General features: G+C 42.7%; 3 protein-coding genes across 3 annotated transcripts; 1 reads left to right on the forward strand and 2 right to left on the reverse strand.

The window, feature by feature from the left end:
* Positions 1-14,247: 14,247 nt before the first annotated feature.
* Positions 14,248-15,236, forward strand: LOC138651548 (olfactory receptor class A-like protein 4). Its single transcript, XM_069741842.1, is given in 2 exon segments — positions 14,248-14,616; positions 14,619-15,236. Coding segments are annotated over 2 exon segments (987 nt in total).
* A 1,995-nt stretch (positions 15,237-17,231) lies between these two features.
* Positions 17,232-55,371, reverse strand: LOC138652098 (taste receptor type 1 member 3-like). Its single transcript, XM_069742834.1, has 6 exons — positions 55,116-55,371; positions 33,860-34,160; positions 31,214-32,023; positions 29,883-30,071; positions 20,106-20,226; positions 17,232-18,423 (listed from the first exon to the last, which is right to left on the reverse strand). The coding sequence occupies exons 1-6, from the start codon at positions 55,313-55,315 to the stop codon at positions 17,507-17,509; spliced, it is 2,538 nt and encodes an 845-aa protein (XP_069598935.1). The 5' UTR covers positions 55,316-55,371; the 3' UTR covers positions 17,232-17,506.
* Positions 55,372-59,043: 3,672 nt separating this feature from the next.
* On the reverse strand, positions 59,044-67,954 carry LOC138651549 (taste receptor type 1 member 3-like). Its single transcript, XM_069741843.1, has 7 exons — positions 67,770-67,954; positions 65,728-66,028; positions 63,539-64,279; positions 63,200-63,397; positions 60,987-61,107; positions 60,115-60,905; positions 59,044-59,127 (listed from the first exon to the last, which is right to left on the reverse strand). The coding sequence occupies exons 1-7, from the start codon at positions 67,952-67,954 to the stop codon at positions 59,044-59,046; spliced, it is 2,421 nt and encodes an 806-aa protein (XP_069597944.1).
* Between the last annotated feature and the right edge of the window lie 4,135 nt (positions 67,955-72,089).

Raw genomic sequence — 72,089 nt, forward strand, 5'->3', positions numbered from 1 at the left:
CAGAATACCCAGCACAGGTGTGTAAAAGGCATTTATGTCCTATATTTTAGTCCCTTGTTGGGAAAAAAAAACCTGGTTTTCCCTAGAAAGTTATTTTTCTTCTGGGACACTACTACACACGTTCCTCACCAGTGACCCCATTTTACACTGACCCCATTTTTATCCATAGACTGCATCTATGGATAAAGTACAGCAACCATTTAGTATACATATGCTTTATACATAGCTGCTCTTATACCCAGGGTTCATGTAAAATGGGGTGGGTAGGGAGGAAGAGGAACATGTTTGTAGTAGGGTCCCTACAGGAATTTCGCATTAGTTTCACTTTTTTTGCACCAGTTTCGATCATCTTCCTTTTCCTTTGTTGGTTACATCATACTTTTCATTCCTGTCGTGACCAAGTGGCTAATTGTCCTGTTCCACCTCCTGGTTTTGCATGATTCCGCCTCCCACGCTGATAATTGACAGGACTGGTTTGCCTGGAGGGAATCCTGTCTGCAGATAAAGCTCACAAGATGATCACCAGTGGAGGGAGGCATGGCGTGCCAACCCGGTGGGCAGATAAGTGCACAGAGCCACTTGGCCATGCCAAGGGACCTAATTAAAATAATTGATAAAATGTAAGTTTCTGCAGATAGGAGGCAGCGATTAGATCACTAAAGGTGCCATATTTATAGGGCATACATCCCCCACACAGCTTAGTGCTTCGTTTATACTGTCATTTTGGGCTGGCAAAATCTCTTTAAAGAAATATACATTGAGTGGACTTCTCAGGACCTTTTAAAATCATTCTACTCTATTCCACACAAATCTCTCTGTCTCCGGTAGCTAAAGAACCGCTATCAGCCTTGATAAGTCAAAATCCTGGCATAGGAGGAATCCAGATTGGTGATACGACTTATAAAACTAATCTTTTTTGCAGATGATTCATTAATTAATCTTACTAAGCCATTCATGTCCCTACCTTATCTATTTTAGGTGCTGATTGTAGTTGTATAGCGATTTACAATGTCCCAAGTTCCTTACCGTAAAACTCCGGGTAAAGTTCATATGTTAATTGAGATAAACTTTCAGCTCTGTGACTCTTTTCGATCTCATCCATATCTTAGCATTACACTATCCAATGATATACTGTACATAAGCGCTATGAAATGAACTATCTTGAGAAGTGGAATTTTCCACCTCTATCCTAGGTTGGGTGTTTCCATACTGTGAAGACGGTAGTCGTGGCAGGAACATAATATTTTTTCATACACTCCCCATACTTGTTATCATTAGAGACCTTAGACCTTTGCAAATGAAAGTCGTTAGATTTATCTGGAATAATAGGTGACCACAAATCTTGCAGAATATGTTGCTTATCTAGAAGAGGTTAGGACGATTTTTGGCTCGAATTATCTCAAATGTCAGAGCAGATAGAGTAGCTCCTCGTATATTAAAGAGGTTGTCCAGGCTTGAGGTGCAAGACTTGTGAATTCTCAGGATTCTCCGGTGCTGGCCCCGGGAGGGGGGGGGCACGTGTATGTAAATATGTGATTTGCATAGATGCGGTCACGCGCTGACTAGACCTGGACAGCCTTACTCAATACAAGTGCTTCAGCGAGGCCGGACAAGATGGAATATGGCCGGAAGTATGACAAAACCGCATACTTCCGATCCCATGACTGCCCACTCTCGGCACCGGCACCTGAGAACAGTGTGCACTGTCAGGGCCGGGAGCAAGCGGGGACATGACTGCAAGTATGCGATTTGCTTACATGTGGTCATGTGTAGACTAGATGTGTGTGGTCTCACACAACACAAGAGAATTGGAGACGCCGGACAAGTCTAGTCGGAATGTGGCTGAAAGGATGGAAATTACATACTTTCAGTCTCATGACCACTCGCTTCCAGCACTGAGGATCCTGACAGCGCGCAGTGTGCACAATGGGAGGATTCAAAAGTCTGCAGTCACGTAGAGGGACTGCAGCCTTGAGTCACAAGCCCCAAGCCTGGACAATCCCTTTAATAAATGCCCAGACTGACTTATACAAATGGTACTAGTGCCTCGATATTTTGGTGCCTCTTTAACGGAGGTTAAAGACCCAGTGCCACCTTATATACCTCCATCTCCTCAAATCACTTTGTTCTCTCTTTTATCGTGAAGAGCTGCGAGTATTCGCCCCTTAATGCTCCATGATGTACAGGTTAGGGTGTTTGGAGCCGACACAGGAGAAGATACCGGCTGTTTTAGCCATCGCCAAAAACAATTACTGCTGTTAATCTATTAAGTACCACTGTCAATTACTGACAGCAGAATTTAAGTGCCGTAAATCTGGCTCATGTGTTCTTTTGGCGCCCATCCACGTGATAGCAGGGAGCCGATGGGTTGCTGTGACTGTTGGTTGTCCCCCTTTTGTCTAGATGAAAATGAATAAATTATTTAAAAAAAATTTGTATCACAGCATCCCTAAAAGTCTGATCTACTAAAATATAAAATTAGTTAATTACACCAATCAGTAAATGCTGTAAAATGGCAAAAAGATTAAATGCCAGAATTGGTGTTTTTGGTTGCCAAAATAACTCAAGAAATGCAATAATAAGTGATCAAAACATAGTAGGTACCACAAAATTGTATAAAGAAAAACACCAATTCATCAGGCAAAAAAACCCAAACCCTTACACAACGTCAATAAAGGAAAAATTAAAAAAAAAGTTATGGGTCTTGAAAATTAGCAGTACAACTATATTTTTTTTAGAAAGTTCTGAATTATTTAAAGCCACTAATATCGTACAAAACTACGAATATTTAGTATCACCATAACCATACTGATGTGGAGAATAAAAAAAAATGAAAATTAAACCCAAAAGAACAATGGCAGAATTAGTTGGTTTTTTTTACCATTTCACCACGTTTGGATTCTTTGTTCCAGTTTCCTCCCACGCTCCAAAGACATACCGATTTAGTTTATGAGCCCCAATTGGGACAGTGATGATGTCTGTGGTGCTATATATAGCTATTATTGGTGCTACATAAGTGAATAACATGTATACGCATCATACATTGTTTGAAGAATGTATATTCATTTTTTATCATATCTCTTCACAACTTCAAGACTGTCCCAAAGGAAATCAAGACGTCAGAAAATCTCTCTATTCCGTTGCAGTTCCTTCTCGGTGGTCTGGAATGTAAGTCCCAAAATATTCACTGCTATCTGGTTCCTTTTTATAGATCATTAGGTAGCATTGTGAGAAGAATACAGTTTATAAAACCTCGAGACAACTGCTGAGAAAACTCATCTTAACGAGAGCCCTGGAGGCGATGTCTGTGCTGACATAAGTGGGTATGAAAATGATCCAGGCTAAAACGAGAGTGAGCATGGCCACCGTGATATTTCTTCCCATGTAATACTGGTGAATGGGTTTCTCCACCATGAAAGAAAGTAAAACCAGGAAACCATTGTAGGCAAACATCAAGCCAAACTAGCAACAGCCCGGACTATCAGCTCACATAAATAGACCAGGAACTGACATCAAGAGAGGCCACCTTTATCGAAAGGAGCTGTGAAGACCTCACATACATTGTGCGAACCAAGACCTGACCCAAGAAGGTGAAAACTAAAATAATCCAACTTCCCAAGTGTATTATCCAGAAGAACCATGACTTGTAGGACAGGGGGCAGAACAGAAGCTGTATGGATTTCACTAGGATGGGACCCAGGAAGATGGCGAAACTCAAGGAGAGTATTGGCTGCTGTACAAGACAAGTCCAACATGCAGGTTCTCCGATGTACAAAAAGATTGAGACACAACAGACCCAGCAAAATAATATAACACTGCGGGCCACCTGCAGCCATGTGCAGAGGGGTATGGCTGTGCTGGAATAGGATCCAAAATCACCCTCTTGATGAGTCCCATGAACCCCAGTAGAGCGATAATAAAATAGTTTCCGCACGACAAGTAGAGGTAAGTTGGATGTTCACAGCTTGTGGTCCCTGACTTGGACCATTGACCGTCAGGGCAAGATTGTACATTCTGGAAGAAGTAAAGTTTAGTCAGCTTACTATGGATGAGGGTGATACAAAAATGAAATATAATGTTTGGCAAATTGTCTCTATTGACACATGAGACCATCAGTCACTCTGTGGCTAATTATTGTGGGATCTCTCGTTATGGAGAAGGTGAATTGTCCTACCTCCTTCTCGTATTCTTAGCATTGACTTACTATAGCCATCTATTGGAGGCAGAAAACGTATAAGCCAACGTCTGACCCATTATTGACACCCATCTACAGACAGATCTGTTGGGGTTCATGCCGATTATCGGTGCAGAGCTGGGTTTATCTGGCGGAATCATGTGCTCTTCATTCAGCTTTGGGGAAGACTGACTCTCGGACCAGATTCCGCATTTACTTAATTGTCCTTCATAACTGGGGGATTACATATGTTGACACCGAGTTATTTTGAACAGATTTTGGTATGGAAAATATTTGTTTTCCTAATTGCCAAACCCTAACAAAAATGGCTAAAAAATCAGGCACATTTTTTGCTATGGGAAAACCACATTGGCTATTAAATCACTTATATAAGCGGTTTAACGACAGATGAACGAGGATGATCCTAATGCGAACTGCAAATATGATGCAGAAACCCAAGGTTTCTGGAGCAAATACATGTCACATTTTTCATCCTCTGTGTGAACATATCCTTAAGTGGGCTATAAGGCTAATCTATGCAAGAAAAAGGGGCCCATACACTATTCCTGCACTGGGACATTCCGGGGTCCGTCCTTGGATCAGTTCACTGAATAAACTCACTTTATTCAACCTTGTGATTAAATTGTGGATTATAGTCTGGAAATAAAGTTGATTGCACTGCTTTTACCGCATGATTTACAACTTTTGACCGATCATCCATGTCTGCCTGAGGCTTCATATGATGTGCAGCGTGCGCAGACCCAATTGGCACTCCAAATGCTGCCATATGTTGCCTTCATATGCTTCTATTGGAGAATACCCCTGCATTAGTGCATCCAACTGAGCATGCCATGATTCCACTAGATGCGCTAAAAGCTCTCATTTTTCATATTTCTAGTGCAGTAATGCAGTTCAAATTTCGTTTTTCAAGTTTGTATGTTCTAGCGCTGCAGTGTGCTGCCTTATTTACTTAACTATATATGAGTTGGCGACTCTAGGTTCAGCACCTGTTCACACTGAGTCTATGTTTGGATGTGCCGGTCAGGTTTTTGAAATGATTCCACTAGAAGTCGACATGCCGGCATACGGTTGTAAAATATGGCCCCTTAGATGTCTGAGGTTTTTTCTATTCCAGTGCTACAGATTGGAGCACATGGCCACCTAAATTAGCCATTTTATTGTATATGTAATAAGATATTGACGTCAGAATGAGTAACAAAAGAAAAAGATACAATAACAAACAAGAGAAATCACATAGGTTCAATCAAGACATGCAACACTCAAAGAAGAGGTTTTGAAATCTTCGATCACGTTGAATTAACCCTCCGAGCAGATGGTCTCTGGAGCCTGTGAATCCAAAATACTATCCATAAAAAGTTATGTCCATCTTAACAACTATTCCCAACATTTCTTACTGTATTTTTTATTTCAATTAATTATAGATCATAATACTGTTATTTGTATTCATTTGATGGATCAACTCATTATCTTATACTTGGGCATGGGCGGACATACCGCCTGTTCAACCTGTGCAACCGCACAGGGGCCCAGAGCGGGAGGGGGCCCCCGACGGGCATACAAAGCAATGAATATGAATGACAGCCGGCAGCAGTATTACTGCTAACAGGAGAAGCAGCTGCTAGCATATATTATGCTGTTGTCCAGCCGGCTGTCACTGCTGCGGTCTGCGGTGAGGTGACGGGTAGCAGACGCTGGACCAGGAAAAGAGGAGGGAGGGGGAGGGCCTCTCAGTCACAGTGAGTCACTGAAGCTTGCTCAGGACCTGTGATGATGTCACAGGAGGGGAGGAGTCAGGAGTCACATGATCAGGGGCCTCTGTGTATTGCAGGACTCTGCTGTGCTGTCATGGTGCTAGACGGTAAGCTTATGTGTGGGGTCAGAGTTGTTTATAGTGTGGATGTTGCAGAGCCGTGTGTGTGTGTGTGTGTACGAGGTGTACAGAGCGGAGCCGTGTGTGTGTATGAGGTGTACGGAGCGGAGCTGTGTGTGTGTATGAGGTGTACGGAGCAGAGCCCTGTGTGTGTATGAGGTGTGTGGAGCCGTGTGTGTGTGTGAGGTGTACGGAGCTGAGCCGTGTGTGTATGAGGTGTACGGAGCTGAGCCATGTGTGTGTATGAGGTGTACGGAGCAGAGCCGGGTGTGTATGAGGTGTACGGAGCGGAGCCATGTGTGTGTATGAGGTGTACGGAGCTGAGCCGTGTGTGTGTATGAGTTGTACGGAGCTGAGCCATGTGTGTGCATGAGGTGTACGGAGCGGAACCTTGTGTGTGTATGAGGTGTACGGAGCGGAGCCATGTGTGTGTATGAGGTGTACGGAGCTGAGCCGTGTGTATGAGGTGTACGGAGCGGAGCCATGTGTGTGTATGAGGTGTACGGAATGGAGCCGTGTGTGTGTATGAGGTGAGCGGAGCCCTGTGTGTATGAGGTGTACGGAGCAGAGCCGCATGTCTAGGAGTAACTATGTGTGACCATTATACTGTGCGCAGTATCATGTGTGGCCATTAAACAGTATGTAGTATCATGTAGGGCCATCATACAGTATGTAGCATCTTGTGTGGCCATTATACAGTATAGAGCACTGTGTGGCCATTATACAGTATGGAGCATCGTGTGGCCATTATACAGTATAGAGCACTATGTGGCCATTATACAGTATGGAGCATCATGTGTGGCCATTATACAGTATGGAGCATCATGTGTGGCCATTATACAGTATGGAGCATCATGTGTGGCCATTATACAGTATGGAGCATCATGTGTGGCCATTATACAGTATGGAGCATCATGTGTGGCCATTATACAGTATGGAGCATCATGTGTGGCCATTATACAGTATGGAGCATCATGTGTGGCCATTATACAGTATGGAGCATCATGTGTGGCCATTATACAGTATGGAGCATCATGTGTGGCCATTATACAGTATGGAGCATCATGTGTGGCCATTATACAGTATGGAGCATCATGTAGGGCTATTATACAGTATGGAGCATCATGTGTGGTCATTATACAGTATGGAGCACTGTGTGACCATTATACAGTATGGAGCATCATGTGTGGCCATTATACAGTATGGAGCATCATGTGTGGCCATTATACAGTATGGAGCATCATGTGTGGCCATTATACAGTATGGAGCATCATGTGTGGCCATTATACAGTATGGAGCATCATGTGTGGCCATTATACAGTATGGAGCACTGTGTGACCATATTTTTTGTTTATAATTATTGTTTATGAAACAGTGCGATCAACAATGCTAAATGGCTGTGGTTGGGATGTGGATATAGGTGTGACTAGTTGTGAAATTGGTGTGCTCAGGCGTGGCTTAAAATTTGCCGTGGTTCGCTGCGCGCGCTGCAAACTTTATCCTTCTTTCCCCTCTTCAAAAGTTGGGAGGTATGGTTTAACTGCGCCCATACTTGTATATGTTTGAGGAAAAGGTGTGTGTAAATGGGTGTGGCTTAAAAATGGCTGTGGTTTTCCTACACAAACACAGAACTTGTTGTTAAAAATTTGAATCCCATCCCTACCTATATGCTTACATAACTTTGTTGCACAGGGGCCCTCTGCAGTCTGTGTCCGCCCCTTTACTTGGGCTTCACAAGCACATGTACGATGATGGATCTCCTGGTCCTATAGTGTATTCCTATATCATATAATCGCCTCCTGTGATGACACAGCATTTATTCTTAATTATGCCAGATGTAAATCGCGTAGACCCAGAATCATAAACTGTTGTCTGAAGTAATGACTCTTCTTGTAGGACAAATATTTACTTCTAATATTACCTCCTACAGTTTATTTTCTGTTATCTCAGCAAAACGGTAATGCATGGCGACTGAACAATGATGTTTGCTAATATGTTGATTATGGACATTGTCCATGCCAGACAGTTTGTTGGCATTCCCAAACAGAGGAGGAAAATCAATGCAAATAGATTACATAATCAAACAAGGCAGGTTGGCCTCATTCACATCTCTCTCTGACCTCTGGATGCTGATTGAAGGCCAGGTGTGAACTATTTTTTTCTTCTGGTCCATGTAACTTGACAGGATTAGGGGACTACGCCCCTGGCTTAAAGAACACAGGACTGCTTTATTAACCATCACTGAAACCCCAGAGACATCTTACAGAATCCAGGTTGGGACAATCTGGTCACCTGGCCACATACCTCACTGATCGTGGTTAGCTTAGCCTCACTGTGGGGGTTCACCAAAGTTGGGTAGCTACTGGTGGAGGTATTCAACATGGGAAGCAGCTCTAATCCCGGCGAGTCAGCGTAAGGGTGAGACTCTGTAATTTGCACCACCTTGGGTATTTGTTGGGACTGTTCTGTATGCTATTGTGTGTTGGTGGTTCAATAAATTATTGCCACACTGTTTTACACTCAACCTGTATTGTCTGAGTAGTGTTCTGCATATGGGGAGAGAGAGCAGGCATTCAGTGGTATAAGCCCAGGTCCATGCAGTCTTTCTAAAGACAGCCGAGCCAGCGGACGAGAGCACCCACTGACCCCCGTACCTCCACACCTTCTTTCTGGCTTTGTATTTATTTTCTGTTCACTATGACTTAATAAAAATATTTACTACAGTTTATTTAGTATTGTTTCCTGAATACTATAGGTTGAAGTTTAATTTATAGTATTTACTATTGATTTAATGTTGGCGTGGGTTGGTTTATAAGGAACAAAGAAGACAGAGATGTAATTAACAAAATTGAAAGTCTGCAATGGAAAAGATTACCTGTTATTGTGGTGGAGGAGAAATGTGTAGAAACTGATGGTGTCACTGTCAGAGGTAACATCTGGCAGTAGCTGAAATAAGTGATGACGAGCCATAAAGCTCGTACTGTCCGCCATGTCCTCACTCCTAATACATCTATCAGAGACAAAGTAGACCAATTGTGATCTGTGTTTGGTAGTTCTATTGCCAGGAACGGTGGTACCGTTACTGCTACTTGGAGCTCTCACATTCTTTTTGGTGGATACGGTGTTATAGGTTATTTTTTCCTTTTATATTATTCTGTGCATTGCCATTGCCACCTTTTTCTTTTACCATATATTTTTTCCTACACTAGAAATAACTTTCTATTTTTTGAACCACAATTCTCTTCCTTCCAAAAAAAAGAGTGACCAAGAAATGCTAATTACAGGACAATATAAATAGATGCTGCCTCCTTCTCCTTTTTACAGTCCTGGCTTTGTGCGATCAGGAAGCTTGGCTTGTCTTCGTTGTCTTTGCAAATGATACAAGATCGCCCGCGGCGTACAACTGTACTTATTGTTCACAGAATAAGAAACAGGTGATGAGCATGTGTGCAGTAAGCGCGCCCTGCGGCATCTATTAGTGAGAAGTAATCTAGGCATAGAGATCAATATACATATAGATAGATACTGTAGATAGATAATAGATAGCTAGACAGACGGAGGGATAGATAGGTGGATGGATGATTGGAAGGACGAATAGATAGATAGATAGATAGATAGATAGATAGATAGATAGATAGATAGATAGTAGATAGATGTTAGATAGATAGATAGATAGATAGATGATAGATAGACAGATAGATAGATACATGATAGATAGATATTTAATAGATATATGATAGATAGATAATAGATAGATGATAGATAGATAATAGATAGATGTTAGATAGATAGATAGATAGATAATAGATGATAGATAGATGATAGATAGATAGATAGATAGATGATAGATAATAGATAGATAGATAGATATTTAATAGATATATGATAGATAGATAATAGATAGATGATAGATAGATAATAGATAGATGTTAGATAGATAGATAGATAGATAATAGATAGATGATAGATAATAGATAGATAGATAGATGATAGATAGACAGATAGATAGATACATGATAGATAGATATTTAATAGAAATATGATAGATAGATAGATAGATAATAGATAGATGATAGATAGATAATAGATAGATGATAGATAGATAGATAGATAGATAATAGATAGATGATAGATAGATGATAGATAGATAGATAGATAGATAGATAGATAGATGATAGATAGATGATTGATAGATAGATAGATACTAAATAGATAATTCTGTAGATATATTGATAGATAATAGATAGATAAATAGATAGATAATGGATAGATGATTGATAGATAGATAGATAGATAGATACTAAATAGATAATACTGTAGATATATTGATAGATAATAGATAGACAGATTGATAATATAAAGAAAAAACCTGACCAGCGCCTCCTAGGTGTGAACAGGTGCCAGCTGTGATAGCTGCATTATATAGAAAAAAAGAAAACACATCAGCCCTCTATAGGAGCCAAAATATATGCAAGCACTGAAAACATTGAATCTAAACTCTATTATTATTCAGTAAGATGAACTTACAAAATTGAAGGTTCTTAGCGTATAAATTTGCCAATTCATGTGTACCCATCAACCGCAGCAAGGTGACCTCCCTCTGATGGGTCCCCGTTCTACTGAACGGACCTCTCTTGAGCTATCAGCCTACAGTTAAATGGACAAACATGTCTCTCCCGGGCCATGAGCCTACAATTCAATGGGTAAGTAGAACTGAGGAACATCACCTGCTGGTCAATGGGAGGAGTGCAGAGTCCGGCAGTCACACCTCCAATAGTAAAATATAGAGAAAAAGCCTGACCAGCAGCACTCTATAGGAGCCAAAATATATGCAAACACTGAAAACATTGAATCTAATTTTTTTTCTTTATATTTTACTATTGGAGGTGTGACTGCCTCCAGCCGGACTCAGCACTCCTCCCATTGACCAGCAGGTAATGTTCATCAGTTCTACTTACCCATTTAAATGATAGATAATATATAATATATACCGTACATATAATAGATAGATAATAGGATACATAGATAATAGATAGATAATGGATGGATAGATAGATAATAGATAGATAATAGATAGATCCTTGGATTGAATAATCAATCGAATAGTTGATCATTTGATCCATAGATCATAAACGGACACCAGATCAAAGCAAAGAAAGAAAAGCAGCATTGTGAAAGTAGATCTCCTGTCGGTGCAAAAAAGGAAAAAAAAAACCAGATTTTGTACATTTTGAAACAAATATCCGTTGAAAAAACTGCAGAACTTCTATCTAGAAGGGTAGATAGATGGTGACAGATAAGTGTTTATTATTTGCAACAAAAGTGATCTTTCCTATTATTATTTTATTATTATTATACATTTTTATAGCGCCATTTATTCCATGGCGCTTTACATGTGAATACGGGGCAAATATAGACAAATACATTAAACATGAGCAGATAACAAGGCACACGAGTACATAAGGAGGGAGGACCCTGCCCGCGAGGGCTCACAGTCTGCAGGGGGTGGGTGAGGATACACTAGGAGAGGGAAGAGCTGGCTGTGCGGCTGTTCAGTAGGTTGAGGATCACTGCAGGCTGTAGGCTTGTCGGAAGAGATGAGTCTTCAGGTTCTTTTTGAAGGTTTCTATGGTAGGCGCAAGTCTGATGTGTTGGGGTAGAGAGTTCCAGAGTATGGGGGAAGCACGGGAGAAGTCTTGGATGCGGTTATGGGAAGAAGAGATGAGAGGGGAGTAGAGAAGGAGGTCTTGGGAGGACCGGAGGTCGCGTGTAGGTAGGTACCGGGAGACCATGTCACAGATGTATGGACAGATGTATAATTTCTTGTCACCGACAGAACAGAGCACGTTTGTTTATATCATGAAAAGAATAAAACTTTCTGACAGTCCGCCGGGTGCAGGACACAGGTATAAGGTGAGAACGTCTCAGCGGTCAGGTGATTACGGCACATATCAGGACCGGCAGATATAGGCATCCAGTTGCCAGGCTTCCAATGCTCAGGTTAAATGGGCTGAAAACATAAATCAGCAGAAATGATGCTCCTCAGAAGAATCTGACAATTGTCTCACTGTGTGACTGATGTCTCCTCTCTGAGGCTCTGGAGGAACGATCACCTTGTACAGACAGGTAAGAGATTGTCGTAATGACTACACTTATCAATACCGAGGATTCAGGGAATTACAGGGAACAACTTCATAGTTTCAGAGTTAAAATGTTCTTAGAGTGATGATAGATAGATGATAGATAATAGATAGATTTGATGATAGATAATAGATAGATAATGGATAGATAAGTTATAAGATAGATAAATACGGTAGATAAGTCATAAGATAGATAAATAGATAGATAGATAATATATGGATAGATAATAGATAGATAATAATAATAGCTAAATAGATGGTTTATAGTTGCAAAAAAAGATGGTAATTGAACAGATATGTATATTTATATAGAAAAAGATACAAATTAAATATACTGATATTAGACAGTGATGAGACAGATATTAAATACATGGAAACTGAACTGATGCATTTATATAAAGAGAGAATGATAATGAAAATAGGGAAAGATCATATTTCTTTGCTGAATCTCTTGTATTCTATTCTTATTAGTATATATACATTTATACATTATGTGTACTGCATTGTACATTTCTCTGTCTTACAAAGGAAAGATGTTTTTGCTAGACGAACTACAGAACCGCCTTAGTGTTTGGCCTTTCTGGTCTTTCCCATGTGAGACTAATAATAATAATAATAATAATTTTTATTTATATAGCGCCAACATATTCCGCAGCACTTTACAAATTATAGAGGGGACTTGTACATACAATAGACATTACAGCATAACAGAAATACAGTTCAAAACAGATACCAGGAGGAGTGAGGGCCCTGCTCGCAAGCTTACAAACTATGGGGAAAAGGGGAGACACGAGAGGTGGATGGTAACAATTGCTTTAGTTATTCGGACCGGCCATAGTGTAAGGCTCAGGTGTTCATGTAAAGCTGCATGAACCAGTTATCTGCCTAAGTATGTAGCAGTACAGACACAGAGGGCTATTAACTGCATAAAGTGTATGAGAACATGATGCGAGGAACCTGATTATGTTGTGTTTTTTTTTTTTAATGGGCCACACATGGATAGTTAGGTTAATGCATTGAGGCAGTAGGCCAGTCTGAACAAATGCGTTTTTAGGGCACACTTAAAACTGTGGGGATTGGGGATTAATTGTATTAACCTGGGAAGTGCATTCCAAAGAATCGGCGCAGCACGTGTAAAGTCTTGGAGACGGGAGTGGGAGGTTCTGATTATTGAGGATGCTAACCTGAGGTCATTAGCGGAGCGGAGGACACGGGTAGGGTGGTAGACTGAGACCAGAGAGGAGATGTAGGGTGGTGCTGAGCCATGGAGTGCTTTGTGGATGAGGGTAGTAGTTTTGTACTGGGTTCTGGAGTGGATGGGTAACCAGTGTAATGACTGGCACAGGGTAGAGGCATCGGTGTAACGGTTGGTGAGGAATATGATCCTGGCAGCAACATTCAGGACAGGACTAAGCTGCTGAAGGACAGTACTATCTTGATTATCAGTATGAGAACGGACCATGTTGATTTCGCCTACATAAAATCATCCTTCAGTTTATTAAAATGAAATCTTTTCCCTGCATGCATCATCATTAGAACTACAATTCTACATAGGAAGTCTCTTTGCCCTGCATGAGTCATCATTAGAACTACAATTCTACATAGGAAGTCTCTTTGCCCTGCATGAGTCATCATTAGAACTACAATTCTACATCAATGCAAAGTCCCTAAAAATATATACTTTTGAAATTAGTGATAAACTGATGAATAGTTCCAGATGACTGGTGGTAGAGGGTATCTATAGATATGAGATATCCATCTATTCCACTTCTGGAGCTTGTGAGCTACACCTATTGAGTACCAGCAACTGGTGGAACTAATACAATTTACACAAGTGGCATAGAGCACAGTAAGAAGAAGAGATGAATGAACTGGTCACAAGTTATAGTTCACCAAATGCCACATTTTTGCTCTACATTTTGTAATTAAACATTTTTCTGCGCTAGTTCACATTTGACACGAGCTTTCTTCTTGTATTTTGTCACAATTTCTGCTGACATTAGGATCTTTGGACAACTTACTTGACACCGCTGAGAAGTAAAATGCCCTTGCCATCTACTGACTTGGCTTTTTACGCTTTGTTGTTGGCTTCTGGAATTCTGGGTAACGCTTTGGTCCTCATGACGGTAATCAGCAATGCTCTGGATAATAAAGTAATGCCCGCTTCTGACCTGATATTGTCCCACCTTACAGTTGTTCTTCTCCTACTCTCCATCTTAAGGAATGTTTTGGTTGTCACGTTCCAGAATGGTGTGGTCATATTGTTCTCGCGCATCTTGTGGAAAGTGTTCATGTTTGGTTGGACTCTGCTCAGGTCCATGAGCGTTTGGGGAACATTATCAATCAGTGTTTTCCATTACATAAGCATCAAAAACTATTATGGAAATCTAAGGAGAAACATCTTCTGGACCACAGTGAAGTTCTGGCCATAATGTGGATATTTAACTGTCTGTTTTTCATTCCTGCTTTCTTGTACACTGACCGTATGGGAGCCAATGCTACCTTTTCGGTGCAGTTGATCGGCACCAGCACCAAACCTGTCCTTGGCTGCGTGTGGGACTTCCCTACTCCTTATACCAACCTTGTCTTTGTCACCTCCTCATTAGTTATTCATGAAGTTATACCAATCATTCTTATGGTAGTCACTAATATAAGCAGCCTATACACCCTACAACGGCATTCTAAAACCATAGCGGCACAGAAAACCATCAAGCGCGTGGCCTCAGAGCGCAAAGCTGCCTTGGTGATTTTAACACTGGTCCTTCTCTTCGTTCTCTGCTGGGGATCCAATGTTGTGGCCACTAACTTCTACAACTTTACCAAAGGTTCATTGTCCACATCATTCCTGTTAACCATTGCTAATTTCGGAGCCTACATCTTCGTGGGCTTCGGTCCTTTGGTGCTACTCATTGGACATAGCAAGCTGAGAAGGAAACTGGTTCATTTACTTTGTAGGCAATGGAAACGTCAGGTCGATCCAACGGGGAACTCGCCCAAGAATAATGGCAATGCTTCTACTGTTAACGTTTAAGATCTTTGTTAACTTATGTATCTTTAAATACCCTAATTAGGGCTCCTGGAAAGTCCTGGGTTACAAATCCAAATTTCCAACTGGACCTTCAACATTACTTTTAATACTAGTCTACTTACTGTATAACTAACAAATAAAGTTGCACTCTATAGAGCTAAAGCCTGTAAATATGTAATGGATGAAATATGGATATCAGATAAAAATAAAAAATGGAGACACTTAGCACATAATTTGACCACTTCATGCATGCCCAGCAGCCAGCGACAAGGCGGTCTCCAGTTTGCTGGGAACCTACATGTCTAGAGTGAACATCTCTCTTAGGTTAAAGCCTGAATTTCTGGGTAGGTAGGATCCCGCTGCAATTAAAACCGCCACAGTTTGGAGGGCAGAGTGCTCGGTAAGAGGGCTGATATACAAATAACAAAAAACTGACTGGCACTTCCAAATCAGAAAACACATAGGTTCCCAGCAAACCGGAGACCGCCTTGTCGTTGGCTGCTGGCATGCATGAATTGGCCAAATTATGTGCTAATTGTCTCCATTTTTTTATTATCTAGAGCAGTAATGCAATTCATATACTGTACACACCAAGATTCTGATTTGGAAGTTCCAGTCAGTTTTTTTGTTACTTACTGTATATTACACAGATTCACTTTTTGGGCCATTTTAGACTCTAGGACCAACAATGACATCTGAATTACCCATAGTACACTAATATTGGTCACTATCATCTCCTAGCGTGAGCAGACAAGTTGGATTTTACATGTTTCTTCAACATAAGGTCTAGATATCGGGTAGACTTGTATTCCCCACCTTTCATAAAAATAACTGGCCAATCAAATCATCTGGACATTAAAAGTTTCCTACAGGACTTTTAAGAATTTAAATATATATTTTTTTTAATTAAAAAAAAACTAGTGGGAAGTTAACACTTCAATCTCCAGTTCTACAAGGCCAGTGCTCTAGTGGTCTTCACCAAGAACACAAGTGTAGATGTCTTGCCCATCAGTCACCTGAACTTACTTCTAATCATGAATCTCAGCAGTAAGCTTTCTAAATGGATTAGATGCTATAACTTCTGAAATCATTGGAGGCCATCAGTTCTTTTATAATGCTTTATTCACTCTATGGAATTTTGAAAAGTCATGGAAAACTTCTTTAAAGGGGTTGTCCCATGAACAAAGTACATTATAATCAATAGATCTTGGAATATTAATACGTTCCACAATTGAATATGTTTAGAAAAATGTTCCTGGGCTGAGATAATCTTAAAAATATGTTCTAGCTATGTACTGCACTATTTGCTTTATCCAACCATGTAGAGCTGCTGTAGCTCAGTGTTATAGCGTATATACAGCTCCTGGGCAAATGAAAACACATAGGCGAATATACCGGGGATACTGTAGGGACTATCAGCAGCTTTTCTGTGTTTTATCACAGGAGAGATCTTTTCTACCATGTCACCCACTCAATATGAACCAAGTCAGCGACTTAAGAGGGTAACATCCACTTGTGCTTTTATGTTACTGACTTGATTTATAACGTGCTCACGGGACTGTTGACACAGCAGAAACACTCATTCCTGTTATAAAACAAACAGGCTGGGAAATGTGCTCTCACAAAGATGAACAGCCGAGAGTCCCTGCAATGTCAATGCCCTAAGCACAGTGCCCGGGTATCTGCACACTGTGCATGTATCCTGGGAAGCAGTAGACACAGAGGAACTACAGGACGGGGCTGGCGTCCCTGCCAGAGGAGAGGGGCAGCAAGCAGGGACGTCGGTGCTACAGGCACATTTATGACCTTATCTCAACACAGGAACATCTTTTTTTTTTCAACACCACCAAATGTGGAACATACTAATATTCCAAGCTCAACACCTTTAAGGAATATTTAAGCATAGTGGTTCTTTGGGTTCTATCAAGGTTTCTATTACTGCATGCTATACTATTCTTGCCATCAAATGTGTCTAATCCCATGAAAAGGCTTTGGATGGCGGTATGAACATAGTCTTATTCTAATTCAGACCCTTTATTCAATTAGTAATTAGAAAGGGTGCATTATATATGATTTCCTCCAATTGCCCAAAAGAAATGATGAGCAGTTTTGTACTTAGGGCATGCAAATTTTTATTTGATATCAACCAATGTTTAATGAACTCTGAATAAAATATATCGCACATTGTTTGCAGAGTGTATAATGATTTATTATGAAACCCCTTCACATCGTGTAGACTGACCCGAAGGAAATCGGGAAGTCAAAATGTCTTTCTATCCTGTTGCAGTTCCTTCTCGGTGGTCTGGAATGTAAGTCCCAAAGTATTCACTGCTATTCAGTTCCTTTTGATAGATCATTAGGTAGCATTTGGGGAAGAATACAGTTGACAAAACCCCGAGACAACTGCCGAGAATAAAACTCATCTGAACGAGAGACTTAGAGGCGATGTCTGTGCTGACATAAGTGGGTATGAAAATGATCCAGGCTAAAATGACAGAGAGCATGGCCACCGTGATATCTCTTCCCATGTAATACTGGTGAACGGGTTTCTCCGCCATGAATGAACATATGAAAGAAAGTAAAACCAGGAAACCATTGTAGGCAAACATCAAGCCAAACTGTAGCAACGGCTCGTATTTACAGCTCACATAAATAGACAAGGAACTGACATCAAGAGAGGCCACCATTATCGAAAGGAGCTGTGAAGACCTCACATACATTGTACAGAACAAGACCTGACCCAAGAAGGTGAAAACTAAAATAATCCAACTCCCCGAGTGTATTATCCAGAAGAACCATGACTTGTAGGACAGGGAGCAGAACAGGAGCTGTATGGATTTCACTAGGATGGGACCCAGGAAGATGGCGAAACTCAAGGAGAGTATTGGCTGCTGTACAAGACACGTCCAATCTGCAGGTTCTCCGATGTACAAAAAGATTGAGGCACACATACACAACAGACCCAGCAAAATAATATAACACTGCGGGCCACCTGCAGCCATGTACAGAGGGGTATGGCGGTGCTGGAATAGGATCACAGTGACTGTCAAAATAAGCCACATGATGAGTCCCATGAACCCGAGTAGAGCGATAACAAAATAGTTCCTCCACGACAAGTAGAGGTAAGTTGGATGTTCACAGCTTTTGCTCCCTGATTTGGACCATTGACCGGCAGGGCAAGATGTACATTCTGGAAGAAGTAAAGATAAGTCGGCTTACTATAGTGAGGGCGATACAAAGATGCAATAATTTCATTTTCGACATATCTTCTCTAATGACACATAAGACCATCACAGTCATTCTGTGGGTAATTAGGATCTCTCATTATGGAGCAGGTGGATTGTCCTACCTCAGTCACCTAATCTCAACATTGACTCACTCTGACCAACTAAGTGGATATGGCAACCCTGTAAATCAATGTCTGAGCCTTTATTCAGTCTTGCAACATGACCAAGGACTAGCCAAGCATGAAACTTATCTACAGACAGCTGATTCTGGGTTCCTGCCCCTTATCAGTGCCAAGCAGGGTTTCTCTCGCTGAAAGAGGTCCTCTTGATTGAGCTTTGGCCTTGACTTTACCGCTAGGGATCATATCAAATGGTAATGTGAGCAGGTGTTAACCTGTGGAGTCCTACACCAAAGTGAGCTCAACAAAAATGACAGCAAAAATAAATGTTCATGACCATTTTTGCTCATGGTTGTGTATCTTCGGCTTGTGAGCACAAAACCATGTACAATTATGGCCACTAAATCACCTTTTTATAAATTTTAAAGTAATGTCAATGTTCATTTATTTATATTTTACCTACTGCCACATGCAAACTGAGGGGTCAATATTGTCAATGTTATGGCTCAAAATCTATGGTGGATTACATGAGTTCTTTCCTACAGCTTTTGGTAGCAAAAATATGTATTTTCCACTCTCAAGTCCATGCAAAAATAATGCTTACAAAGCCAGCCCCATTGTTTTCAGTGGCAAAACCATATTGCACTTATGGACGCTGTCTATGGACAGCTGAATGTGGCTAATATAATTGCTGGGAAGTGTCAGTTTAAGATCCAAGGTTCTGCCGCGGATCCGGGAGCAGTTTTCTTCGTCCTGTGTGAACATCACCTCAAGGGCGTTCTCTTTGGTAATCTATCCTTGCTTTGGCACCCTTCTCTGTCTGTGTTGACCCCTGGTTCAGTTCAATTTGTTCTCTTTGGCCAACCTTGTGATTATTATGCTTTGTGTCCTGTAAATTAAAGAAGTTGTCCACTACTTGGACAACTTCTTCTCATACCCCTTGCTTGGCCTCGATAAAATAAGACTATACTCACCTCCTGTGCCAGCGCCGTTCCCACAGTGTCGGCACTAGTTCTCCCGGGGCTCCCATGCTATTTTTGTGACACGTAACCCCGGCTCCCAATGAGTGCTGATTGGGCAACGGTGTCATATATTACAACACCGCATGAGAGCCCCGAGAGAAAGCGAGTGCTGACCCCGCGGGGACGGCGCCGGCACAGGGGGTCAGTATAGGCTTTATCATTTTATCGGGGCCAAACATTTTGATCATTAAGAGGTTGTCCTAGTAGTGGACACCCATTTAAGCGTATCTCATACATCCTTCTGCATGTTTCACAACTTTTGGCTGATCATCCTTCTTTTGTCTGAGACTTCACATAATGGGCAATGTGCACAGAAACGGTTGGCACACCAAATGCCGCCTCCATTTGCTTCTAGTGGAGAATACCTCCACAATCGGCCATCCAACTGAGCGTGCCATGATTCCACTGCAATCCAACTTGCAGAGGGAAAATGGGGCCTTATAATGTATACGTAATAAGATGTCAACTTTAGGAAAGAACAATAGATAACGATGCAATAGCAACCTGTAGAATTCACGTAGGTTCCCTCAGGACATGTAACACACTCAAAGCAGCAACTCTTGAAGTCTTTGATCACTTTGACTTGACCCTCCGAGCATTGCCTGGAGCAGGTGGACTCGACAACCTGTGGATATATAAACATCCAGAAAGAAGAGATATGTCAATCTGAAGAACTTTACCCAACGTTTGCTCCATTAAGCGATAGTACTCATCTTAATTAACTTTTTTTGAAGTGTGGATAATTGATCCATTTCGAGGCAAAATAAAAAAAAATTATGACTACAAAGGAAAATGAAGATTGTGAGTCCTGCTGCCTTCGCTGAATTAGGAAAAAATACCAATAACAGAAACAAGAATTTTGATTCTACTGAAATAATTAATAAAATCTGATCTTGCCAACCGCGTCTGTCCTCGGCAGAACTCACTTTTCATTGTAAATATTTAAGTACGATGCAATAAATCTTCACGTATTTGGATGTTTTCTCACTAAATTTCTTGCATTAATATTTCAATAGGCTGAATAAATATATAATACAGGGATACCGTGATCGGCGCTGAGATACACGTTTCCTTTTTTCCTGGTTTAATGCTGATTTCTGTTGCAATGTTTTTGCATTATTGATTCTCGCGGGAGATGTTAGCATACAGCTCTACATTTACGTTACACTCGTATTCTGCAGGTTACTGACTTCAACCTCTGGCTGTTGTTTTTTTTTTTTGCAGCAGGAGGGAGCACATATCTACTAGCGCAGCACATATTCTGGACCATTAACCCTTATAATGAGAATGAATTATCCAAGCAATTTCTATTTTGAAAATCGCAATAGCTTATAGTAGGATCACCTCATTTATAATTCCTGCAAAAGGAAATTCCCATTACACAAAATTAGGCCTCCTTCTCACGTCCTGGTGATTTGCATATTGGAAAAAACAGTACTGGTGACATCCGTGTGTATGTATGTGACATCCATGTGCTATCTGTGTGTCTATGTGACACGTACTGAATGAAATGCAGCATAGAAATTCAAGACTTATATCAATTATGCAGCTGCATGTGACCAGCGGTGACGTCATCATTGTTACCGCTGGTCACTGCAGCCGCGTTCTCACTTCTCAGCTCAGTGGGATCTGGCTGGCATGGAGAGCAGTTGCCTCACTAATGTGACTGCTCACCAAAACACCCAGATCATCATGGGACATGGCCATTAATGGATTATCGGTGGAAAGGTGAGGATAACTGCTTTTTTTGTGTGTGTTATAATGGGTAAAAGAGGGTCAGGAAATTTTTATTTCAAATAAAGTACTTTACTCTGTGTGTGTCTTTATTACATTTTACTATGGGGTTAGTAATGGTGGTGTCTTGTAGGCGTCTCTCCATTACTAACCCCTGGGCTTGATGTCAACGGCCATAAACAGCTGACATCAACCCCACAACTACTGCCCCACTTGCCACCACACTAGGGCGTGAACGGAGGCTAAGTGTCAAAATCTAATAGATGTGCCATTTCTGGGGTGGCTGAGAGTTGATGTTCTTAGTCTGGGAGGGGGCTAATATCAATGGCCCCTTGTAAGGCTATTAATATCAGCCCACAGCTTTCCGCATAGCCTTGGCTGGTTAGTAAATATAGGGGGAACCCAATTAATGTTTTGGTGGGTCTCCTCTATAATAACCAGTAAAGGCTAAGCAAACAGCTGTGAGCTGATATTAATAGCCTGGGAACCTTTATGGCTCTTGACCCCTTCTCAGAATATTAACATAAGCCCACAGCCATTGACTTTCCCTCAGCTGGTTAGGAAAAGTATGGGGGACCCCATACCGTTTTCTTTTTTAATTATCTATTTAATACGTGTGATACACAGAAGGCAGCCGCTGACTACAACTATCATCGGAGTTGCCTGGTCTCTCTGATCGCAGGGAGACCAGGTGAGGATTATGGCAGTTGGATTCAGAACACGGTGCCTGGGAACAGCACGAACTGTATTGCTTTTTCCCAGGCACCAATATGGGTCACACTGATGACACTTGGCTGGCTTCTGTGTGTCATCAATGTGCACGTGTGCAGCATGCATTTAGTCCATGGCGCGTTAAAAAAAAGGGACATGTCGGCGTGTTTTTCACACGGACATGTAGTCTGTGTGAAAAACCTGACATGTACACACCACCATTGAATACAGTGGGTATGCGTCTTTCCATGTTTGTGGTGCTCAAAAAACAAACCTTATACGGACATAAAAAACGGACGTGTACAGGTGGCTTTAACTATATTCAGTGGGTCCAATGAGAGCACATATATGACTCCCTCGTTTGTTAAGAATAGAGTCTGGCTGTGGTTAGAATTTTAAAGATTTCCCTCCCAGTGAAAAAAAAGAAAAAATAGGATCCCTGTAAATAAAATCACTGCTCAGGGGAGGGACAGTTCTGTTGTCCTGCCCCCAAGGGTTTATAGCAGCTATGGGCTGCTTTATTGGTTAGTAGTCAGCTGATTTCTCATAGTAGAGATCCCTTCCAGACAGATGATTTCTCTAGAGGCTGAAGCAAGAAAATTTTTTCTGAATATGCTCATTTTCCATCCACCAAAACTGCTGAAAAGATTTACTCTATTACTTCCTATATCTTTTTAACTAAAGCACCATTCCAGCATTTTTTTTTTAGCGCTGGAGTGGTGCTTGTGATCTAAGTCCCCTGCCCCGGTCATATACTGACCCTTCATCATCTTCACAGTTTTTTCAGTGCCGCACCATTTTGTGAACACAGCTTCTGACTGGCCAGAAGTCAGAAGCTGCGCCACAAGAGCGCAATGCAAGTCTATGAGCGCCAGAACAAGGCCAGAACAAGGCTCTCAAAGTGACCTCTGCGCCGCTCCATGAAACCCTGGAACCGTGAACTGGAACTCACTTTTCACGAGAGACCGATAGTAGCGGCGGCATAAACAGCGAAAGGTGAGTATTAGACAGGGGACTTACATTTTAAGCACCACTCCAGTGGTGGAGTAAAAAAAAAAACACTGGAGTGGTGCTTTAACATGTCCATCCATGCAATTAGTCATAATCAATTATTCAGCAGTCTGAAGAACGTTAACGGTAGAACAATCAGTCTTTCAGAACCATGGGTACTACTCCACATATTTAACATCTTTTTTGGAGGACCAATTAAAGAGGTAGAGTTTAGATAAATAGGTGGCTCTTAAATTGCCTACTCGTTGTAGAGCGCTGTAAACAGGCAATCTTCCGCCAATCAAGTCCTAATCTTTTTATTGCAATGACAGAGTGCAAGGCCACACTCCTTTCGGGCCATACTTGCCTTTGGGTGCTTCGGCAGCTTACCCTTCTGGCTCTATAGTGATGCGTCAGAACCTTGGCTGACTCCTTCACCTGTTGCTTTGCTGGCTCAGTTGCAGTTTAACCTCAGACCCTGGGGCTACTTGCAAAATGGACTTGTCAGCCATAGAGCATAAAGCCAACTACCCGCAGATTGCCAATGCATTGTGTTTGTATTTACAGCTTGTGGCACTCCTGCAAGGGAGCTCAACAGGTTAGAGCCCGTGTTCACTTGGCAGGGCCCAGTGGGCATTAAGTGCCCACCAGAAGAAAGGTATAGCTGAGCTTCATAAGAGAAAGGTCATTTTACAATATATGCAATATTACAATGTTTCAATGTATTGTACAAGATTTCTCATATTTAAATCCTCTAGAGGGACTAATAAAAATATATTAAACAAATATATACAGTGGAGCAAAAAAGTATTTAGTCAGTCAGCAATAGTGCAAGTTCCACCACTTAAAAAGATGAGAGGCATCTGTAATTTACATCATAGGTAGACCTCAACTATGGGAGACAAACTGAGAAAAAAAAATCCAGAAAATCACATTGTCTGTTTTTTTATCATTTTTTTTTTGCATATTATGGTGGAAAATAAGTATTTGGTCAGAAACAAACAATCAAGATTTCTGGCTCTCACAGACCTGTAACTTCTTCTTTAAGAGTCTCCTCTTTCCTCCACTCATTACCTGTAGTAATGGCACCTGTTTAAACTTGTTATCAGTATAAAAAGACACCTGTGCACACCCTCAAACAGTCTGACTCCAAACTCCACTATGGTGAAGACCAAAGAGCTGTCAAAGGACACCAGAAACAAAATTGTAGCCCTGCACCCGGCTGGGAAGACTGAATCTGCAATAGCCAACCAGCTTGGAGTGAAGAAATCAACAGTGGGAGCAATAATTAGAAAATGGAAGACATACAAGACCACTGGTAATCTCCCTAGATCTGGGGCTCCACGCAAAATCCCACCCCGTTGTTATGAATTCTGTGGCAGAGCTCCCTCCTGTGGTCACAAGTGGTACTTCGGCTGATTCTCTCTGTGAGCTTCCGTTGGTGGAGGAGAGTGGTACTGCGGCTTCTGAGTTTCCTTCCTCAGGTGATGTGGTGAAGTCGTTAGGTGCTGCTCTATTTAACTCCACCTAGTGCTTTGATCCTGGCTTCCAGTCAATGTTCTAGTATTGGACCTGTCTCCTCCTGGATCGTTCCTGTGGCCTGCTGCTCTGCATAGCTAAGTTCCGCTTTTGCTATTTTGTTTGCTGTTTTTTCTGTCCAGCATTGCTTATTTGTTTTTTCTTGCTTGCTGGAAGCTCTGGGACGCAGAGGGTGTACCTCCGTGCCGTTAGTTCGGTACGGAGGGTCTTTTTGCCCCCTTTGCGTGGTTGTTTGTAGGGTTTTGTGTTGACCGCAAAGTTACCTTTCCTATCCTCGCTCTGTTCAGAAAGTCGGGCCTCACTTTGCTAAATCTATTTCATCTCTACGTTTATCTTTTCATCTTAACTCACAGTCATTATATGTGGGGGGCTGCCTTTTCCTTTGGGGTATTTCTCTGAGGCAAGGTAGGCTTATTTTCTATCTTCAGGCTAGTTAGTTTCTCAGGCTGTGCCGAGTTGCATAGGGAGCGTTAGGCGCAATCCACGGCTGCCTCTAGTGTGTTTGGAGAGGATTAGGGATTGCGGTCAGCAGAGTTTCCACGTCTCAGAGCTCGTTCTTTATTTTTGGGTTATTGTCAGGTCACTGTATGTGCTCTGACTTCTATGTCCATTGTGGTACTGAATTACCAGATCATAACACCCGTGGGGTCAGAATGATCACAAGAACGGTGAGCAAAAATCCCAGAACCACGCGGGGGGACCTAGTGAATGAACTGCAGAGAGCTGGGACCAATGTAACAAGGCCTACCATAAGTAACACACTACGCCACCATGGACTCAGATCCTGCAGTGCCAGACGTGTCCCACTGCTTAAGCCAGTACATGTCCGGGCCCGTCTGAAGTTTGCTAGAGAGCATTTGGATGATCCAGAGGAGTTTTGGGAGAATGTCCTATGGTCTGATGAAACCAAACTGGAACTGTTTGGTAGAAACACAACTTGTTGTGTTTGGAGGAAAAAGAATACTGAGTTGCATCCATCAAACACCATACCTACTGTAAAGCATGGTGGTGGAAACATCATGCTTTGGGACATTTTCTCTGCAAAGGGGCCAGGACGACTGATCCGGGTACATGAAAGAATGAATGGGGCCATGTATCGTGAGATTTTGAGTGCAAACCTCCTTCCATCAGCAAGGGCATTGAAGATGAAACGTGGCTGGGTCTTTCAACATGACAATGATCCAAAGCACACCGCCATGGCAACGAAGGAGTGGCTTCGTAAGAAGCATTTCAAGGTCCTGGAGTGGCCTAGCCAGTCTCCAGATCTCAACCCTATAGAAAACCTTTGGAGGGAGTTGAAAGTCCGTGTTGCCAAGCGAAAAGCCAAAAACATCACTGCTCTAGAGGAGATCTGCATGGAGGAATGGGCCAACATACCAACAACAGTGTGTGGCAACCTTGTGAAGACTTACAGAAAACGTTTGACCTCTGTCATTGCCAACAAAGGATATATTACAAAGTATTGAGATGAAATTTTGTTTCTGACCAAATACTTATTTTCCACCATAATATGCAAATAAAATGTTAAAAAAACAGACAATGTGATTTTCTCGATTTTTTTTCTCAGTTTGTCTCCCATAGTTGAGGTCTACCTATGATGTAAATTTCAGACGCCTCTCATCTTTTTAAGTGGTGGAACTTGCACTATTGCTGACTGACTAAATACTTTTTTGCCCCACTGTATATAAAAAAATAATAATATATATATACATCTATATATATTTTTATTTCTTTTTTATTCATTTTTTATACATTTATCTTTGTCATTTTATTCAATGTTTAAATATTTTTATTTTGGTAAATATTTGTAGCAGATGTATAGTATATACAAAAGACAGATCAAAATATATATAAAAAAAAATATTTATATAGGTAAAATTTATTATAATGTAAAAAAAAAACATATTTGGTATTGCCTCATGTGTATCTAAACTAGTAAAATATCATTATACTTATCCCATATGGTGAATGCCAAAACGAAAAAAAAAAAAATCAAAATGGTAGAACTTTTAGTCTTGGTCACATTGCCTACCCTAAAAAAAATGAACAGGAGATTAGAAAGTCATTTGGACCCCAAAATGATAACGATAAAACCTGCAGCTCATGCTACAAAAAAAAAAGAAAGAAAAAGTTATAACTCCTTGAAGTCGAGAGGGAAAATTTGAAAGCGAAGAAGGACCCAAGGACCCGCACAATCCTGCCGCCAGCCCTGAGGCCAAAGGAGAATTTTGATGGGGTATCGATTACGAAGAGAAGTAGGTTGTCTCAGTGAAAATTTGATTTTTTTTTTTCTAACAATTGCATATCCAAATTATGAATAAGATCTGAATAAGATCGCCACTAATTTTGATTATTCTTTGTATTAAGAGACTATCTAATTCCATATAAAAACTCATTTCAGGCAGATTGCGGCAGCAGGACCAGGTCAACATGGACTACGAGCGAGCAGATGTCAGAATAATTATTACCTATTCTATACTGAGGCCATTATTTAGTCTTGAAATCTAACAAAATAGCTCCCCCTTGTGGTTTTTATAAAATCATAAGTAATATTTACACATTTTTGTCACTGGGATCATGTATCAGACATGTTGTTTAGACAAGTATACATTATTGGTAAAATTCTGCTTTTAAAGGGAATCCGTCTTCAGATTTTTTTGCCACCTAATCTTTCAGCAGCTTAGTGTAGATATAAAGCCCCTGATTCCAGTGATGTGTCACCTACTGGGCTGCTTACTGTAGTTTTGATAAAATAACTTTTATCAGCAGGAGATTATCGCTAGAGGACTAGTAAACCTGCTGCCGTGTAGTCCTCCATATTCATGAACTCTGTATAACCACGCCCCTCAGCACTGATTGGCAAAGTGTACACAGGAAGCTGTCAATCAGTGGTTATATAGAGCTCAGCATTCATAGAACTGCTAGATCTGCGGCAGAGAAAACAAGGATTTTATCAAAACTACAGCAAGAAGCCCAGTAAGTGATATATCAGTGGAATCAGAATCTCTTCCCATATATTATCCTGCTCTGAGATGGAGAGTAAAAGCTGCTGACAGATTCCCTTTAAGACTCTGCCTTCTTCAAGGTTCTGATATATAGTTAACATTAGTTTACTTACGTGAAGAGTAATTAATTTTAATTTTGTTCTAACACTTTTGTCCAGATCTATATATATATATATAATTGTCTAAGGTCCATTTCCGTCTGTTTGTCTGTAACGGAAATCCTGCGTCGCTGATCGGTCGCGCCTGGCCGGCCGCGACCAATCAGCGACAGGCTTTACTATTGATGCTGCCTATGCAGCATCAATAGTAAAAAGATATAATGTTAAAAATAATAAAAAAAATAAAAAATCGTGCTATTCTCACCTTCCGGCGGCCCCCGAAGCCTTCCCCATCCTCGCGATGCTCTCGGCCGCTCCGTTCCCAGTAATGCTTTGCGAAATGACCCCAGATGACATAGGATCACGCGAGACCACTACGTCATCACGCGTTATTGCCGCAAAGCATCACTGGGAACGGACCTGGCGAGAGCATCGCTAACTCCTGGGCTGGATCCGGGGGCCGCCAGAAGGTGAGCATATATAGTAACTATTTTTTATTTTAATTATTTTTTTAACAGGGATATGGTGCCCACACTGCTATATACTACGTGGGCTGAGCTATATACTACGTGGGCTGTGTTATATGCTCCATGGCTGTGCTATATACTACGTGGCTGCTATATACTACATGGCTGTGCTATTCACTACGTGGGCTGTTCCTGTGCTATATACTACGTAGCTGTGCTAGACACTACGTGGGCTGTGCCTGTGCTATATACTATGTGGCTGTGCTATATACTACGTGGCTGTGCTATATACTATATGCACTGTGCTATATACTACGTGGATTGTGCCATATACTACATGGACTGTGCTATATATATTATGTGGGCTGTGTTATATACTATGTGGACTGTACTATATACTACGTGCACTGTGCTATATACTACGTGGGCTGTGTTATACACTATGTGAGCTGCACTATATACTACGTGGGCTGTGTTATATACTACATGGACTGTACTATATACTATGTGGATTGTGCTATATACTATGTGGACTGTGCTGTATACTACATGGCTGTGTTATATACTACGTGGACTGTACTATATACTTCATCGACTGTACAATATACTACGTGGATTATGCTATATACTACATGGACTGTACTATATACTTCGTGGGCTGTGTTGCATACTACGTGGGCTGTGTTAGATACTACATGGCTGTGCTATATGCTATGTGGCTATGCTATATGCTATGTGGGCTGTGTTATATGCTACGTGGCTGTGCTATATACTGCGTGGGCTGTTATATGCTATGTGGCTGTGCTATATGCTACGTGGCTGTGCTATATACTACGTGGGCTGTTATATGCTATGTGGGCTGTGTTATATACTACGTGGGCTGTTATATGCTACATGGCTGTGCTATATGCTATGTGGTTGTGTTATAGGTTACGTGGCTGTGCTATATACTACGTAGCTGTGTTATATACTACGTGGCTGTGCTATATACTATGTGGGCTGTGTTATTTGCTATGTGGCCTGTGTTATATACTACATGGCTGTGTTATATACTACGTGGCTGTGCTATATACTACGTGGGCTGTTATATGCTGCATGGCTGTGCTATATGCTATGTGGTTGTGTTATATGCTACATGGCTGTGCTATATACTACGTGGGCTGTTATATGCTGCATGGCTGTGCTATATGCTATGTGGCTGTGCTATATACTACGTGGCTGTGCTATATACTACGTGGCTGTGTTATATACTATGTGAGCTGTGTTATATGCTATGTGGCCTGTGTTATATACTACGTGGCTGTGTTATATACTATGTGGCTGTGCTATATACTGCGTGGGATGTTATATGCTATGTGGCTGTGCTATATGCTATGTGGCTGTGTTATATACTACGTGGCTGTGCTATATGCTATGTGGGCTGTGCTATATGCAACATTGGCTGTGCTATATGCTACATGGGCTGTTATATGCTACGTTTACGTTTACTGAACAAGTTTTGTCATACATATTCTAGAATACTCGATGTGTTAGAATCGGGCCACCATCTAGTGTTCTAATAACGAGGCAAGCTAAAATAGCCTGGAGAAAAGCCATGGGTTTAGAAGTCACTTACATTCAATTTTTTTTACAGGAATGAAGACAAATTCTCTAATAAAATGATCTGAAAAGTTTAATAACTTTCCATTCCGGATAAAATTATATATAAAAAAGTTTAGTTAAACTTTTCCTTATTACCTTGGAATCGTGCCATGTGATCTGATATCTTTTCAATGTCAGCTGCTCCTGAAACGATCCTATTTTCAAGAACGGGCTCTTCCTATTAAACGTCCAGGTGAGGATATCATAGCCGATATTTGGGTTACCGTAGCTGTCTAGAGTGATATTGTCGACTGTGATGTTCCCATATTTCAGCTCTTGAAGAAGCTTTAAAGAAAAAAAAAAAAGTTTTCTACCACTGTAAGAAAAGATGCAGAATAATATAATGATCTGTTAAAATATAAATTATTAATTAATTTATCAATAACTCAATTGGGATTGTTGAAGGAACTGTCCAGGATGTATATACTGATGGCCTATCTATATGATAGGTAATCGATATCAGATTGGCAGGGGTCCAACACCCTGAATCCCACCGAGCAGCTGCTTGCTGGTTCCATTGCAGCCGAAGGGACACAGAACCAGAACACTGTTGTGGACATTCTATGGTAATGCAGCTCAGTAACCCATTCACTTCAGTGCAGTACCCAAGAATGGATACTATAGTGTATACTGCTTATATCTTGGCTGTAAACAGCTGCTCGGTGATGATACTGGGCGTCGCACCCTACAAATCTGATATTGATGATCTATCCTTAGTATCGGTCGACAATATAGACGTTCTGGAAAACCCCTTTAATAGAGATGATTCCTTCATTCGGGATCTTTATCAATTAGCCAGAACAAAGAGCTGGTTGTAAAAAGTATGTTATACTCTGGAAGACCCATGTAATACTCTATTTGCCCTCTGGGTTTGCTGCAGGGAAATGTAACACTTACTACTAGGTTCTCCAATATCATGCAGCTGATCACTAGAGGTCCTAGCAATAGGGCAATGTGAACAGCTTATTTTCATGGTTACCTGCTAATGAAAATTAATTGTAAAACGTGGTCTTTAATGGTTATTGTGCTACGTGGCCCATTACAGACATTGAATCAATCAATTTCTGGGAAATAGGTCATCAATATGAGTGTAGTGAAAAAGCCCTTTAACAATCACTGTGGATAGGGAGAACAAGGATGGGAGGAAAATACATGTGAGAAGTTTAGATAATAACAAAAACCCATATTCTTCATATATCCATGACGTTACTTTGCCTACAGGTGGTCATAGTAAAGTTTTCCCTAGTTGGTCTACAGATAACGAGTGGTCTCCATCGCTAGGGCATTGTTGATAGATCTTAATCCGATATATTAATGCTACACAAAAATAGTCAGATGTTGATAAATTTTGGAGGCATTGACGCTAATTACTAAAGGTCATGGAGCACTTTGTGACGGTTTACTTTCTTAATTAAGCTAGTACTTACTTGCCACGGAAATATGTTGGACTCATCATATTGCTGGGCATACCTTGGAGCATGGATGCGATTGTGGATAGCTTGAGCTATGAAGTATACAGCAGTATGGACTTGGTAGGCTAGCCTGGGCACCACCGGGTCTTGTAGCATTGTTATGTTCTCGGGGGTCAGCATGCTACATGACTGGCACTGTTCTTGCAGGTCCCAGGTCTCGGATACATACCGGGTGATGTCTCCATTTGCAGAACTGACATTAAGGAGAAGACCCCTTTCCTGTTCTATCTGGTATAATATCTTGCATACATAGTCCTGAAATCCAGATATCACCTTAGTTTTTTCAGTGAACCCAATAACTGTCCCAATGGATTGGATTCCGGACATTTGCTGGATAGTTACATCTTGAGACCACGTTGGACTTGCAATCCAGACCATTTTGACCCGAGTTTTGATGACCACTTTGAGAAAAGCTTGAGCTTCCGATAGACTGGAGAAAACAATGGTGACATTGACTCCAGTCTTCTGGATATCGGTTAGTATTTTTTGCACAGACGTGTTGACGTTAGGGTCACTAATATTTTTTGGTAAGAAGGCTTGATAAGCAATGCAGATGCCGCTTTGGGAAACTGCGGATGTCAACTGGAAGAGTCCGTATTCTCCATATTCATTCCTGCTCGCGATCACCGAGATCCAGTTCCATTGGAATTCCTTAAGGAGCTTCACCATTCCTTGCACTAGTGTTCCTTCACTAGGAATAGTGCGCATGAAGGATGGAAATCTATTCTTGTCTGAAAACCTGTCACTGGTAACCCAATAGCTGATCTGAAAATAGGAAAAAATTAAAGGCATGGAAGTATGAGAACACGATCAAAGTTAATTGCTTTTGTACCAGCTAATTATGATATCTGCACTGAAAAGATTGGAAATTTAGATTGATTTTAACCTGCTCGCATTCATAGAATCCTAGAATGTTAGAGTTGGACGGGACCTCCAGGGTCATCGTATCCAACCCCCTGCTCAATGCAGGACTCACTAAACCATCCCAGACAGATGTCTACAGCTAAACTGGTTCAGAGACAAAAACAGTTGAACGTAACTAATATTGTGGTGCCGAAAATGAACATGATGCTTACATTTCCTGCTTGGCTATAATTTACCAGATCCAGAGGCGGTTCTAATGACTTAGGACACCTTTCATGCAGGCTTATAAAAAAATTGCGTCTTTATTATTTCACATCATTATTGCATTGTTAGTAGAGCGTCTACTGCATCCTCTATTCAGTCTATTGAGCCTTCTAATAGGTTATTGGTGATGTATACCATAAGAAATAAACCATAGTGGCGAACTGGCTCCAAAGTCAACAGCAAATTAGGATTAATTGGGATGTCTTACCCGAGATCTCAGAACCCAATTTTTGATAAAAAAAAAAAAAAAGAAAAACATAAGGGTGTATACAGGCACATCGTGATCTAAGCATCTGTAGTCGTGCCCTTGAAGAGAAGAGGTCCAATCCCTTTATTTTGACACTTTTTGCTCTGGGGTTACAGCCATCATTGTAGAGTTGACCCTACAGTTCCCTCTGCTATGTGTAATGGTCTTGTCTGACCGTGGAGGAACATGGTCTGATCATACCACATCTCCTGGGCAGGGGAGGAAGCAAAAGAGTATACAGACAGGACAGCACAAGATTACAGCTGATTTTTTCATGTGAGGTAAAGAATTTCCCTGCCTGTTTAAAAAAAAAAAAAGTTTTACCTCAAATAAAGAAATATTTGTGATCCTGTGCTGTCCTGTCTGTATACTCTTTTGCTTCCTCCTCTGCCCAGGAGCTGTGGTATGATCAGACCATGTCCCTGTACGGTCACACACTACCATTACACAGGACACAGCAGGGGCACATTTATAAGATTATCTCACCACAGGAACATTTTATTTACACACATCCAGTTGTGGAAATTATTATTATTCCAAGATCTATTGATTAAAATTAACGTTGCTAGTGGGACAACCCCCTTAAGGTCAATAGCTCTAGTATCCCTCAACAAACTCATGATGCAAACCCTATATACTTTTATGACAAAGTACTGGGGGGGAAATATGTATCACTGAGATTATTAGCTTCAGTGATATGCACCTAGTAAAATACTGCAGCACATTGAGTGCTGAGATGGGTTAATCGGCCATGTTAAGGGCTAGGTTTAGTGAACAGCTGTAGAGTGGATTGGAGGCTGTTCATCATATCCTCACCCCAGAGTGTGGTTTAGAAGGTAAATAGTCAGCCTTCTGAATCCATTGAGGGTTCGGTGTGCCTGGAGCACCAGAGCGGAGTTTATGGGAAAGGGAGCTGAACCTTGTTTACGCTGGGTGGGCGGCTCCCCAAAGCCACATGGACTGTGATATGTTATTTTTTATTTTCCCGTTATGCCAGAAAGGTCGTGTTTATTTTTACTGAACTTTGCACTGGTTTATGCCTTACATTTTAAATAAACCAGTAGAAGACTACAAACGTTCCTTTGTCTATCTCTGCGAGCAGCCGAGTGAGCCGATCTACCACACCTTCTACCAGAAATGTATTGTGAGTTGACAACTCCCAATGAACCACATTATAATTATTAAAAAAAAAAAGCACATAAAGATAAAAGTAAATGTGTGCCTACCTGGGGTAAGTAGAAGAAGCTGAACAACTTTCCAGTAGCAACAACCATGTCTGATGTGGATGGTCCGACCACAGCCACGATTTTTGTCTTGTAATCAGTGTAATTGCAGAGGACCTTGATCTCAGACTCATTTCTTTCAGTGAGAAACCGAAACGCTGCCCGTTGGATGATTTCTACATCATTACAGGTGTCATAAATTTCATAGCCCAGGCTGACGTTGGGCAGGATCAAGCTGCTGTTGTTAATTTCATCTATAGTAAACTTCATGGCAAGAAGTGCCATGAACTCATGGGCGTTAAAGCTGTAAAAAAGAGACACGATATTACTATAATCTGACTTGTTCTTCACAGTGTCCACAACAATTGTTGAAATGCATCCTAAATGGTAGATAATGATGGTGGTAAAGTGTTATAAATAGACAAGGAAATCAGAAGATGTTGCCCTTGTCTGATGTTCGATCCCCCACCCAAAATATAGCTTTTGAAATTTGCCAGTTCTATTTGTACTATTTAGGAGGACACAATAGAAGGAACAGTGAAGAGCATCCTGTAGAGATGAGCGAATCTTTCCAAATTGGAAATTGCAAACTATAGTATGTTTTTCCAGTTGACCTGAAAAGACATTTATAAGGCTGGGTTCACATTGCGTTGAACCCGTCCGTTAGACGGACTACGTTACACCGCGGCATAACGCGGGGTAACGTAGTGCGTTAACGCCGCCATTGAATCCAATGGCGGTCGCATCACTAGCGCACGCCCACAATGGGCGTGCGCTAGCGATGTGCCGTCATTGAGTGACGGACCCTGAGATGCGGGCTGCAGCGTTTCCGGGTCCGTCACCGCTAGCGCAGATAGAGCTAGCAGATGCTCTATCTGCGCTAGCGCGCTGCCATACCAGCACTTGCGTTAACAGCACTCCATTAACATATGTGTTGAACGGGCTGCTGTTAACGCAATGTGAACCCAGCCTAACCCTCTGAGGTCTCTTAGGACTGTATCCAATCCTTTTCCAATAATGTCAAAGTGACTTTAACAAATACGACTATGGGTAAATGAGTGCTGACTGCTGTGTTGTCACACACTATATGTAATGTTTATTCAGTGTTTTATAGCTTTCTTTCCCAATCTCTGTTGATAAGCTGTGACGTCTTCTCACTGTCCAGATTCATCTAAAAATAGCTGCTGCATTACTTGCCTCTGCTTTTATACTGGCTATAATAATTCTCCTAAATTGCTTGCGCTATACCATGTGATGGAATAGCTCTATGGCATTGTGGGGAATTCCGCCCAGCTATACATTAGGTCATGAGAGCCTTTTTTGGCTAATCTAATCTTTTGCAATGTGTAAAATGGTGGCTGAACTTTTTTACATCTTGCACAAATCAAATCATAGATTAGTTGATTTCGACAGGTTCAACAAATTTCTAAAAATTCAACACCAATTTGATTCGGATCATATCAATTTGCTCGTCTTTATCTGCTTTACCTCTGCCCACTGTTGGCACATCACGGGAAATACAGCTGTGGATGTTATTTGGGCCACGTTCACATGCCCTGGATTTAATCAGAATTTTGGTGTGGATTTCATGGACTTTGGAGTTTCGAGACTCAGCTGCAGATTACTGTTGTGATGGCAAATCTGCGCCGTAGTGCATAGCCTAGCAGTTGTCCCAATTTAGTAAATTATCCCCTATTTCTCATTGGGACCCCACACTCATCGTGAGATTAGGGCTTTGAAGTGACCTATTTGAATGGAGCAATGACACCACCACTCCTGTGAGTAGATGATGACTTGGGACAACCTCTATAAAGAGAATTTATTTATAACATGCTGATGTAAGTAAAGTGAGTAAAATAAAAAAAAGGGAAGGTGACAGACAGTGAAATCCAAAAAACTTGATGCAATTATACAATGTATAATTAATAATACAAAACGAGTGATTTTCCCTCAAAGCAATTGTGCCTTCCAATCCAAAATTAGAAGTGGACTTCTGACTCCTTATATTAGTTGAATATGTAGGTTGTCTCATCAAGACAAGCGTTGTCAATGGTACTGTGAATTGGTTCACTATTTATGTACACACATGTGCAGTGTCTATATATATATATATATAAATATATATATATATATACAGTGGGGCAAAAAAGTATTTAGTCAGTCAGCAATAGTGCAAGTTCCACCACTTAAAAAGATGAGAGGCGTCTGTAATTTACATCATAGGTAGACCTCAACTATGGGAGACAAACTGAGAAAAAAAAATCCAGAAAATCACATTGTCTGTTTTTTTAACATTTTATTTGCATATTATGGTGGAAAATAAGTATTTGGTCAGAAACAAACAATCAAGATTTCTGGCTCTCACAGACCTGTAACTTCTTCTTTAAGAGTCTCCTCTTTCCTCCACTCATTACCTGTAGTAATGGCACCTGTTTAAACTTGTTATCAGTATAAAAAGACACCTGTGCACACCCTCAAACAGTCTGACTCCAAACTCCACTATGGTGAAGACTAGAGTTGAGCGACCTTGACCTTTTTAGAGTCGAGCCGGGTTTCGCGAAACCCGACTATCTCAAAAGTCGGGTCGAGTGAAATCGGCCGATTATGGCGAAAAGTCGGGATCGACCGAAACACGAAACCCAATGCAAGTCAATGGGGCAGCATAGTCGGCAGTGAGTGGGGGCCAGGAAAACACCTAGAGTGCCCATTTTAATGTCAAAACCATCCATTCTTCTTAATGAAGCTTGTCAAGCGTAATTTACCTTATAATAATTGGAAGGCATTTGAAATTGGGGGTCATTTGGCTAAAGTTGTGGTGGGTAGGGCTGGTTCAAGTAATTAGTGGGCCCAGGAAATCTGGACCACGTCACGGCAGTGGAGCAGGGAGAGGTAAGTATTTCAACTTTGCAAGTGCTGTGAACCTGAGCAAGCAGGGGGGGCCCACTCGTTGGCATTGGCACTGGCACAGGGCCCCTCAAAGTACAGCGGTGTGTTTGCACAGCGGGGGCGCCTCCCACCGGCAGCAACACTTTTGCGTACTATGAGAGGCCCTGTGCCAGTGACGTCGCCAACTAGTATTCCTCCCCCCACCTGATGAAGGAACCTGCACTTTCATCTGCACCTTCCTCTTTGTCCCCGTGTAAGGTGGTATGGTATGCGGGAAGAGCAACCTGACTTTCAGCAGGGTCACAATGTTGTTGTGTAGCATGCACGGGGAATGTTGCGTTATGGGTCAATGTACCAGCAGACTCATCTATCACTGGCTGGGCAATGGGCAGGATGAGGAGGAAACACAGATATAGGCCCAAAGAATAAAGTGGGCTAAATGCAGTTCAAAATTGGTAACACAGGAATAACCAGGGGGCATTGCAGTGGAGGACAACTGGAATGAGAGGCTGACACAGAGAGTAGGGCCAAATCAGTAAGTAGTCGAAATGCAGTTCAAAATTGGCAACCGTAGTAAACAGGCGGCACAGCTTTGTTCAGTGGAGGAGAACAGCAAGGAGTGGCAGACACCGATAGTAGGCCCCAACCCAACTAGTAGGCCAAATGCAGTCTAACATTAACAACTACTTAACGAGAGCCTGAAAATGGAATTTCAGGACAGGAAACCAGGAGAACAGCAAGGAGTGGCAGACACCGATAGTAGGCCCCAAACCAACTAGTACGCCAAATGCAGTTGTTCCATTTAACCACAATTTAATGAGAGCCTGAAGATAGAAGCTCAGGAAAGGCAACCTGGGGAACACCTTGGAGTGTAACACACCATCTCTCTCCACCCCATACCCATTTTGTAGGCCTAATGCAGTGTACTTTTCTACAACTACTAAACGAGAGTCGGAAGACCGAAGCAATGGCAAGGAAACCTGGGGAACACCTTGGAGTGTAACACACCATCTCTCTCCACCCCATACCCAATTTGTAGGCCTAATGCAGTGTAGTTTCCAAGAACTACTAAACGAGAGCCGGAAGATCGAAGCTCAGGAAAGGCAACCTGGGGAACACCTTGGAGTGTAACACACCCTCTCTCTACACCCCATACCCAATTTGAAGGCCTAATGCAGTGTAGTTTCCAAGAACTGCTAAACGAGAGCCGGAAGATCGAAGCTCACGAAAGGCAACCTGGGGAACACCTTGGAGTGTAACACACCCTCTCTCTACACCCCATACCCAATTTGAAGGCCTAATGCAGCGTAGTTTCCAACAACTACTAAACGAGAGCCGGAAGATCGAAGCTCAGGAAAGGCAACCTGGGGAACACCTTGGAGTGTAACAAACCCTCTCTCTACACCACGGAAGGGCTGATTCTTAGGAAGGAAGGCTGTTGGAAATAAGCATTGCGCGTCCGAGGGTGATTATATTCTTATTAGGTATATACTCACCCTCGGACGCGCCCTGCTTCTTTATTTGGAATGAATGTTTATTTGCAATGTGGTGTTGACTTTCTCTATTATTTTGGTAATTAATGATTTTATTATTTTCATTGTTTTGCATCTTCTCGGCAATAATATAAAGAAGACGCGACAGGACAACACTCGGTGGATGCCATATCTGTGTTTTCAATTTAAAAAACCTTTCAGTTAAATACTTGCAGGATAAAGTAATTGTAGCTGGTGGCCATTTTTAGTACTGTACCAGATTTTAGTTGTGTGTTTGTTTTTAATGTTAAAATGTCTGCATTTGATATCTCACCAGTATTTTCTTTTTTATAAGCAAAATACTTTTTTTTTTATTTTATGATGTTGGTTCAAGGGGTACACGGGCAGCAGTAGACAGGTCAGTGTAGGCCTAGTGGAAGGAGGGACCGCAGACAGGCTTCGAAGCCCTAACATAATAAATTGGGCTGCCTGTAGGCAGTTTAAAATTGGTTCCAGGGGAACACGGGCAGCAGTAGACAGGTCAGTGGAGGCCTAGTGGAAGGAGGGACCGCAGACAGGCTTCGAAGCCCTAACATAATAAATTGGGCTGCCTGTAGGCAATTTAAAATTGGCTCCAGGGGAACACGGGCAGCAGTAGACAGGTAAGTGGAGGCCTAGTGGAAGGAGTGACGGCAGACAGGCATCAAAGGCCTAACATAATAAAATGGGCTGGCTGTAGGCAATTTAAAATTGGTTCCAGGGGAACACGGGCAGCAGTAGACAGGTCAGTGGAGGCCTAGTGGAAGGAGTGACGGCAGACAGGCATCAAAGGCCTAACATCATAACATTGGGCTGTTGGCAATTTAAAATTGGTTCCAGGGGTACACGGGCAACAGTGGTCTGGTCAGTGGAAGTCTAGTGGAAGGAGTGATGGCAGACAGGCATCAAAGGCCTAACATAATAACATTTGGCTGTTGGCAATTTAAAATTGGTTCCAGGGGTACACGGGCAACAGTGGTCTGGTCAGTGGAAGTCTAGTGGAAGGAGTGACGGCAGACAGGCTAAGAAGGCCTAACATAACAAAATTGGGCTGGCTGTAGGCAAGTTTAAATTGGTTCCAGGGGAACACGGCCAGCAGTGGCCTGGTCAGTGTAGTAGTTGTAGAAAGAACGGACCGCAGACAGGCTTCGAAGGCCTAACATAACAAAAATGTCAAAACAATGGTATTGTCAGTGCCAGGCATTGAAGGATGTCAGCGCATAGACTAAACATTGGTGAAGCTGTGAGAGATAATTTTGCTAGTGGTAGAGCACTGTTTGAGCTGGGGGGGGGGAACTGTCTTGTGGCCGGCGGTACAGGCCCAGGGCCCCTCATATTACAATGGTGTGTCTGACGTTGGGTGCGCACCACCACCGCCAGAGACACTTTATTGTACTATGAGGGACCCAGTGGCAGTGCCGTCGACCAAAAGCGGGCACACCCACCTCTTCAGACAAACAGCACTCTCACGGGTGCTGGCGCAAAGTGGCGATACCACGGCCCCGTGTGGGGAGTTTGGCCATTTTGTTAGGAGTAAACATGTCGTATGCTGGACAATCAGGTGCAGAAAATTACGAGATTGGAAAAGTCATTCAGAAGAGTCCACAGGCAAGACCTTTTCATAGGAAAGTTAGGTGTCAGCCGGGCAAGGTGGGGCAAAAGATTTCGAAATCCAGTTGTGGTTCATTTTAATGAAGGTTAGATCATCTACATTTTGGGTAGCCAGACGAGTCCTTTTTTCAGTTAGTATTGAACCTGCAGCACTGAATACTCTTTCTGATAGGACACTAGCTGCCGGGCAAGCAAGCTCCTGCAATGCATATTCTGCCAATTCTGGCCAGGTGTCTAATTTGGATGCCCAGTAATCAAATGGGAATGACGGTTGAGGGAGAACGTCGATAAGGGATGAAAAATAGTTTATAACCATACTGGACAAATGTTGTCTCCTGTCACTTTGAATTGATGCTGCAGTACCTGTCCTGTCTGCGGTCATAGCAAAATCACTCCACAACCTGGTCAGAAAACCCCTCTGGCCAACGCCACTTCTGATTTCTGCCCCTCTAACACCTCTGGTCTGCTGGTCCCTGGAGCTCGTGTGAGAACGATCACGGGCGCTGTGTGCAGGGAATGCCAGAAGCAAACGGTCAACAAGAGTTGATTGTTTTGTTGCTAATATTAGTTCCAAGTTCTCATGTGGCATAATATTTTGCAATTTGCCTTTATAGCGAGGATCAAGGAGGCAGGCCAACCAGTAATCGTCATCGTTCATCATTTTTGTAATGCGTGTGTCCCTTTTGAGGATACGCAAGGCATAATCCGCCATGTGGGCCAAAGTTCCAGTTGTCAAATCTGCGGTTGTGCTTGGTTGAGGGGCAGTTGCAGGCAAATCTACGTCACTTGTGTCCCTCAAAAAACCAGAACCCGGCCTTGCCACGCCACCAATTTCCAATGACCCCGGGAAAGCTTCCTCATTAAAAATATACTCATCCCCATCATCCTCCTCATCCTCCACCTCCTCTTCGCCCGCTACCTCGTCCTGTACACTGCCCTGACCAGACAATGGCTGACTGTCATCAAGGCTTTCCTCTTCCTCTGGTGCAGACGCCTGATCCTTTATGTGCGTCAAACTTTGCATCAGCAGACACATTAGGGGGATGCTCATGCTTATTATGGCGTTGTCTGCACTAACCAGCCGTGTGCATTCCTCAAAACACTGAAGGACTTGACACATGTCTTGAATCTTCGACCACTGCACACCTGACAACTCCATGTCTGCCATCCTACTGCCTGCCCGTGTATGTGTATCCTCCCACAAAAACATAACAGCCCGCCTTTGTTCGCACAGTCTCTGAAGCATGTGCAGTGTTGAGTTCCACCTTGTAACAATGTCTATGATTAGGCGATGCTGGGGAAGGTTCAAAGAACGCTGATAGGTTTGCATACGGCTGGAGTGTACAGGCGAACGGCGGATATGTGCGCAAAGTCCACGCACTTTGAGGAGCAGGTCGGATAACCCCGGATAACTTTTCAGGAAGCACTGCACCACCAGGTTTAAGGTGTGAGCCAGGCAAGGAATGTGTTTCAGTTGGGAAAGGGAGATGGCAGCCATGAAATTCCTTCCGTTATCACTCACTACCTTGCCTGCCTCAAGATCTACAGTGCCCAGCCACGACTGCGTTTCTTGCTGCAAGAACTTGGACAGAACTTCCGCGGTGTGTCTGTTGTCGCCCAAACACTTCATAGCCAATACAGCCTGCTGACGTTTGCCAGTAGCTGCCCCATAATGGGAGACCTGGTGTGCAACAGTGGCAGCTGCGGATGGAGTGGTTGTGCGACTGCGGTCTGTGGACGAGCTCTCGCTTCTGCAGGAGGACGAGGAGGAGGAGGAGGAGGAGGGGGTGCGAACGGCTACAGCCAACTGTTTCCTAGACCGTGGGCTAGGCAGAACTGTCCCAAACTTGCTGTCCCCTGTGGACCCTGAATCCACCACATTTACCCAGTGTGCCGTGATGGACACGTAACGTCCCTGGCCATGCCTACTGGTCCATGCATCTGTTGTCAGGTGCACCTTTGTGCTCACAGATTGCCTGAGTGCATGGACGATGCGCTCTTTAACATGCTGGTGGAGGGCTGGGATGGCTTTTCTGGAAAAAAAGTGTCGACTGGGTAGCTCGTAGCGTGGTACAGCGTAGTCCATCAGGTCTTTGAAAGCTTCGCTTTCAACTAACCGGTAGGGCATCATCTCTAACGAGATTAGTCTAGCTATGTGTGCGTTCAAACCCTGTGTACGCGGATGCGAGGCTAAGTACTTCCTTTTTCTAACCATAGTCTCATGTAGGGTGAGCTGGACTGGAGAGCTGGAGATCGTGGAACTAGCGGGGGTGCCGGTGGACATGGCAGACTGAGAGACGGTGGGAGATGGTATTGTTGCCGCCGATGCCCTAGATGCAGTGTTTCCTACTACAAAACTGGAGATTCCCTGACCCTGACTGCTTTGGCCTGGCAAAGAAACCTGCACAGATACTGCAGGTGGTGCAGAAAATGGTGGCCCTACACTGCCTGAAGGGATGTTGCGTTGCTGACTAGCTTCATTGGCCGAGGGTGCTACAACCTTAAGGGACGTTTGGTAGTTAGTCCAAGCTTGCAAATGCATGGTGGTTAAATGTCTATGCATGCAACTTGTATTGAGACTTTTCAGATTCTGCCCTCTGCTTAAGGTAGTTGAACATTTTTGACAGATTACTTTGTGCTGATCAATTGGATGTTGTTTAAAAAAATGCCAGACTGCACTCTTTCTAGCATCGGATACCTTTTCAGGCATTGCAGACTGAGCTTTAACCGGATGGCCACGCTGTCCTCCAACAGGTTTTGACTTTGCCACGCGTTTTGGCCAAGATACGGGCCCGGCAGATGGAACCTGTTGCGATGTTGATGCCTGCTGCGGCCCCTCCTCCTCCGCTTCAGAACTGCTGCCGCCTGCACCCTGTTCCCCCAATGGCTGCCAATCGGGGTCAAGAACTGGGTCATCTATTACCTCTTCTTGTAGCTCGTGTGCAACTTCGTCTGTGTCACCGTGTCGGTCGGTGGTATAGCGTTCGTGATGGGGCAACATAGTCTCATCAGGGTCTGATTCTTGATCAGCACCCTGCGATGGCAATGTTGTGGTCTGAGTCAAAGGACCAGCATAGTAGTCTGGCTGTGGCTGTGCGTCAGTGCACTCCATGTCAGATTCAACTTGTAATGGGCATGGACTGTTAACTGCTTCACTTTCTAAGCCAGGGACGGTATGTGTAAAGAGCTCCATGGAGTAACCCGTTGTGTCGCCTGCTGCATTCTTCTCTGTTGTTGTTTTTGCTGAAGAGGACAAGGAAGCGACTTGTCCCTGACCGTGAACATCCACTAACGATGCGCTGCTTTTACTTTTACCAGTTTCACGAGAGGAGGCAAAAGAGCTAGAGGCTGAGTCAGCAAGATAAGCCAAAACTTGCTCTTGCTGCTCCGGCTTTAAAAGCGGTTTTCCTAATCCCAGAAAAGGGAGCGTTCGAGGCCTTGTGTAGCCAGACGACGAACCTGGCTCCACAGCTCCAGACTTAGGTGCAATATTTTTTTTCCCACGACCACCTGATGCTCCACCACTACCACTACCCTCATTACCAGCTGACAATGAACGCCCCCGGCCACGACCTCTTCCACCAGACTTCCTCATTGTTTTAAAAACGTTACCAAACGAACGGTATTTGTTGCTGTCACACAACTTACACGGTGAGCTATAACTTCAGTATGATTTAGCTACCCCTTTACAGGTGAGTGAGACCACAACGAAAATCAGCCACAATGTTACACACTCTGTTGTTGTTGGCAACAAATGAGATGGCACACACGCAGGACTGTCACTGAAGCGCAAATGTAAATATTTATCTCCCACTGATTTGTGTTTGTTTTTTTTTAAAGTTAGACTTCAGAAAAAAAAAAATTAAAAAAAAATTATTTTTTACAGAAGAATTTATAAAACAAATAAAATGAAATGATTGTTTCAGGGAGAATTTAGGAAAAAAAAAAAAAAGGCTTTGTAGGGCCCACTGAGTGAGAGAGGACGCACACAGGAGTCAGGAGTGGCACACAAGCCCAGAGGCCAATATTAATCTCCCACCGATTGATTTAGTTATTTTTTTTGGTAGATTTTGGAACCCAAATCAAGCAAAAAAATTAATAGGCTTTCTATGGCCCACAATTGGGGAGAGAGAGAGAGATGGCACACCCAGGAGTCAAGACTGGCACACAAGCAGAAGGGGCAATATGAATCTCCCACAGATTTTTTTTTTTTTTTTTTTTTTCAGGGAGACTTGAGAGAAAAAAAAATACAAAAAAATGATTTTTTTCAGGAATAATTTAGAAACCAAAGAAAATAAAATGATTGTTTCAGGGAGAATTTAGAAAACAAATAAAACAAAAAATAGGCTTTCTAGGGCCCACTGAGTGACAGATGACGCACACAGGAGTCAGGAGTGGCACACAAGCCCAGAGGCCAATATTAATCTCCCACTGATTGATTTAGTTATTTTTTTTGGTAGATTTTGGAACCCAAATCAAGCAAAAAAATTTATAGGCTTTCTATGGCCCACAATTGGGGAGAGAGAGAGAGATGGCACACCCAGGAGTCAAGACTGGCACACAAGCAGAAGGGGCAATATGAATCTCCCACAGATTTTTTTTTTTTTTTTCAGGGAGACTTTAGAGAAAAAAAAATACAAAAAAAATGATTTTTTTCAGGAATAATTTAGAAACCAAAGAAAATAAAATGATTTTTTCAGGGAGAATTTAGAAAACAAATAAAACAAAAAATAGGCTTTCTAGGGCCCACTGAGTGACAGATGACGCACACAGGAGTCAGGAGTGGCACACAAGCCCAGAGGCCAATATTAATCTCCCACTGATTGATTTAGTTATTTTTTTTGGTAGATTTTGGAACCCAAATCAAGCAAAAAAATTAATAGGCTTTCTATGGCCCACAATTGGGGAGAGAGAGAGAGATGGCACACCCAGGAGTCAAGACTGGCACACAAGCAGAAGGGGCAATATGAATCTCCCACAGATTTTTTTTTTTTTTTTTTTTTTTTTCAGGGAGACTTTAGAGAAAAAAAAATACAAAAAAAATGATTTTTTTCAGGAATAATTTAGAAACCAAAGAAAATAAAATTATTTTTTCAGGGAGAATTTAGAAAACAAATAAAACAAAAAATAGGCTTTCTAGGGCCCACTGAGTGACAGATGACGCTCACAGGAGTCAGGAGTGGCACACAAGCCCAGAGGCCAATATTAATCTCCCACTGATTGATTTAGTGATTTTTTTTGGTAGATTTTGGAACCCAAATCAAGCAAAAAAATTAATAGGCTTTCTATGGCCCACTATTTGTGAGAGAGATGGCACGCTCAGGACTGGCACACAAGCCCAGAGGCCAATATTAATCTCCCATTTTTTTTTTTTTCCAGGGAAAATTTATAAACCCAATAAAAAAAATAATAATAAATAGGCTTTCTATGGCCCACTATCTGAGAGAGAGAGATGGCACGCTTAGGACTGGCACACAAGCCCAAAGGCCAATATTAATCTCCCACTGATTGATTGATTGATTTTTTCAGGTAGAATTATGAACCCAAATCAACCAAAAAAATAAATAGGCTTTCTATGGCCCACTATTTGTGAGAGAGATGGCACGCTCAGGACTGGCACACAAGCCCAGAGGCCAATATTAATCTCCCACTTTTTTTTTTTTCCAGGGAAAATTTATAAACCCAATAAAATAATAAAAAAATAGGCTTTCTATGGCCCACTATCTGAGAGAGAGAGATGGCACGCTTAGGACTGGCACACAAGCCCAAAGGCCAATATTAATCTCCCACTGATTGATTTATTGATTTTTTCAGGTAGAATTTAGAACCCAAATCAAGCAAAAAAATTAATAGGCTTTCTATGGCCCACTGAGTGAGAGATGGCACACACAGGAGTATGGAGTGGCACACAAGCCCTGAGGCCAATATTTTTCTCCCACTGATTGATGTTGTGATTTTTTCTGGTAGATTTTGGAACCCAAATCAAGCAAAAAAATAAATAGGCTTTCTATGGCCCACTGAGTGAGAGATGACACAGACAGGGATGGCACTCTAGCAGAAATGTCAATCTTAATCTCCCACAAAAAAAAAAAAAAAAAAAAAAGGAACTGTCCTTCAATTACTATCTCCCTGCAGTAATCTCAGCCAGGTATGGCAGGCAGCAATAAGGAGTGGACTGATGCACAAATTAAATAAAAAGTGTGGACAAACAAAAAAGATAGCTGTGCAGAAAGGAAGGAACAAGAGGATTTGTGCTTTGAAAAAAGCAGTTGGTTTGCACAGCGGCGTACACACAGCAATGCAGCTATCAGGGAGCCTTCTAGGGCAGCCCAATGAGCTACAGCGCTGAGGAAAAAAAAAAAAAAAGGAGCTTCCACTGTCCCTGCACACCGAGGGTGGTGTTGGGCAGTGGAAATCGCTACAGCACAAGCGGTTTTGTGGTTAATGGACCCTGCCTAACGCTATCCCTGCTTCTGACGAAGCGGCAGCAACCTCTCCCTAAGCTCAGATCAGCAGCAGTAACATGGCGGTCGGCGGGAACTCCCCTTTATAGCCCCTGTGACGCCGCGGACAGCAAGCCAATCACTGCAATGCCCTTCTCTAAGATGGTGGGGACCAGGACCTATGTCATCACGCTGCCCACACTCTGCGTTTACCTTCATTGGCTGAGAAATGGCGCTTTTCGCGTCATTGAAACGCGACTTTGGCGCGAAAGTCGCGTACCGCATGGCCGACCACGCACAGGGGTCGGATCGGGTTTCATGAAACTCGACTTCGCCAAAAGTCGGCGACTTTTGAAAATGTTCGACCCGTTTCGCTCAACCCTAGTGAAGACCAAAGAGCTGTCAAAGGACACCAGAAACAAAATTGTAGCCCTGCACCAGGCTGGGAAGACTGAATCTGCAATAGCCAACCAGCTTGGAGTGAAGAAATCAACAGTGGGAGCAATAATTAGAAAATGGAAGACATACAAGACCACTGATAATCTCCCTAGATCTGGGGCTCCACGCAAAATCCCACCCCGTGGGGTCAGAATGATCACAAGAACGGTGAGAAAAAATCCCAGAACCACGCGGGGGGACCTAGTGAATGAACTGCAGAGAGCTGGGACCAATGTAACAAGGCCTACCATAAGTAACACACTACGCCACCATGGACTCAGATCCTGCAGTGCCAGACGTGTCCCACTGCTTAAGCCAGTACATGTCCGGGCCCGTCTGAAGTTTGCTAGAGAGCATTTGGATGATCCAGAGGAGTTTGGGGAGAATGTCCTATGGTCTGATGAAACCAAACTGGAACTGTTTGGTAGAAACACAACTTGTCGTGTTTGGAGGAAAAAGAATACTGAGTTGCATCCATCAAACACCATACCTACTGTAAAGCATGGTGGTGGAAACATCATGCTTTGGGGCTGTTTCTCTGCAAAGGGGCCAGGACGACTGATCCGGGTACATGAAAGAATGAATGGGGCCATGTATCGTGAGATTTTGAGTGCAAACCTCCTTCTATCAGCAAGGGCATTGAAGATGAAACGTGGCTGGGTCTTTCAACATGACAATGATCCAAAGCACACCGCCAGGGCAACGAAGGAGTGGCTTCGTAAGAAGCATTTCAAGGTCCTGGAGTGGCCTAGCCAGTCTCCAGATCTCAACCCTATAGAAAACCTTTGGAGGGAGTTGAAAGTCCGTGTTGCCAAGCGAAAAGCCAAAAACATCACTGCTCTAGAGGAGATCTGCATGGAGGAATGGGCCAACATACCAACAACAGTGTGTGGCAACCTTGTGAAGACTTACAGAAAACGTTTGACCTCTGTCATTGCCAACAAAGGATATATTACAAAGTATTGAGATGAAATTTTGTTTCTGACCAAATACTTATTTTCCACCACCACCATAATATGCAAATAAAATGTTAAAAAAACAGACAATGTGATTTTCTGGATTTTTTTTTCTCAGTTTGTCTCCCATAGTTGAGGTCTACCTATGATGTAAATTACAGACGCCTCTCATCTTTTTAAGTGGTGAAACTTGCACTATTGCTGACTGACTAAATACTTTTTTGCCCCACTGTATATATACCTTTCTTGTAAACGTGTGCTTTAAGTCTGTGTGTATAACATTAAGTCTGAGAAATTAGTTGTGGTTTGTCATTGCCTATACCTTATGGCATGACTACAGAGCGGTTCACATTGTGTTTTTAGCCATTGCTGTGTCTTATGAGCAATCACTGTTTGATATTGAAACGAATACAAATAAAAATACTTCTCATTTAGCCTGGGTGTTCCCAATTTTATGGGCATTCTATTGGACTGTGCACATATCCAATTTATTCCTTGGACCGAGGAAAAAAAATCAGAGACATGTCCAATTTTCATCCAAGAGTCAGAACAAAATCCGCAATGCAAGTCTATGGGTCAGTGAAAAAACATGGGACTGCACTCAGATGACATACAAGTGCTGTCCAATTTTCATGACTTTACAGTATGGAGAGGGTGGAGAATCTATTTTTTTCTCTCCACCTCGGACCGTTTTTCTTGGATGGAGAGAAAACAATCGTGTGCACCTGTCCTTACTATGAACCAGAGCAAAGAGCACCTAAGGGCACAACACCTTCACCTGGCAGACGCAGGGCATCTTTGTTATAGCTTATACAATACTCGAAGGAATAAGACTAATACATATTTAACCCCTTCATGACCCAGCCTATTTTGACCTTAAAGACCTTGCCGTTTTTTGCAATTCTGACCAGTGTCCCTTTATGAGGTAATAACTCAGGAACACTTCAACGGATCCTAGCGGTTCTGAGATTGTTTTTTCGTGACATATTGGGCTTCATGTTAGTGATAAATTTAGGTCAATAAATTCTGCGTTTATTTGTGATAAAAACGGAAATTTGGCGAAAATTTTGAAAATTTCGCAATTTTCACATTTTGAATTTTTATTCTGTTAAACCAGAGAGATATGTGACACAAAATAGTTAATAAATAACATTTCCCACATGTTTACTTTACATCAGCACAATTTTGGAAACAAAATTTTTTTTTGTTAGGAAGTTATAAGGGTTAAAATTTGACCAGCGATTTCTCATTTTTACAACGAAATTTACAAAACCATTTTTTTTAGGGACCACCTCACATTTGAAGTCAGTTTGAGGGGTCTATATGGCTAAAAAAAAACAAAAGTGACACCATTCTAAAAACTGCACCCCTCAAGGTACTCAAAACCACATTCAAGAAGTTTATTAACCCTTCAGGTGCTTCACAGCAGCAGAAGCAACATGGAAGGAAAAAATGAACATTTAACTTTTTAGTCACAAAAATTATCTTTTAGCAACAATTTTTTTATTTTCCCAATGGTAAAAGGAGAAACTGAACCACGAAAGTTGTTGTCCAATTTGTCCTGAGTACGCTGATACCTCATATGTGGGGGTAAACCACTGTTTGGGCGCACGGCAGGGCTTGGAAGGGAAGGAGCGCCATTTGACTTTTTGAATCAAAAATTGGCTCCACTCTTTAGCGGACACCATGTCACGTTTGGAGAGCCCCCGTGTGCCTAAAAATTGGAGCTCCCCCACAAGTGACCCCATTTTGGAAACTAGACGCCCCAAGGAACTTATCTAGATGCATAGTGAGCACTTTGAACCCCCAAGTGCTTCACAAATTGATCCGTAAAAATGAAAAAGTACTTTTTTTTCACAAAAAAATTCTTTAGCCTCAATTTTTTCATTTTCACATGGGCAACAGGATAAAATGGATCCTAAAATTTGTTTGGCAATTTCTCCTGAGTACACCAATACCTCACATGTGGGGGTAAACCACTGTTTGGGCACATGGTAAGGCTCGGAAGGGAAGGAGCGCCATTTGACTTTTTGAATGAAAAATTATTTCCATCGTTAGCGGACACCATGTCGCGTTTGGATAGCTCCTGTGTGCCTAAACATTGGCGCTCCCCCACAAGTGACCCCATTTTGGAAACTAGACCCCCCAAGGAACTTATTTAGATGCCTAGTGAGCACTTTAAACCCTCAGGTGCTTCACAAATTGATCTGTAAAAATAAAAAAGTACTTTTTTTCACAAAAAAATTCTTTTCGCCTCAATTTTTTCATTTTCACATGGGCAGTAGGATAAAATGGATCATAAAATTTGTTGGGCAATTTCTCCTGAGTACGTCGATACCTCATATGTGGGGGTAAACCACTGTTTGGGCACTCGGCAGGGCTCGGACGGGAAGGCGCGCCATTTGACTTTTTGAATGGAAAATTAGCTCCAATTGTTAGCGGACACCATGTCGCGTTTGGAGAGCCCCTGTGTGCCTAAACATTGGAGCTCCCCCACAAGTGACCCCATTTTGGAAACTAGACCCCCCAAGGAACTTATCTAGATGCATATTGAGCACTTTAAACCCCCAGGTGCTTCACAGAAGTTTATAACGCAGAGCCATGAAAATAAAAAATAATTTTTCTTTCCTCAAAAATGATTTTTTAGCCTGGAATTTCCTATTTTGCCAAGGATAATAGGAGAAATTGGACCCCAAATATTGTTGTCCAGTTTGTCCTGAGTACGCTGATACCCCATATGTGGGGGTAAACCACTGTTTGGGCGCACGGCAGGGCTCGGAAGGGATGGCACGCCATTTGGCTTTTTAAATGGAAAATTAGCTCCAATCATTAGCGGACACCATGTCACGTTTGGAGAGCCCCTGTGTGCCTAAACATTGGAGATCCCCCAGAAATGACACCATTTTGGAAACTAGACCCCCAAAGGAACTAATCTAGATGTGTGGTGAGGACTTTGAACCCCCAAGTGCTTCACAGAAGTTTATAACTCAGAGCCATGAAAATAAAAATAAAAAATTATTTTCTCAAAAATGATCTTTTAGCCTGCAATTTTTTAATTTCCCAAGGGTAACAGGAGAAATTTGACCCCAAAAGTTGTTGTCCAGTTTCTCCTGAGTACGCTGATACCCCATATGTGGGGGTAAATCACTGTTTGGGCACATGCCGGGGCTCGGAAGTGAAGTAGTGACGTTTTGAAATGCAGACTTTGATGGAATGCTCTGTGGGCGCCACATTGCGTTTGCAGAGCCCCTGATGTGGCTTAACAGTAGAAACCCCCCACAAGTGACCCCATTTTGGAAACTAGACCCCCAAAGGAACTTATCTAGATGTGTGGTGAGCACTTTGAACCCCCAAGTGCTTCATAGAAGTTTATAATGCAGAGCCGTGAAAATAATATATACGTTTTCTTTCCTCAAAAATAATTATTTAGCCCAGAATTTTTTATTTTCCCAAGGGTTACAGAAGAAATTGGACCCCAAAAGTTGTTGTCCAGTTTCTCCTGAGTACGCTGATACCCCATATGTGGGGGTAAACCACTGTTTGGGCACATGCCGAGGCTCGGAAGTGAAGTAGTGACGTTTTGAAATGCAGACTTTGATGGAATGCTCTGTGGGCGTCACGTTGCGTTTGCAGAGCCCCTGATGTGGCTTAACAGTAGAAACCCCCCACAAGTGACCCCATTTTGGAAACTAGACCCCGAAAGGAACTTATCTAGATGTGTGGTGAGCACTTTGAACCCCCAAGCGCTTCATAGAAGTTTATAATGCAGAGCCGTGAAAATAATAAATACGTTTTCTTTCCTCAAAAATAATTATTTAGCCCAGAATTTTTTAATTTTCCCAAGGGTAACAGGAGAAATTTGACCCCAATATTTGTTGTCCAGTTTCTCCTGAGTACGGTGATACCCCATATGTGGGGGTAAACTACTGTTTGGGCACATGCCGGGGCTTGGAATTGAAGTAGTGACGTTTTGAAATGCAGACTTTGATGGAATGCTCTGCGGGCGTCACGTTGCGTTTGCAGAGCCCCTGATGTGCCTAAACAGTAGAAACCCCCCACAAGTGACCCCATTTTGGAAACTAGACCCCGAAAGGAACTTATCTAGATGTGTGGTGAGCACTTTGAACCCCCAAGTGCTTCGTAGAAGTTTATAATGCAGAGCCGTGAAAATAATAAATACGTTTTCTTTCCTCAAAAATAATTATTTAGCCCAGAATTTTTTATTTTCCCAAGGGTTACAGGAGAAATTGGACCCCAAAAGTTGTTGTCCAGTTTCTCCTGAGTACGCTGATACCCCATGAGTGGGGGTAAACCACTGTTTGGGCACACGTCGGGGCTCAGAAGGGAAGTAGTGACTTTTGAAATGCAGACTTTGATGGAATGGTCTGCGGGTGTCACGTTGCGTTTGCAGAGCCCCTGGTGTGCCTAAACAGTAGAAACCCCCCACAAGTGACCCCATTTTAGAAACTAGACCCCCCAAGGAACTTATTTAGATATGTGGTGAGCACTTTGAACCCCCAAGTGCTTCACAGACGTTTACAACGCAGAGCCGTGAAAATAAAAAATCATTTTTCTTTCCTCAAAAATTATGTTTTAGCAAGCATTTTTTTAGATTCACAAGGGTAACAGGAGAAATTGGACCCCAGTAATTGTTGCGCAGTTTGTCCTGAGTATGCTGGTACCCCATATGTGGGGGTAAACCACTGTTTGGGCACACGTCAGGGCTCGGAAATGAGGGAGCACCATTTGACTTTTTGAATACGAGATTGGCTGGAATCAATGCTGGCGCCATGTTGCGTTTGGAGACCCCTGATGTGCCTAAACAGTGGAAACCCCTCAATTCTACCTCCAACACTAACCCCAACACACCCCTAACCCTAATCCCAACTGTAGCCATAACCCTATTCACAACCCTAACCACAACCCTAATTCCAACCCTAACCACAACCCTAATTCCAACCCTAACCCTAAGGCTATGTGCCCACGTTGCGGATTCGTGTGAGATATTTCCGCACCATTTTTGAAAAATCCGCGGGTAAAAGGCACTGCGTTTTACCTGCGGATTTTCCGTGGATTTCCAGTGTTTTTTGTGCGGATTTCACCTGCGGATTCCTATTGAGGAACAGGTGATTTATTAGGTTCTGTAGAAGGACGTAGATCTGGGTATTTATTATGATGGAATATAGGCTGAACTGGATGGACAAATGTCTTTTTTCGGCCTTACTAACTATGTTACTATGTTACTATGTTACTATGTTAGGTGTAAAACGCTGCGGAATCCGCACAAAGAATTGACATGCTGCGGAAAATACAACGCAGCGTTTCCGTGCGGTATTTTCCGCACCATGGGCACAGCGGATTTGGTTTTTCATATGTTTACATGGTACTGTAAACCTGATGGAACACTGCTGCGAATCCGCAGCGGCCAATCCGCAGCCAAATCCGCACAGTGTGCACATAGCCTAATTCTAAAGGTATGTGCACACGCTGTGGAAAACGCTGCGGATCCGCAGCAGTTTCCCATGAGTTTACAGTTCAATGTAAACCTACGGGAAACAAAAATCGCTGTACACATGCTGCGGAAAAACTGCACGGAAACGCAACGGTTTACATTCCGCAGCATGTCTCTTCTTTGTGCGGATTCCGCAGCGGTTTTACAACTGCTCCAATAGAAAATCGCAGTTGTAAAACCGCAGTGAAATGCGCAGAAAAAAACGCGGTAAATCCGCCATAAATCCGCAGCGGTTTAGCACTGCGGATTTATCAAATCCGCAGCGGAAAAATCCGCAGAGGACCAGAATACGTGTGCACATACCGAAACCCTAACCCTAGCCCTAACCCTAACCCTAACCCTACCCCTAGCCCTAACCCTAGCCCTAACCCTACCCCTAACCCTAACCCTACCCCTAACCCTAACCCTACCCCTAACCCTACCCCTAACCCTACCCCTAACCCTACCCCTAACCCTAACCCTATTCTAACATTAGTGGAAAAAAAAAATTTCTTTAATTTTTTTATTGTCCCTACCTATGGGGGTGACAAAGGGGGGGGGGGTCATTTATTATTTTTTTTATTTTGATCACTGAGATATAATCCATCTCAGTGATCAAAATGCACTTTGGAACGAATCTGCCGGCCGGCAGATTCGGTGGGCGCACTGCGCATGCGCCCGCCATTTTGGAACATGGTGGCGCCCAGGGAGAAGACGGACGGGACCCCGGCTGGATCGGTAAGTATGATGGGGTAGGGGGGGACCACGGGGGGGGGATCGGAGCACGGGGGGGGGAATCGGAGCGCGGGAGGGGTGGAACGGAGCACGGGGGGCGTGGAACGGAGCACGGGGGGGGCTGGAATGGAGCACGGGGGGGTGGAATGGAGCACCGGGGGGGGGGGGATCGGAGTGCAGGGGGGGTGATTGGAGCACGGGGGGGTGATTGGAGCACGGGGGGAGCGGACAAGAGCACGGGGGGGAGCGGAGCACTGGACGGAGGGGAGCCGGAGCAGTGTACCGGCCAGATCGGGGGGCTGGGGGGGCGATCGGTGGGGTGGGGTGGGGGCACATTAGTATTTCCAGCCATGGCCGATGATATTTCAGCATCGGCCATGGCTGGATTGTAATATTTCACCAGTTATAATAGGTGAAATATTACAAATCGCTCTGATTGGCAGTTTCACTTTCAACAGCCAATCAGAGCGATCGTAGCCACGGGGGGGTGAAGCCACCCCCCCTGGGCTAAACTACCACTCCCCCTGTCCCTGCAGATCGGGTGAAATGGGAGTTAACCCTTTCACCCGATCTGCAGGGACGCGATCTTTCCATGACGCCACATAGGCGTCATGGGTCGGATTGGCACCGACTTTCATGACGCCTACGTGGCGTCATGGGTCGGGAAGGGGTTAACTAACAAATTAAATGATGATAGCACTAGTAAAACTAAATCCATATTTTTACTGGCAGGATCCTCGCCCCTCTGTATCAGTCTGTCATTATTAGTTTGTTTACTGTATGTGATATCTGTAACTTGTATGTAACCCCTTCTCATGTACAGCACCATGGAATCAATGGTGCTATATAAATAAATAATAATAATATATTTCTGCGAAGTACATATCCATAGGTTATCATTACTATACTCATTTTCCACAGCTCTTTAAAGACATTAATATCACTGTCCCCATCAGGGCTCACAATCTAGAATCCCTATCAATATGTCTTTGGAATGTGGGAGGAAACCGGAGAACCCGGAGGAAACCCAGGCAAACACGGGGAGAACATACAAACTCCTTGCAGATTTTGTCCTTGGTGGGATGTGAACCCAGGACCCCAGCGCTGCAAATCCACTTTGCTGCCCATTCTGTATATATATATTATTATTTTGGATACAACATCCTTGCAAATTAAAAATAAACTTACATTTTGCATTGCATGGTTTCATTTCTCGTCCAGTTGAGTGATGCTTTTGCTTCATTATGAATAGCGAAAAGGCCGCCCAGGTTGAAGTCTCCCGGCGAGCTAAAGAATGTCAGATTAGTCGAGTTTTGCTCCTTCGTTAAAGCCGGCAGCGACAAGCAATAGACAACTGATACAATGGCAATAAGAGAAAATCCCGACATGTCCACCAGGAGCCCGGTTCACGTGTGCCATTGGTACTGCTGAACAGGTAGATGGGCTGATTGTGGAGGACATGAAAATAAGCCACTGTTTGCTCTTGTGTATTTGTGTACTGCGCTCTGCAGCTGGTGGATCTGTGCAAATATGTGACTTGCTAATGATGTTTCAGGGCTCCTGATTTAGGATCCAATAGTAACTTGCAATCATGGCCATAACCCTCAGAATGGTAACAGCCATTCCTGGCGAACCCCGTACCCACGCACAATGGCTCGGCCACAGACCCATGGCCACGAATGGGCGAGTACGACCTGAATATCAGAGGCAAAGATCATACCCTAATATTTTTTTCTTGGACCATTTGGTCTCAGGAAAATATCGGATATGCGCACAGCCCCATCGCATAATATTGTTCTGAGTAGGATCCGATGTTTAGACGGAGATAACTGGAAGGCCACCATGTACATTGCATGGTAGGTAATTTTAGATAAAATCTGGAGGTTACGTAGACATACATCCAATGCGCATGTCCAGCTGTAGCTTGCTTTTTTAATCCTTCTTAAGTCTATCGAAACAGCATTGTCTTTCCCAAAATGAGTGGAGAAATCACACTCTCTGATGAAGGACACCGTCCAAAACGCGCGTCGGGGTGTGTGCTCCCCACTGTAACCATCATCCACCCAGGTAATCTATTCGTGCTCCATTGCATTCCCGGCTTGTCTGCACTAATGTTTCATCTGCCTGCGTTCACGAGTCATATTCTATTGCCTCTGATGCTACCTAGTGGTGTGGCTTTTTAGATATATATATTCTTTGTTATCATGTTTTTCTTTCCATTAACTGTGCGGCACCTCTTGTATGTGGTGCTACCTCTTACCACGTTTGTTAAATGAAGGTATTTTATCCTTATACTCTTGGTCCCTATTTTCCGTGTTGTTCACATGTTCGGCTTTCTTTCTTTAGGTTTTCAAAATAAGTGGAGGAAGAAGAACGGTTTTGGTTCCTTACTATGTGACAGTGTTCCAAGCGTTGCTAAGAATGGCTGCCGGGTTTTGTCTTCACAATCTGGAGCCTTGCATTATTTATAACAACTAACGTCATAAGGCAGACTTGAGTTTGGGCATAAGGTCCAAATAGAGCCATTGCCAGCACCAGGGAAGCCTGTACTTGGAGATCCCATGGCACTTTACACTGGCTAAGCTAAAAGTGGAGTAGACAAGGAACCTATAGTCATGGTGTTGTGTTGTCCACATACACTTGGATCTCGTCATCTGAAGAAGAACTTTGATACCAGTTTTCACAACTTGCGATGTAATCGGACGAGTGCAATCCGATGAAAAATTGGGTTGCATTTGGCCCAAAGTTAAACTATGAGGCAGCTCACATCTGCGATTATATTCTCAAGCTGATCCGGCAGCATGTTGCGATGGCATCCGAGATTCGGATCGCACTCCCCCATATAAGTCTATGGGGGGGAGTGAAACATTGCACTGTCCTTGGATGTCACTCGAGTGCAGTGCGATTCCCGTGGACGACGGCAATAGAGATGGAGAAATTACTTTCTCCGTCTCCTCCGCACATGTGCTGTGATTCTGTGACGTGAGAAGATCGGAGCACAGACAACTGACACTCACAGCAGAGCTGGAGCCGAGAATCATTAGCTCTCCATCGGATGGCATTCGCTAATGTGACTCCATCCTAAATATCTTCTAGTACTCAAAAGTGGATATAGACAGAAGATGGTCCCTGTGCCAGAACAATATATGGGGCTTTGCCGTCCAATAGCTCCTCATAATGCAGAATTCCACCTGATTTGGAGGTTGAAATGAGCCCCAAACCTCTCGGGCCCCTGAGCCTCTGCACAGGTTGCACCAAAGGTATGTCCGTGCCTGCTAGTACTAAAGGTACCGTCACATTTAGCGACGCTGCAGCGATCTAGACAACTGTTATGAACTGGTGATTCAGAAACACAATGGACCTGGTGGTTAAGAGCACACAAAGTGACCTGATAGTTACTAATAACATAGGACGAGCTCTGAGACGTGGAAACTCTGCTGACCGCAATCCCTAATCCTATCACACCACACTAGAGGTAGCCGTGGAGCGCTCCTGACCAGACCTAGGCGCCTCGGGCACAGCCTGAGAAACTAGCTAGCCCTGAAGATAGAAAAATAAGCCTACCTTGCCTCAGAGAAATTCCCCAAAGGAAAAGGCAGCCCCCCACATATAATGACTGTGAGTAAGATGAAAATACAAACGCAGAGATGAAATAGGTTTTAGCAAAGTGAGGCCCGACTTACTGAACAGACCGAGGATAGTAAAGATAGCTTTGCGGTCAGCACAAAAACCTACAAACAACCACGCAGAGGGCTCAAAAAGACCCTCCGTACCGACTAACGGCACGGAGGTGCTCCCTCTGCGTCCCAGAGCTTCCAGCAAGCAAGAAAAACCAATATAGCAAGCTGGATAGAAAAAATAGCAAACAAAAGTAACACAAGCAGAACTTAGCTTATGCAGGGCAGACAGGCCACAAGACGATCCAGGAAAGAGCAAGACCAATACTGGAACATTGACTGGAGGCAAGGAACAAAGAACTAGGTGGAGTTAAATAGAGCAGCAGCTAACAACTTAACCTCGTCACCTGAGAAAGGAAACTCAGAAGCCGCAGCCCCACTCACATCCACCAGAGGAAGCTCATAGACAGAACCAGCCGAAGTACCACTCATGACCACAGGAGGGAGCTCGACCACAGAATTCACAACAGACAACGATGCCGATCGCTGCAGCGTCGCTGTGTGGTCGCTGGAGAGCTGTCACACAGACAGCTCTCCAGCGACCAACTATGCGAAGTCCCCTGGTAACCAGGGTAAACATCGGGTTACTAAGCGCAGGGCCACGCTTAGTAACTCGATGTTTACCCTGGTTACCAGTGTAAATGTAAAAAAAAAAAAAACACTACATACTTACATTCTGGTGTCTGTCCCCCGGCACTCTGCTTCCCTGCACTAACTGTGAGCGCCGGCCAGCCGTAAAGCAGATTACAGCGGTGACGTCACCGCTCTGCTTTACGGCTGGCCGGCGCTCACAGATAGTACAGGGAAGCAGAACGCCGGGGGACAGACACCGGAATGTAAGTATGTAGTGTTTGGTTTTTTTTACATTTATACTGGTAACCAGGGTAAACATCGGGTTACTAAGCGCGGCCCTGCGCTTAGTAACCCGATGTTTACCCTGGTTACCAGTGAAGACATCGCTGAATCGGCGTCACACACGCCGATTCAGCGATGTCTGCGGGAGGTCCAGCGACGAAATAAAGTTCTGGACTTTCTGCTCCGACCAACGATGTCACAGCAGGATCCAGATCACTGCTGCGTGTCAAACAACGCTATCCAGGACGCTGCAACGTCACGGATCGCTAGTGATATCGTTGTTAAGTTGGTCAGTGTGAAGGTACCTTAAGTTCTAACAGACCACTGTTTGTCTTTATGAAGTGGAAGATTCTCAGCAGCCATTCCTCCATTTATTGGTTCAAGTGTTTTGTTGTAGGATAGAGAAGAGTAATTTGATTTGCACTGTCGTGGTCCGGCGTCCAGTATGGTTCTCCATGGCATCTACTGTAGTTTTTACTCGTGTGCCTGGGGATATCAGCCACTTAGGATCAGTCTGAACAGTGGACCAGGGCAGTGCACATCGATTTTCCCACAGTGTAGTGTATCTCTAGTGTAGAAATATCTCAGCTTATCGTCCGATTCTTTGTCTCTAGGGGAATAGCTGTAGTGGGTGCAGATGCTCCACGACCGTGGATCCTGATGGGGACCTAATGAAAATGCATGTATTAAATAAATGGCACTTTGCAGCCTGGTTGCAGATTTTGTATCGAAGCCCTGGTTAGGCTATGTTCACATGCAGAGTTTTTTTTTCTGCAGCCAAAACCAGCTCTCTTGGCATTAAAAATGCTGTGTTCAAAGTATGCGTTTTTTGCCGCGCTTTCTCGCAGCGTTTTTAACTGCAATTTTTTGGTGCGGAGTACATGTGCGATTTGTCTACAGTAATTAGTTTTATTCACCACAAACGAGGCAAAAAATGCAGAAAAAAACGCAACAAAACCTGCTTTTGCAATATCTCACTGTTTTCGATGGGTGAAAAAAAAACGCTGCAAAAAAACACTGAAAGAAGCGACATGCCGCAGGTTTCAGAAAATGCTACAGTTCTCAAATTTTGTTAGAAAAATAAAATCAAGCATGTGCAGGAGATTTCTGAAATCACAGAGGTTTTTCTGGTACTCTGAAAAGCAGCTTTTAATTTGCATTAAAAAAAAGCTTTAATAACGCTGTGTGTGAGCAAAGCCTTACACTTCTGTTCCCATCATATTAAAGAGTGATGGAACCCCCTCCCCTCAGACTACAATGGTAATAGAGTATTTGTCAATATCTGTACACCTTAGATAAGTGGTGTCCAAACTCATCAATTTCGGCAGAACCTAATTTGAGTGACGGCAGTCAGCATTTGGCCTTTCCTTCTTCCCCTCCCGATGATGTCTACCGTAAGGTTTTTTCTTACACCATGTGCCTATTTCCTTTATTTTTTATTTCGGAGGAAGGCTAATGTATCATTCCTCATCCCCCTTAAATAAAATAAGATGGATGTAATGGTTTTGTAGGTAGAAATCCATTTATTGTCACAGGCAATTGATTAATTAATTATTATAAATTTTGAAGTATTCTTCCGATGCCATTTCTGGTTTTAATAGGAGAATATAACATTTTGGAGCAAAATAACCCAACATTATACCAAAGGAACTCACTAGAGTCACAACCATTTGTAGAAAAACTTGCTTCTCATCTGTGACCTCAGCATAGACAGGAACAAAGACAATCCATATCATCAAATATGCCAGGGTGGAGAATGTGATATCTCTTGCCAAGCTGTACTGACCAGGAGGAGCTTGGGCTACACAATTCAACATGAAGGAGATAAGAGCAAGTAGTCCATTGTATCCAAACATCAAGAAGAAGCAGAGGACATTGGTTATTTCGCACTTGAGATACTTATAGAGGAAAGTCACCGGCTCATTTTGGTATAAAGAGGGTGCAGTGAGTATGTACCATGTACAAAACAATCCCTGGATGATGATACCAAATATCACGGTGGCCCATGTTCCTTTGGTCTTTAGCCACTGGATATATTTTGTGGGGACATCTTTAAAATCTGTTACCAACATGACTTGGAGGGCTTTTATGGATAATGTTGACAGGCAACAAGTAAACCCCAGAGCTGGGAGTGGTTGCTGCATCTGGCACACAAAATCAACAGGCTTACCAATAAAAAGGATGATACTCAATGTGACAACCAACAAAGATAGGAGAGCGAAGAAGCACATGTGACCACCGGAGGCTCTCACCAGTGGACTACGTCTGTGTTTCAAGAAGAGAACGATGGTTCCCAGGATCAGAGAGAGGAGAACAAAAGATATTAGCAGAAGAAATATTACAGAGAGGTCTCTCCAGTGTAAATACATGTAGGTTGGAAAGCTACAGCCGGTGCTCCGTACATAAGACCACTGACCCACGGGACATGACTGACATTGATATTCATCTGCAAGAAGAGTCATAAAAATTCTGTCAATTAAAAGTCAACCATACAGGTCTAACAATTAACACAACATTAATGGTTTACCTTCACTAGACTGAAACATTCCTTCTTGGCAATCAATGCAGTCAAAACAGCAGGAATGGGTTCCCTTCACTCTCTTGACTTGTCCTGGTAAACAGTTTCCCGAACACTGAGACTTTGGAACCTGGGAGAAGCAAGAAAACTTCTGTATAAATGCTCAATAATTAATCTGAAGCTTTTGACCAGTTTCCCAGCCAGACGCTTAGAAGCTACACTTGACCTTTTTTGTCCCCGGTATGTTGGTCTGAAACTGTTAACATCTACAGAAGTTATTGGAGACTACAGATACCAAAGACCTTGGCATATCTGAGAGCTCATTCACACTTCTGATTTTTCCACATAGGATAAAAATGGACCCGGACTGATCATTCTAATCAGACTCTGATCAGAGTTTGATCAGTGTGTAGTCCAAGTGTCATCCAATTTTCTAGTTCGTGGAGAAATAAAAGAAAATGTTTTCCCCACCTTCTCCATTCTGACAGTCTGTGAAAATCAATCTGCACTCGTATTATTATACATTTTTATAGCGCCATTTATTCCATGGTGCTTTACATGTGAATACGGGGCAAATATAGACAAATACATTAAACATGAGAAAATAACAAGGCACACGGGTACATAAGGAGGGAGGACCCTGCCCGCGAGGGCTCACAGTCTGCAGGGGATGGGAGATGAAACACTAGGAGAGGGTAGGGCAGGTTGTGCGGCGGTTCAGTAAGTTCAGGATCACTGCAGGTTGTAGGCTTGTCAGAAGAGGTGAGTCTTCAGGTTCTTTTTGAAGGATTCTATGGTAGGCGAGTCTGATGTGTTGGGGTAGAGAGTTCCAGAGAATGGGGGAAGCATGGGAGAAGTCTGGGATGCGGTTGTGGGAAGAAGAGATGAGAGGGGAGTAGAGGAGGAGATCTTCAGAGGATCGGAGGTTGCGTGTAGGTAGGTACCGGGAAACCATGTCACAGATGTATGGAGGAGACAGGTTGTGGATGGCTTTGTATGTAATTGTGAGGGTTTTGAACTGGAGTCTCTGGGCGATAGGAAGCCAGTGAAGGGCTTGACATAGGGGAGAGGCTGGGGAATAGCGGGGAGACAGGTAGATTAATCGGGCAGCAGAGTGTAGGATGGATTGGAGCGGTGCCAGAGTGGTAGAGGGGAGGCCAGAGAGTAGGAGGTTGTAGTAGTCGAGGCGGGAGATGATAAGGGCAGGCACTAGCGTTTTTGTGGTGTCGCGGTCAAGGAAAGCACGGATCCGGGAAATATTTTTGAGCTTGAGACGGCAGGAGGAGGCAAGGGCTTGGATATGTGGCTTGAAAGAGAGGGCAGAGTTGAGGATCACCCCGAGGCACCGAGCATGTGGGACTGGGGAAAGTGAGCAGCCATTGTCATTGATGGATAGGTCTGGTGGAGGGGTAGAGTGAGATGGGGGAAAGATGATGAATTCTGTTTTGTCCATGTCTACTCGTATGTCATCCAATTGCGGTCTGACTTTTTCACGGATCCATTGACTTGCGTTGCCGATTTTGATCCTACCCTTTAATCAAAATTGGACATGACTCCGATATGTTCCACCAGTCACTTCGTCCGAGGAAAAGACCAGGCATGTGAATGGCCCCACAGAATATCATAGGTATGAGTGCTATCCATGAAAACCATGGATAACACTCATACGAGAAAATCAGTAGGGTAAATTAGCCCTAAAATTTGGCAAGAGTCAAACAATATCACTGCGGATAAGAGCAGTCTGACTGGTTGATGATGCTCAATAGGTCATGGACTTCGACTCCATACAATCAGAAATAAAATCTTTTACCCTTATTAGTCCATTTTTCACTGAGGATGATAAGTTAATTGTTTGTTGCTGTCACATAAACTCTAAGGTCACATTAGAAGGAAGCGGAAACCTTTCCAAAAGTCTTTTTGTTCTTTGGCCAAAAGGAGTAAACCAGATAATCCAAATTTGCAACACAAAACAAGCCAAAAACCAATCACTAAAATCATAATGCCCAGTACTACCCAAACTCTTACGCTGGTGCTTATTTACCCACACCTTCCCTCTCAAAACAAAATTAGAGAGCGTAAGAAAAATAGAAAAGAACTTTGCAATGTTGGCCAAAAAACATCTAGATTAACATGGCCACCTGGAAATTGGTATCAACTGCAACATCATCCACTTCGTATAGACATTTTCCAGACCTGCCATTTTTATTGATTTCCCAACTTACCACATTCATAGGAGTGCCCCAGTTAATAAGAGTACTGTTCAGTTCCATTGCATTGTTGTAGGATCCAATTTTGGAGAAGCCCATTACATACATACTATGGGTCACTATATCATAGCCAGTATTAGGATTTCCATTATCGTCAAACTTGAAAGACGTGTTAAAGATGGAGAAATTCACTTTCTTCACCTCCTGCAGCAACTACCAGAATAAAATAAATCAATAAGGGTATTTTATGTTATTAGTTTCACCACATTCTAGAGTGCAAATTGGCATTTTAGCAACGGGCTTAAGGTACAAATGCGCATTATATTGATGGAAAGAACATAGAAAATGGCTTACCTTCCATGCATAGATGTTAGAGTCCTGTTTGTTGCATTTCATAGAAGTGCAGTTAAGAAGTCTATGTAATGCGTACGCCACGGCATAGACCGCCGTGTATACGCTGTGGGCATGCAAAGCTGTGAGTGGGTTCAAAATGATTGGGACTTTATCAGGTTCAAGGGCAATGCTTTGAAATACATCACTGACATTTTGTGTATATGTCTGTGAGATCATATTTCTTAAAAACATATCAAATCCCGAAACAGTGTGGGAACTTGGAAAGAAGCCAATGACTGTGCCAATACGTTCAATTCCCGGCAAGGAAAGAATACTTTGTGATAAGACCCAGGATGCACTTCCTATCCACACCCTCGTCATGTTGCGCACAATGACCTCCTTGAAGAGCGCTACGGACTGAGTCAACGATGCAAACACCAGTACTACTTCCACATCGGCCTGAACAATCTTGTCTAAAATTTCCTCAATAACGGTACTTGTGTCAGAGGTGGAGAGGTACGTTGGAATTAGGCCTTCATAAGCAAGGCAGATTCCACTGGCCATCCCAAAAGAAGAGAACTGTTGAAGAGCAGTTTCACCATAATCGTCATCACTGGCCACCGCAGCTATCCAATTCCATTGGAAGAACGTCATCAATGCCACCATACCGTACACTTGTTTTTGGTCACTTGGCACAGTTCTGTAGAAGGCTGGATAAACGCTTTTATCACTAAATGCCTCAGAAGTCACACCGTAACTGATCTGAAAAAATAAGCATATCGAAAGTACCCAACTGAGATTTCGACAAAAGTAATGGCACCTTTTCTAGCATTAAAAGGGAAGGCCTTTTCTTTGTACACTTTTTGTACCAGCCAATTATAAACCTATATTCCTAAAAGAGTTTTGTAAACCACAAAATTAATCTCCAAGAGGACCTGTCACCAAGCCAAAAGTGACCTGTTTTTGCTGTTATTTTATTCCCACTGCTCCCCTGAGGATTCCAATTTTTTTTTGTTAAATCCGCTTTACGGTTCCAGAGATATGGGCTCTTTTATTGAGTGCTAATTTGTATGGTCTTTATCAAGGGGGCGTGGTTCACATGCTAATTATGCAGAACATCCTAAAGACACGCCCCATAGGATCTTTCGAGCCACTCCCCCTTGCTAAAAACCATAAAAGTTAGCACTAAATAAAAAGGCCAATATCTCAGGAACCATATGTTGGATTTTGAAAAAAAAAAATAACAGATTTCTCAGGTGAGCATTGGGAATAAGACAAAAACTGGCTACTTTTTACTTGGTGGCAGATCCTCCTTAAAATACCCTGTTAAAACATTCCAGACTAATAGAGCGAGATTAAGGATTCAGAACCCCTCTTCTAATCAGGTGGCGCCATACCTTTCTCTGGCAACTCACCCAAATATATGAATGCCTGACTGAGCTTTTTTGTGTTTCCTATCAATAGAGCATAGTAAGATGCTGCCAGACTCATCTGGCTGTGGCTTGTCTGATTGGAAAACAGAAAGATGGGGAATTTTAATTCACCTCTAATATCATCTTTTGTGGAAGAGACAGAAGGCCTCCATGCAGGTAACATTGACAGCTTATCCCACCAAAATCGAAGGCTTTGGCCAACTATAACCTAATATGTATGAAGACCTTTAGCCAAAGATAAGTGCTGATGAGCTGTTACTTAGCCCATTAATACCATTGGACATTTTGCAGTGCTTCATTTCTCCACCGGGGGTGCTGCAGGAATATTGAAGACTCGTTATTCAATAGGCTACACTTGACTGCTCGGGGCCTCACCATCAGGACAACTTGTCACCCACTTTCTAAAAGTAGAGAGTTGCACAATTTTATGCTAAAAAAAATGAAGTGACAAAATTTAGGAAATTCTGGTGGCAAAAAAACTAGTGCAAAACTTTTAAAAAACTTCCCTCCCCACCTCAAATAATCCAACTCAGGGGCGGACATAGCATTGGCGCACCTGTGCACCCTCCCAAGGGTCCAGGAGATAAGATGGCCTACTTCCATCTCCAAAGAATTGTCCATTATGATGAGCTATTAGACTTCAATGTCCCATGTACTGTTCTTGCACAGGAACCTCTTCTGTGTCCACCACTGAGCCAATGGATAGGTGGTGTAAAGCTAGACTTGATACTCTATAAAGATTTATACCAATTGTTGCTGTTATCGTATAAGACTTACTTGTGGAATTAGAAAGGTGCTGAAAATCTTCATGGAGGCGGTGGCGATCTCAGTGGATGAAGGCCCGATCACAGCGAGAACTCGGGTTTTGTACTCGGTAAGGTTGCAGCTCACTTTCACATCTTCTGTCCCATTTCTAGCTAAGAAGAGCAGTACAGGATGCAGAATAGCTATGGAGTTAAGACAAGTGTCATAGACCTCATAGCCCAAAGTCTCTCCTGGGAGTAAGGTGGTGCTATTGTTGATTTCTTCGAAAGCAAATTTCATTGCCAACGCCTGTAGAAAACCCGTAGGATTCAAGCTGCAGTAGAAAATGTTTAGTAAAAATAATAGTCATTAAAAAAAGGTTACCTAGTTTATAAAATTCCTTAATAAGGAATTGGGGATTTCTTTCCACATCGGTGGTTCTCATAAATGATCCAGAGTGAAAAACGGCGAAAAGAGCATTTTTTTTCTAGAGGACCCAACACATCCATGCCTTATATATACAGCATATTTATTTCAGAAGGTACTATGCAATACCTCATTTCATCCATGAGAAGAAGAAAAAAGAATACCCGAAGAGCAGCAAATGTTCTAAAACCATAGCAATTCCAATGTTCTCTTGTCCCCCTCTAGACTCACGGGCAACAATGACATCATGTCCATCTACATGACCGCTGCAGCCACTCATGGCCTCCGTGGTCTCATGCTGAACATGCTAGCATCACCACTCATGCCTGTGATCGGCTGCAGCAATCAAATGGATATACAGCATGTCACCCCTGCACGAAAATAAACAAAAGACCGTAAGGGACCACTGGAGATAAGGATTCGAAAAACATGGTTGTGGTTTACTTTCCTTCCAAAAATATTGAGTTTTGCATGGGACTGATGCTATGTGTTTTCTCTATTTCTTTGCAATCCCTCTAATTCCCAGCATTGAAACCAGAAACCTTCTAGATGGCTGAGCCACAGTTACATTCAACAGAGGGTAACGCATCTACAGCCCCAAAAATGTATATCTGTAGTGTTTACTGCCAATGTGTCGATTGATTTCTGAAAATGCTTGTCTATGTTATAACGCGGCCGTCCGTTTCCTTTACGATCCGCTCTTATAGGAATCCAAATGTTCTATTTTATTGTTCCAGCTTTGTAGAGTCAGCAGCAATAGTGAATGTGTGTGCTGTTCTGGGCGACATAAAACTGAATGAGGCGTCAAGGACAATTGGCTGGGGCTATAAACTGGTCCATAAGATGCATACATCGTGAAGAAGACATCTAGAATAAAAGCGGCACATGCGGTAACATTTTATGTTTCTTTGGGTTCGGAACGGAATTAGGTTTCTTTGCAAAGAAAATTTAGCCTATATCATGGCCATATGCCCTATAAGCTTCCACCCTAGAGCCCTTCATTTATCAACCAGAACAGAGCCAACTATACAATACAACCGCCAAATCATTGGTAAAAGTGACTCTCAATGACCCCTTTCTATTTGCCCAAATGTATGGATTTTCTTAGTAGGGATCCTTACTGAATTTTTTTCTTAAGGGTTTTACCATCAAGTGGAAACAGAAATTTATGGTAGACACACCGACCTGGACATCAGAGGTCTCCAGTGAAGCAGTTGCACCCAACTACATGACTAATTAAGAAGTGGAAATGAGTAAACTTGCATAGCTCATAGATAAGAGTCACATATTCTCCTATAATTTCAGTCTGCAGATTGTTGGCCACCACATCTATCAGAATGGGGTTAGAAAATCTCTGTTCCCCCCGAAAACAAGAAGTTACACTGATGGGGCCACAACCCATAACAAATTTGGTCTAGTATGGCAATATTCATTTAACCTGTATCATCTAGACTGGTGAAGGGTTGTCCCCACCAATTACTAGGAAAGGCCACCACATCTCGTTAGTATGCTTGAGTATTTCCTCGGAACCTATAGTCATGGCTCCATACAACAGCCAGGAAAGCTGAGGTGAGGACAGATAAGAGAAGAGGTCCATCATTTTGGCGAGCGGCAAGTCACTGTCCATATGGAGCTATTATAAGTCTTACCTGGAACATTTCAGAGGTTCTGGCTTCCAATAGCTTTCCAGGTCATCAACGTTGGTGTGAAAAGGAAACAAACCTCCAATCATAAATTCTCCTGGCTTCCTAAATATTTGGTAAGCCACAGGCTCAGAGGTCGAAAGTACAAACCTTTCACTGAACCTTAATAACAAGATGAAGTAGAAGATCATTACGTCGATGGCGGATGAAGACCTCAGATGACAATGGTGTACAAACTACCAGTATCACTGCACGAAGCTACATTCAGTATTAGAGACCGAATATAATGGGTGGAAATACGATGCAGTCAGTAATCTCCTGTTATCCGTGAACTCCTGTGTCACTGACCCTAATATTTGAGTAATTGAGAATCTTTGTCTTGCACCAGACAGTCAGAATTTGCAGTCAAATTGTGAGGTTTGCTGATGTCACATCATTTACTGGAGACCTGAAAACATTGGAATACACGATTTACAATCTAAGTAAAAAGAAAGACACCTTCACTGAAAATCACATTTCTTAGGTTTCCTTCACACACAAAATATGGGAAATAAGCAGTATACATGATATCTTTTGTGTTGTAGTTTTTTTTTTTGCTATTTTAATTAACATTACCATACGGAGTTACAATCAAAATCAAACTTTTTGCTGTTTTCAATAAACCAATTAAGTAAAATTAATGTAATAAGCTCAACACAAAGCCTTCTGAAAATCCCATAAAAGATTTTCTATGAGGCTTAGATCTGTTGAATGTGATGGCCACTCCAGAATCTTGCAGGACTTCTTGTAAAATATGCTTGAGATCATTCAGCTTCCTCACATGAGGAATGACATTTACTTTTAAAATTTTCTACTGCTTTATTGAATCCATCTTGCTGTCCACACGCATAAGGTTTCCAGTGTTCAAGGAAGTAAAGCATCACCAAGCAACCATCATTCTTCACTGTAGGCATCACCAAGCCACCGCCATGCCTCACTGTAGGCAAGGTGTTCTTTTCAGGGGATGCTTCAAATCGTCCTCCTCCAGACTTACTGCTGACTCGAGTCGTAGGCCTTAAAAGTTCCAGCTTTATTTCATTGCTTCACGGAACAGAATCCCAAAACCTCTGTAGCTTTTTGATATGGCTTTGAGTAGATTGATGCCGGCTTTTCTTGTACTCTTGGGTCAGTAGAGGTGTCATCTTGGAGTTCGAACCTGGAAATAATCAGTGTTTTGTAGGAGAATTACTGTGGAAACTGATGTCTTAGTGCCTGCTGCCACCGCATCTTGCTGCAGGTATTTTGCAGTCACTTGAGTGTTGTTGACCTCCTGCTCGTCAGGATTCTGGTGACGGTCGATGACAGCGTCTTTTTTTCTGCCACATCCATGTAGTGCAGCCAGTGTAGCTACATTGAGCTTGTGAACTCTGCTTCCAGTTGTATCTCTAGGAACATTCAATCCCTTTGTATCTTTTTATATACTTTGCTCTGTTTGTGCAATGCAACTACCTCTTCTCTAAACTTTGCAGACCACTCTCTCGACTTACTGTATTATATTAATATGCAATCAAAGTGAGTCAACAAACCCCCAACCAGTCCAGGCATTTGATGTGTTTTATTTCAAGCGCATGTGATGTATCAAATAAAGCCCTTATTATAGATTGTGCTTGAAATAAATGTGTTCTCTTATGAGGACATCTATTCAGGGGGTTTGAATAATTAAATTTTGAATTTTGTGAAGAATTTGGAGAAACCACTTGTTATATTAGTTGTACTGAGATATTTGAATCATTCTCGTTAGGTTTATTGCAAACACCAGAAAGCTTGTCAATTTTTTAATTGTAATTGTATATCCTATTCTCATGGTACGTGGCTCAGACACAATATATTCCCCACCACTAGTGGGCACTGTAACTTAGAGATCAGTTGGGCTTTCTCATCTTCCTATTATAACAGGGAGATATTAGGGCTAAGGATAAAAATCTTAAGAATATCTCCTGCCTGATCTGTAATTAATATTCGAATATCGAATTGAACACCCAATCATTATTCCTGAGACAGATGTTTTTTTTTATTGAATTCTTCACTATCAAAATGTTTTTAGCATGCATTAAAGTGTGCGCAACAGGGTGGTTTTGAATCATCCTGTGTCCCTTTAAGTATGTATGACACTGTGGTCTTTAGTGGCCGAGTGTTTTCTTCTCTAGTGGAAGGAGGAAGGAATTCAGACTTACACAGCCGACAGTTCAAGAACAGCTTTACTCTCGAAGATGTAACTTAGTGGTTGCAGAATTTTACAAGAAGCAACATACTTGGTGGTTACAGCTTCTCACAATAGGCAAAAACTTGATTTTAACACAGGACAGGAAGACAGTTGGTGATTCTAATAATAATGGGCTAACACAATAGTATACGCAGCCTGATGGCAACCTTCTTCTCAGCTCTCCATTTACCCTGGCATAGTCTGTGTCTTCAGCCTCTCGATGCCACACAGCCCACCTTCTCTCACTGCTTGCTGCAGCCCCTCTCGGTCACCTCCCTCTGAAAGCAAGGCACTGCTGTACAACTCTTGCAACCTATGCTTACAGATACTGAGTGTCAATAGTTCCCACCAGACTCTTCACTCTACTCACCCCTACTTGCTAGCTAGCTATGACCCAGGTATTCTGCTTGCTGCACAGCCCTTCCTCCTCTGCCTACATGATCAGTCTGCATGTGTCAGACCTCTCCTGGCATGAAATGAGAACCTTTTATGCTCTCTATATACTACAAGGGGACGTGGATGTGCTTATGGTGCTAACTCCACACTGCCCTCTAACCCAGCTGTGTCATCAGTTTATTAAAGGGCTTGGTTGATCTTTGGGTACAAGTCTTTAGTTACTCTATATGACTGCAGACTTGGGATTCCTCACAGCACAGACAGTGCTCACTCTGAGAATTCTCCGGTCCTGGTTGCCTGTAGCGGGCAGTCATGTGACTGCAAGTATGTTATTTGCATACTTCCTGCCAAATTCCAACTAGACTGTGTCTGGTCTGGGTCAATTAATTTGCATTCATCGAGGCCGGGCATGTCCAGTCAGCACATCACTGCATGTATGCAATTTGCATACTTGTGGTAATGCTCGCCATTGACTGTACTGAAGAATCCCGACATACAGTGACTGCAGACTTGTACCCAAAGGCCAGACATCCCCTTTAAGCTAAATTTTTGCAGTCATTCTATGTGACTGCAGATTGGCGAGTCCTGACAGTTTGCCAACTATATAAGTGTATGCATATGCCAACTAGATTCTCATCCATTTCTCTAGATAGAACACTGAGATAAGCGGAAGATAATCTTTTCGGCAAGTGACCACCAGTATACAGATTGCATGCTGGAAGTCACATGATGGCCTGTTCATTCTTGCAATGAAGGAGAATCCTGACAGTGTGCTTAGTTCACACTGTCAGGATTCGCCAATCTGCAGTCACGTAGAAAACCCCTTTTTCTATTAGAGCACATAGCACAATCCTTGCTTCTAATGAACGTCACCGTGGCTGCTACCAGTGGCATCCTATCTGGACCTACTGACATGGGGACGTTTCACCCAAATAATGAATCCCATCACTCACTTACGCTGCAATCATGCACTGCAACGGCGTTGGAATTTTTTTTTAATGCCATCGAGGCAAAACCACAATGGTTTTTCTGTCATTTTAAAAAATCTGCACCGCGGCCGCAACATGTGAACGAACCCTTATACACTGCTCATATGTGAGTGTAATATATCATGTGTAATACATAACCTCGCACACCTGTTACAACTCAGTTACATCACCCACATATCATGAGTGGCATTAGGAAACATTATTAGACATTATAGCTCGTGCCTAGCTAAAATGGGCCCAATAGTACCAAGCAACAGCTGGTGATACGCAGCAGGTATATAAAACATTGCATGGCATAGATCAATATAATATTGACATTTGCTTGGCAACAAGACAACTAAAACAACCATAAAAATATATATCAGTCCTGGATAGTTATGGACACAGGGTCAGACTGGTCCACTGGGAAATCGGAAAATCCTCTGGTGGACCCGCCAACTGCCTTCTTCAAATTGGTGCCTGCTTTGCCCTGTATTCTGATTGTATGACCTGAGTGGTGCGTGCTTTATTCTATCCCTGGTGCCGGCAGGCCAGACATTGGACACCACGATGCATTTAGGTGGCAAAAGTCCTTCGCTTGTGTACTAGATTGGCGGACTTATTTATAACTCACAAGTGTAAGGCAATGATGTAGAATTCCTTTAATGCAGCATTAATGACACCCCACATTCTGGATCATTGAACACATAGAAACTTATA

The sequence above is a fragment of the Ranitomeya imitator genome, chromosome 10, assembly GCF_032444005.1.
Source record: "Ranitomeya imitator isolate aRanImi1 chromosome 10, aRanImi1.pri, whole genome shotgun sequence".
Lineage (NCBI taxonomy): Eukaryota > Metazoa > Chordata > Amphibia > Anura > Dendrobatidae > Ranitomeya > Ranitomeya imitator.

Excerpts from the sequence above, each read along its gene's own strand:
- LOC138652098 (XM_069742834.1), bottom strand. The coding sequence starts at position 55,315 with ATGTCGGGATTTTCTCTTATTGCCATTGTATCAGTTGTCTATTGCTTG. Across the intron at positions 34,161-55,115 it reads GAAACCATGCAATGCAAAAT|CTTTAACGCCCATGAGTTCA; the intron begins GTAAGTTTATTT and ends TCTTTTTTACAG. Across the intron at positions 30,072-31,213 it reads CCAACATATTTCCGTGGCAA|CTTCTTCAAGAGCTGAAATA; the intron begins GTAAGTACTAGC and ends TTTTCTTTAAAG.
- LOC138651549 (XM_069741843.1), bottom strand. The coding sequence starts at position 67,954 with ATGATCTTCTACTTCATCTTGTTATTAAGGTTCAGTGAAAGGTTTGTA. Across the intron at positions 61,108-63,199 it reads GGGGCACTCCTATGAATGTG|GTTCCAAAGTCTCAGTGTTC; the intron begins GTAAGTTGGGAA and ends TGCTTCTCCCAG. Across the intron at positions 60,906-60,986 it reads AATGTTTCAGTCTAGTGAAG|ATGAATATCAATGTCAGTCA; the intron begins GTAAACCATTAA and ends CTCTTCTTGCAG.